The sequence below is a fragment of the Haliotis rufescens genome, unplaced genomic scaffold, assembly GCF_023055435.1.
Source record: "Haliotis rufescens isolate VD_foot unplaced genomic scaffold, xgHalRufe1.0.p SCAF_5, whole genome shotgun sequence".
Lineage (NCBI taxonomy): Eukaryota > Metazoa > Mollusca > Gastropoda > Lepetellida > Haliotidae > Haliotis > Haliotis rufescens.
The window spans coordinates 45264847-45336935 of record NW_025964223.1 but is presented as its reverse complement, the minus strand read 5'-3'; the positions used below and the strand labels follow the sequence as shown (position 1 = coordinate 45336935).

The window sequence follows — 72089 nt, the reverse complement described above, 5'->3', positions numbered from 1 at the left end:
GTGTTGCTCTCAATGCTGAATGTATTGGGTAAGGCCAAGGAAAATTATATGTTTCAATTTGTGCCAGGCTGATGCTTTTTATATTTACAAACTCGTGGGAAAATCATATTTCTTTAAATATTGTTGAAACATTTGTGAACAATTTGCACATTGTCTTTATATTATATCACAAAATTGTGCACGTAACTAAAAACATTTTGAACTTTGTCTTGGTCGTATTTGAAACTATGTATGCCGAGGCATCCAGCCAGAAGACAGCGCATTACATTAACATGCCCTTCCTCGGATAGAGTTCATTCAGATTGAAGTAAGCTTGCAGAACTTACTGCTTGTTACCTGATATTTTAACCAGGTTGGAACAAACATTTCAAGCTGCCTGGGATGTATTGAGGAATAAAACAGGCGTAATCTAACGTTGGGCCAACGATGTCTATCAACGTTGGGCCAAAGTTGTTTTGACAGACGGCACAACGTCTGACTTCTTTCTGGGATGTGTCATGTACCCTGTGATCTGTGTCATGTAATATTTTTTGTGATAACTGATGTGATTAATTGCATATTTGTAATGTGTGATGTGCCATGTACCATATGTGTCATGTATCCTGTGATCTGTGTCATGTTATGTTTTTAGTGTGTGATATGTCATGTGATTATTTGTATATGCGTGATTTGACATCTGACATATGTGTCATGTATGCTGTGATATGTGGCATTGAATTTTTTTATTTTTTTATATACAATGTGATTAATTTTATATGTGTGATGTGCCATGTACCATATGTGTAATGCACCCAGTTATCTGTGTCATGTAACGTATTTTCGTGATATGTGGTTCATTGTACATTTATGATGTGCCATGTGCCGTATGTGTCATGTATCCTGTGATCTGTGTCATGTACGGTTTTTGTTTGAGATATGTGATGTGATTATTTGTATTTGCGTTATGTGCCATGTACCATATGTGTCATGTATCCAGTGATCTGTGTTTCTTTTGTGATATCTCATGTGATTAATTGTATATTTGTGATTTCCCATCTGACATATATGTCATGTATCCTGTGATATGTGTTATTGAATTTAAATAATTTTTTTTGATATGTGATGTGATTTATTTTATATGTGTGATGTGTGATGTGCCATGTACCATATGTGTCATGTATCCAGTGATCTGTATCATGTAATGTTTTTGTTTTTGATATGTGATGTGATTGATTTTATATGTGTGATGTGCCATGAACCATATGTGTCATGTATCCAGTGATTTGTGTCATGTAACGTATTTTCGTGATATGTGATTCATTGTACATTTATGATGTGCCATGTGCCGCATGTGTCATGTATCCTGTGATCTGTGTCATATGTTTTTGTGATATGTGATTTATTGTATATTTGTGATGTGCCATGTGCCATATGTGTCATGTACCCTTTGATATGTGTCATGTCATGTTTTTTGTGCGATATGTGATGTGATTAAGTGTTAATGTGTGATGTGCCTTGCAAAATATATACAAACATCATTGATAATAAAAATTTAGATGTTTCTTATTTAATGATACCCCCAACTAAAAGGGCGGGTTTGTAAAGCCATACCAAGGATATCTGTCTGTCCTTTTAAAGACATTTTTTTGGTGTAAGTGCAGTGGAAAAGTTGATTTTGATATGTATATTTTAATGAAACAATATGAATTTTTTTCTTCTTTTGAACTTAAATTTTTTTCTTTTTAATTCAGCATTAGGCGGCCTTCAACTTGAGATATTAATTGGAGAGATGCAGACGAAAGGTTGATTTTGATATGTGTATTTTATGAGTTTTGAACTTAGGATGTTTTTTTCTTTTTTATTCAACATTGTGCGACCTTTAAGTTAAGAACTACTACATGGATCCTTTCCAAATTTGAGGAACATTTTTTATACAAATAGGAGAGGTGCAGTGCAAATGTTGATTTTGATATGTGTTTTTTATGAAACAATATGATTTTTTACATGTTCTGAATTTTGAATGTTTGTTTTTTTCATTTAACATTGAGCTACCTTTAATTTGAGACATTAATTGGAGAGAAGTATTGCAAAGGTTGATTTTGATATGTTTATTTTATGAAACAATATGAAATTTTTACATGTTTTGAACATAGAATGTTTTATTATTCTATGTTTGTGCTACCTTTTACTTGAGAGCTGCCACATGGATTCTTTCCAAATGTGAGAAACACTTTCTATACTAATAGAAGAGGTGCAGTGCAAATGTTGATTTTGGTACGTGTATTTTCGGAACAAATATTATTTGTTTCATGTTTTGAACTTTGAAAAATGAATGAGTCGAGGTTTCCTTGTTCATTTTAGTGTTAAAAGCTTTTCTGCAAACGTACGATCCAAGAGCATCATAGTATTACTGTCCATGTCACCTTCCCAGTTTTAGCAGTTTTTAACAATTTAATAACTTGGACGGGTGGAGGAAGCACTTCTGAGACTTTTTACAAACAACAAATTACTATTTGGGGCAAGGCAACTTTTTTATGTCAAAATATGTCCCTTACCTTGTAATTTTTTAATATTTGTGTCATTGTTTTATTCAGTTACCAAGGCAAAAGCAGTGACCATGGATAAGGTTGAAGATCATCCCTGTGATAAGTTTGTCTGATTCCTCATTTGAGGACTGAAAAGGCTCCTGAACCACTCAGCCCAAGTTCTGACTTGTCATTTAACAAATAGATAAAGATCACCTAAACCAGAATTCGACTGTCATTTTGTTGCTGTCATCATATTTTTTAATGGATCAAGGCAATGAATCATAGAACATCCGATGCATGGACTATTTTGCCTGTCTCAGTGTTGCTCTCAATGCTGAATGTATTGGGTAAGGCCAAGGAAAATTAAATGTTTCAATTTGTGCCGGGCTTATTGTCTGATGGTTTTTAATTTGCAAACTCGTGGGGAAATAATATATCTTTTAATAGTGTTGAAACATTTTTGAACAATTTGCGCATAGTCTTGAAAGTTGTTTTGGAAAGTAAATATTATATCACGAAATTATGCATGTAATTATAACCATTTTGAATTTTGTCTTGGCCGTATTTGAAACTATGTATACCGAGGTACCCTGCCAGAAGACAGCACATTTAATTGACATGTTCCTTCATGGATAGTGTTCAGAGTGATTTCAGCTTGCAGAATTTACTGCATGATACCTGATATTTTAATCAGAGTGGTACAAACATTTCAAGCTGCCTGGGAGGTTTTGAGGAATAAAACAGGCGTAATCTAACGTTGGACCAACGATGTCTATCAACATTGGGCCAACGTTGTTTTGACGGACGGCATAACGTCTGACTTCTTTCTGTGATGTGTCATGTGCCATATGATCTGTGTCGTGTAATATTTTTTGTGATATCTGATGTGATTAATTGCATATTTGTAATGTGTGATGTGCCATGTACCATATGTGTCAGGTATCCTGTGATCTGTGTCATGTAATGTTTTCGTTTGTGATACGTGATATGATTATTTGTATATGCGTGATTTGCCATGTGACATGTGTCATGTATCCTGTCATATGTCTCATGGAATGGTTTGGTTTTTTTTTTTATATGCAAAGCGATTAATTTTATATGTGTGATGTGTGATGTACCATGTACCATGTGTGTTATGTATCCAGTGATCTGTGTCATTTAATGTTTATGTTTGTGAAATGCGATGTGATTGATTTTAAATGTGCCATGTGCCATATGTGTCAGGTATCCTGTGATCTGTGTCATGTAATGTTTTCGTTTGTGATACGTGATATGATTATTTGTATATGCGTGATTTGCCATGTGACATGTGTCATGTATCCTGTCATATGTCTCATGGAATGTTTTTTTTTTTTGGTATGCAATGCGATTAATTTTATATGTTTGATGTGTGATATACCATGTACCATGTACCATGTGTGTTATGTATCCAGTGATCAGTGTCATGTAATGTTTATGTTTGTGATATGCGATGTGATTGATTCTAAATGTGCCATGTACCATAAGTGTCATGTATCCAGTGATATGTGTCATGTAACGTATTTTCGTGATATGTGATTCATTGTACATTTATGATGTGCCATGTGCCATATGCATCATGTACCCTTTGATCTGTGTCATGTAATTTTTTTTATGCCATATGTGATGTGATTAAGTGTTAATGTATGATGTTCCCTGCAATAATATATACAAACATCTTTTATAATAAAAAATTAGATGTTTCCTTTTTTAATGATATCCCAAATCTAAAAGGGCGGGTTGATAAAGCCATACCAAGGATATACGTCTGTCCGTCCTTCCAAAGACATTTTGTGTGTGAGTTCAGTGAAAAGGTTCATTTTGATATGTGTATTTTATGAAACAATATGATTATTTACTTGTTTTGAACTTAGAATGTTGTTTTTTTTAATTCAACATTGTGCGACTTTTAACTTGAGATATTAATTGGAGAGATGTCGTGCAAAGGTTGATTTTGATATGTTTATTTATGAAACGATATGAAATTTTCACATGTTTTGAATACAGAATGTTGTTTTAAATTCTATGTTTGTGCTACCTTTTACTTGAGAGCTCCTGTATGGATTCTTTCCAATTCGAGGAACACTTTCCATACAAATGGGAGTGGTGCAGTGCAAATGTTGATTTTGATATGTATATTTTATGAAACAATATGATTTTTTACATGATTTTAACTGAGAATGTGTTTTTTAATTCAACATTGTGCGACCTTTACTTGAGAACTACTACATGGATTCTTTCCAAATTCGAGGAACACTTTCTATACAAATGGGAGAGGTGCATTGCAAATGTTGATTTTGATATGTTTATTTTATGAAACAATATGATTTTGTAAATGTTTTGGACTTTGAATGGTTTTTTTTAATTCAACATTGTGCGACCTTTGACTTGAGATATCAGTTGAAGAGATGTATTGCAAAAGTTGATTTTGAAATGTTGATTTTATGAAACAATATGAAATTCTTGAAAATGTTTAATTATTCTATGTTTGTGCTACCTTTTACTTGAGAGCTCCCACATGGATTCTTTCCAAATGTAAGAAACTCTTTCTATACTAATAGAAGAGGTGCAGTGCAAATGTTGATTTTCATATATATATTTTATTAAACAGTATGATTTTTTGCATATTTTGAACCTAGAATGTTGTTTTTAATTCTATGTTTGTGCTAGCTTTTACTTGAGAACTGCTGCATGGATTCTTTCCAAATGTGAGAAACACTTTCTATACAAATATGAGAGGTGCAGTACAAATGTTGCTTTTGATATGTGTATTTTCGGAACAAATATTGTTTGAATGAGTTGAGGTTACCCTTGTTCATTTTAGTGTTAAAAGCTTTTCTGCCAATGTATGATCCAAGAGCATCATGGTATTACTGTCTATGTCACCTTCCCAGTTTTAGCAGTTTTGAACAGTTTAATGACTTGGACGGGTGGAGGTAGCACTGCTGAGATTTTTTTCAGACATCAAATTATTATTTGGGGCAAGGCAACATTTTGTATGTCAAAATATGTCTCTTACCTTGTAATTTTATAATATTTGTGTCATTGTTTTATTCAGTTACCAAGGCAAAAGCAGTGACCATGGATAAGGTTGAAGATCATCCCTGTGATAAGTTTGTCTGATTCCTCATTTGAGGACTGAAAAGGCTCCTGAACCACTCAGCCCAAGTTCTGACTTGTCATTTAACAAACAGATAAAGGTCACCTAAACCAGAATTCGACTGTCATTTTGTTGCTGTCATCATATTTTTTAATGGATCAAGGCAATGAATCATAGGACATCCGATGCATGGACTATTTTGCCTGTCTCAGTGTTGCTCTCAATGCTGAATGTATTGGGTAAGGCCAAGGAAAATTAAATGTTTCAATTTGTGCCGGGCTTATTGTCTGATGGTGTTTAATTTGCAAACTCGTGGGGAAATAATATATCTTTTAATAGTGTTGAAACATTTGTGAACAATTTGCGCATAGTCTTGAAAGTTGTTTTGGAAAGTAAATATTATATCACGAAATTATGCATGTAATTATAACCATTTTGAATTTTGTCTTGGCCGTATTTGAAACTATGTATACCGAGGTACCCTGCCAGAAGACAGCACATTTAATTGACATGCTCTTTCATGGATAGAGTTCAGAGTGAATTCAGCTTGCAGAATTTATTGCTTGATACCTGATATTTTAATCAGATTGGTACAACTATTTCAAGCTGCCTGGGAGGTATTGAGTAATAAAACAGGCGTAATCTAACGTTGGACCAACGATGTCTATCAACGTTGGGCCAACGTTGTTTTGACGGACGGCACAACGTCTGACTTCTTTCTGGGATTTGTCATGTACCCTGTGATCTGTGCCGTGTAATATTTTGTGTGATATCTGATGTGATTAATTGCATATTTGTGATGTGTGATGTGCCATGTACCATATGTGTCAGGTATCCTGTGATCTGTGTCATGTAATGTTTTCGTTTGTGATATGTGATATGATTATTTGTAAATACGTGATTTGCCATGTGACATATGTGTCATGTATCCTGTCATATGTCTCATGGAATGGTTTGGTTTTTTTTTTTATATGCAAAGCGATTAATTTTATATGTGTGATGTGTGATGTACCATGTACCATGTGTGTTATGTATCCAGTGATCTGTGTCATTTAATGTTTATGTTTGTGAAATGCGATGTGATTGATTTTAAATGTGCCATGTGCCATATGTGTCAGGTATCCTGTGATCTGTGTCATGTAATGTTTTCGTTTGTGATACGTGATATGATTATTTGTATATGCGTGATTTGCCATGTGACATGTGTCATGTATCCTGTCATATGTCTCATGGAATGTTTTTTTTTTTTGGTATGCAATGCGATTAATTTTATATGTTTGATGTGTGATATACCATGTACCATGTACCATGTGTGTTATGTATCCAGTGATCAGTGTCATGTAATGTTTATGTTTGTGATATGCGATGTGATTGATTTTAAATGTGCCATGTACCATATGTGTCATGTATCCAGTGATATGTGTCATGTAACGTATTTTCGTGATATGTGATTCATTGTACATTTATGATGTGCCATGTGCCATATGTATCATGTACCCTTTGATCTGTGACATGTAAATTTTTTTATACGATATGTGATGTGATTAAGTGTTAATGTATGATGTTCCCTGCAATAATATATACAAACATCTTTTATAATAAAAATTTAGATGTTTCCTTTTTTAATGATATCCCAAATCTAAAAGGGCGGGTTGATAAAGCCATACCAAGGATATACGTCTGTCCGTCCTTCCAAAGACATTTTGTGTGTGAGTGCAGTGAAAAGGTTCATTTTGATATGTGAATTTTATGAAACAATATGATTATTTACTTGTTATGAACTTAGAATGTTTTTTATTAATTCAACATTGTGCGACCTTTAAGTTGAGATATTAATTGGAGAGATGCAGTGCAAAGGTCGATTTTGATTTGTATATTTTATGAAAGAATATGATTTTGTATATGTTTTGAACTTAGAATGTGTTTTATAATTCAAAATTGTGCTACCTCTAACCGGAGAACTGCTACATGGATTCTTTCCAAATTTGAGGAACACTTTCTATACAAATAGGAGAGGTGAAGAGCAAAGCTTGATTTTCATAAGTGTATTTTTTATGAAACAATATGATTTTGTAGATGTTTTGAACTTAGAATGTTTTATTTTAATTCATCATTGTGCGACCTTTAAGTTGAGATATTAATTGGAGAGATGTCGTGCAAACGTTGATTTTGGTGTGTTTATTTTATGAAACAATATGATTTTGTAGATGTTTTGAACTTAGAATGTGTTTTTCTATTCAACATTGTATGACCTTTAACTTGATATATTAATTGGAGAGATGTCGTGCAAAGGTTGATTTTGATATGTTTATTTATGAAACGATATGAAATTTTCACATGTTTTGAATACAGAATGTTGTTTTAAATTCTATGTTTGTGCTACCTTTTCCTTGAGAGCTCCTGTATGGAATCTTTCCAATTCGAGGAACACTTTCCCTACAAAAGGGAGTGGTGCATTGCAAATGTTGATTTTGATATGTATATTTTATGAAACAATATGATTTTTTACATGTTTTTAACTGAGAATGTGTTTTTTAATTCAACATTGTGCGACCTTTAACTTGAGAACTACAACATGGATTCCTTCCAAATTCGAGGAACACTTTCTATACAAATGGGAGAGGTGCATTGCAAATGTTGATTTTGATATGTATATTTTATGAAACAATATGAAATTGTTGACAATGTTTTGAATATAGAATGTTTTTCTTTAATTATTCTATGTTTGTGCTACCTTTTACTTGAGAGCTCCCACATGGATTCTTTCCAAATGTAAGAAACTCTTTCTATACTAAAAGAAGAGGTGCAGTGCAAATGTTGATTTTAATATATGTATTTTATTAAACAGTATGATGTTTTGCATATTTTGAACCTAGAATGTTGTTTTAAGTTCTATGTTTGTGCTAGCTTTTACTTGAGAACTGCTGCATGGATTCTTTCCAAATGTGAGAAACACTATCTAAACAAATATGAGAGGTGCAGTACAAATGTTGATTTTGATATGTATATTTTATGAAACAATATGATTTTGTAAATGTTTTGGACTTTGAATGGTTTTTTTTAATTCAACATTGTGCGACCTTTGACTTGAGATATCAGTTGAAGAGATGTATTGCAAAAGTTGATTTTGATATGTTGATTTTATGAAACAATATGAAATTCTTGAAAATGTTTTGAACATAGAATGTTTTTCTTTAATTATTCTATGTTTGTGCTACCTTTTACTTGAGAGCTCCCACATGGATTCTTTCCAAATGTAAGAAACTCTTTCTATACTAATAGAAGAGGTGCAGTGCAAATGTTGATTTTCATATATGTATTTTATCAAACAGTATGATTTTTTGCATATTTTGAACCTAGAATGTTGTTTTTAATTCTATGTTTGTGCTAGCTTTTACTTGAGAACTGCTGCATGGATTCTTTCCAAATGTGAGAAACACTTTCTATACAAATATGAGAGGTGCAGTACAAATGTTGCTTTTGATATGTGTATTTTCGGAACAAATATTGTTTGAATGAGTTGAGGTTACCCTTGTTCATTTTAGTGTTAAAAGCTTTTCTGCCAATGTATGATCCAAGAGCATCATGGTATTACTGTCCATGTCACCTTCCCAGTTTTAGCAGTTTTGAACAGTTTAATGACTTGGACGGGTGGAGGTAGCACTGCTGAGATTTTTTTCAGATATTAAATTATTATTTGGGGCAAGGCAACTTTTTAATGTCAAAATATGTCCCTTTCCTTGTAATTTTATAATATTTGTGTCATTGTTTTATTCAGTTACCAAGGCAAAAGCAGTGACCATGGATAAGGTTGATGATCATCCCTGTGATAAGTTTGTCTGATTCCTCATTTGAGGACTGAAAAGGCTCCTGAACCACTCAGCCCAAGTTCTGACTTGTCATTTAACAAATAGATAAAGATCACCTAAACCAGAATTCGACTGTCATTTTGTTGCTGTCATCATATTTTTTAATGGATCAAGGCAATGAATCATAGGACATCCGATGCATGGACTATTTTGCCTGTCTCAGTGTTGCTCTCAATGCTGAATGTATTGGGTAAGGCCAAGGAAAATTAAATGTTTCAATTTGTGCCGGGCTTATTGTCTGATGGTTTTTAATTTGCAAACTCGTGGGGAAATAATATATCTTTTAATAGTGTTGAAACATTTGTGAACAATTTGCGCATAGTCTTGAAAGTTGTTTTGGAAAGTAAATATTATATCACGAAATTATGCATGTAAGTAAAAACATTTTGAATTTTGTCTTGGCCGTATTTGAAACTATGTATACCGAGGTACCCTGCCAGAAGACAGCACATTTAATTGACATGCTCTTTCATGGATAGAGTTCAGAGTGAATTCAGCTTGCAGAATTTATTGCTTGATACCTGATATTTTAATCAGATTGGTACAACTATTTCAAGCTGCCTGGGAGGTATTGAGTAATAAAACAGGCGTAATCTAACGTTGGACCAACGATGTCTATCAACGTTGGGCCAACGTTGTTTTGACGGACGGCACAACGTCTGACTTCTTTCTGGGATTTGTCATGTACCCTGTGATCTGTGCCGTGTAATATTTTGTGTGATATCTGATGTGATTAATTGCATATTTGTGATGTGTGATGTGCCATGTACCATATGTGTCATGTATCCTGTGATCTGTGTCATGTAATGTTTTCGTTTGTGATATGTGATATGATTATTTGTAAATACGTGTTTTGCCATATGACATATGTGTCATGTATCCTGTCATATGTCTCATGGAATGCTTTGGTTTTTTTTTTATATGCAAAGCGATTAATTTTATATGTGTGATGTGTGATGTGTGATGTGTGATGTACCATGTGTGTTATGTATCCAGTGATCTGTGTCATTTAATGTTTATGTTTGTGAAATGCGATGTGATTGATTTTAAATGTGCCATGTACCATAAGTGTCATGTATCCAGTGATATGTGTCATGTAACGTATTTTCGTGATATGTGATTCATTGTACATTTATGATATGCCATGTGCCATATGTATCATGTACCCTTTGATCTGTGTCATGTAATTTTTTTTATGCGATATGTGATGTGATTAAGTGGTAATTAATGTATGATGTTCCCTGCAATAATATATACAAACATCTTTTATAATAAAAATTTAGATGTTTCCTTTTTTAATGATATCCCAAATCTAAAAGGGCGGGTTGATAAAGCCATACCAAGGATATACGTCTGTCCGTCCTTCCAAAGACATTTTGTGTGTGAGTTCAGTGAAAAGGTTCATTTTGATATGTGTATTTTATGAAACAATATGATTATTTACTTGTTTTGAACTTAGAATGTTGTTTTTTTTTAATTCAACATTGTGCGACCTTTAACTTGAGATATTAATTGGAGAGATGTCGTGCAAAGGTTGATTTTGAAATGTTTATTTATGAAACGATATGAAATTTTCACATGTTTTGAATACAGAATTTTGTTTTAAATTCTATGTTTGTGCTACCTTTTACTTGAGAGCTCCTGTATGGATTCTTTCCAATTCGAGGAACACTTTCCATACAAATGGGAGTGGTGCATTGCAAATGTTGATTTTGATATGTATATTTTATGAAACGATATGATTTTTTACATGATTTTAACTGAGAATGTGTTTTTTAATTCAACATTGTGCGACCTTTACTTGAGAACTACTACATGGATTCTTTCCAAATTCGAGGAACACTTTCTATACAAATGGGAGAGGTGCATTGCAAATGTTGATTTTGATATGTTTATTTTATGAAACAATATGATTTTGTAAATGTTTTGGACTTTGAATGGTTTTTTTTAATTCAACATTGTGCGACCTTTGACTTGAGATATCAGTTGAAGAGATGTATTGCAAAAGTTGATTTTGAAATGTTGATTTTATGAAACAATATGAAATTCTTGAAAATGTTTAATTATTCTATGTTTGTGCTACCTTTTACTTGAGAGCTCCCACATGGATTCTTTCCAAATGTAAGAAACTCTTTCTATACTAATAGAAGAGGTGCAGTGCAAATGTTGATTTTCATATATGTATTTTATTAAACAGTATGATTTTTTGCATATTTTGAACCTAGAATGTTGTTTTTAATTCTATGTTTGTGCTAGCTTTTACTTGAGAACTGCTGCATGGATTCTTTCCAAATGTGAGAAACACTTTCTATACAAATATGAGAGGTGCAGTACAAATGTTGCTTTTGATATGTGTATTTTCGGAACAAATATTGTTTGAATGAGTTGAGGTTACCCTTGTTCATTTTAGTGTTAAAAGCTTTTCTGCCAATGTATGATCCAAGAGCATCATGGTATTACTGTCTATGTCACCTTCCCAGTTTTAGCAGTTTTGAACAGTTTAATGACTTGGACGGGTGGAGGTAGCACTGCTGAGATTTTTTTCAGACATCAAATTATTATTTGGGGCAAGGCAACATTTTGTATGTCAAAATATGTCTCTTACCTTGTAATTTTATAATATTTGTGTCATTGTTTTATTCAGTTACCAAGGCAAAAGCAGTGACCATGGATAAGGTTGAAGATCATCCCTGTGATAAGTTTGTCTGATTCCTCATTTGAGGACTGAAAAGGCTCCTGAACCACTCAGCCCAAGTTCTGACTTGTAATTTAACAAATAGATAAAGGTCACCAAAACCAGAATTCGACTGTCATTTTGTTGCTGTCATCATATTTTTTAATGGATCAAGGCAATGAATCATAGGACATCCGATGCATGGACTATTTTGCCTGTCTCAGTGTTGCTCTCAATGCTGAATGTATTGGGTAAGGCCAAGGAAAATTAAATGTTTCAATTTGTGCCGGGCTTATTGTCTGATGGTTTTTAATTTGCAAATTAAACTCGTGGGGAAATAATATATCTTTTAATAGTGTTGAAACATTTGTGAACAATTTGCGCATAGTCTTGAAAGTTGTTTTGGAAAGTAAATATTATATCACGAAATTATGCATGTAATTATAACCATTTTGAATTTTGTCTTGGCCGTATTTGAAACTATGTATACCGAGGTACCCTGCCAGAAGACAGCACATTTAATTGACATGCTCTTTCATGGATAGAGTTCAGAGTGAATTCAGCTTGCAGAATTTATTGCTTGATACCTGATATTTTAATCAGATTGGTACAACTATTTCAAGCTGCCTGGGAGGTATTGAGTAATAAAACAGGCGTAATCTAACGTTGGACCAACGATGTCTATCAACGTTGGGCCAACGTTGTTTTGACGGACGGCACAACGTCTGACTTCTTTCTGGGATTTGTCATGTACCCTGTGATCTGTGCCGTGTAATATTTTGTGTGATATCTGATGTGATTAATTGCATATTTGTGATGTGTGATGTGCCATGTACCATATGTGTCAGGTATCCTGTGATCTGTGTCATGTAATGTTTTCGTTTGTGATATGTGATATGATTATTTGTAAATACGTGATTTGCCATGTGACATATGTGTCATGTATCCTGTCATATGTCTCATGGAATGCTTTGGGTTTTTTTTTATATGCAAAGCGATTAATTTTATATGTGTGATGTGTGATGTGTGATGTACCATGTACCATGTGTGTTATGTATCCAGTGATCTGTGTCATTTAATGTTTATGTTTGTGAAATGCGATGTGATTGATTTTAAATGTGCCATGTACCATATGTGTCATGTATCCAGTGATCTGTGTCATGTAACGTATTTTCGTGATATGTGTTTCATTGTACATTTATGATGTGCCATGTGCCATATGCATCATGTACCCTTTGATCTGTGTCATGTAATTTTTTTTATGCCATATGTGATGTGATTAAGTGTTAATGTATGATGTTCCCTGCAATAATATATACAAACATCTTTTATAATAAAAATTAAGATGTTTCCTTTTTTAATGATATCCCAAATCTAAAAGGGCGGGTTGATAAAGCCATACCAAGGATGTACGTCTGTCCGTCCTTCAAAAGACATTTTGTGTGTGAGTTCAGTGGAAAGGTTCATTTTGATATGTGTATTTTATGAAACAATATGATTATTTACTTGTTTTGAACTTAGAATGTGTTTTTTTAATTTAACATTGTGCGACCTTTAAGTTGAGATATAAATTGGAGAGATGCAGTGCAAAGGTTGATTTTGATGTATTTATTTTATGAAAGAATATGATTTTGTATATGTTTTGAACTTAGAATGTGTTTTTTAATTCAAAATTGTGCTACCTTTAACCGGAGAACTGCTACATGGATTCTTTCCAAATTTGAGGAACACTTTCCATACAAATAGGAGAGGTGAAGAGCAAAGCTTGATTTTCATAAGTGTATTTTTTATGAAACAATATGATTTTGTAGATGTTTTGAACTTAGAATGTTTTATTTTAATTCATCATTGTGCGACCTTTAAGTTGAGATATTAATTGGAGAGATGTCGTTCAAAGGTTGATTTTGGTGTGTTAATTTTATGAAACAATATGATTTTGTAGATGTTTTGAACTTAGAATGTGTTTTTCTATTCAACATTGTTCGACCTTTAACTTGATATATTAATTGGAGAGATGTCGTGCAAAGGTTGATTTTGATATGTTTATTTTATGAAACGATATGAAATTTTCACATGTTTTGAATACAGAATGTTGTTTTAAATTCTATGTTTGTGCTATCTTTTACTTGAGAGCTCCTGTATGGATTCTTTCCAATTCGAGGAACACTTTCGATACAAATGGGAGTGGTGCATTGCAAATGTTGATCTTGATATGTATTTTTTATGAAACAATATGATTTTTTACATGTTTTTAACTGAGAATGTTTTTTTTAATTCAACATTATGCGACCTTTGACTTGAGATATCAGTTGGAGAGATGTATTGCAAAGGTTGATTTTGATATGTTGATTTATTGAAACAATATGAAATTCTTGAAAATGTTTTGAACATAGAATGTTTTTCTTTAATTATTCTATGTTTGTGCTACCTTTTACTTGAGAGCTCCCACATGGATTCTTTCCAAATGTAAGAAACTCTTTCTATACTAAAAGAAGAGGTGCAGTGCAAATGTTGATTTTCATATATGTATTTTATTAAACAGTATGATTTTTTGCATATTTTGAACCTAGAATGTTGTTTTTAATTCTATGTTTGTGCTAGCTTTTACTTGAGAACTGCTGCATGGATTCTTTCCAAATGTGAGAAACACTTTCTATACAAATATGAGAGGTGCAGTACAAATGTTGCTTTTGATATGTGTATTTTCGGAACAAATATTGTTTGAATGAGTTGAGGTTACCCTTGTTCATTTTAGTGTTAAAAGCTGTTCTGCCAATGTATGATCCAAGAGCATCATGGTATTACTGTCCATGTCACCTTCCCAGTTTTAGCAGTTTTGAACATGTTTATGACTTGGACGGGTGGAGGTAGCACTGCTGAGATCTTTTTCAGACATCAAATTATTATTTGGGGGAAGGCAACTTTTTAATGTCAAAATATGTCCCTTTCCTTGTAATTTTATAATATTTGTGTCATTGTTTTATTCAGTTACCAAGGCAAAAGCAGTGACCATGGATAAGGTTGAAGATCATCCCTGTGATAAGTTCGTCTGATTCCTCATTTGAGGACTGAAAAGGTTCCTCAACCACTTGGCCCAAGTTCTGACTTGTCATTTAACAAATAAATAAAGGTCACCTAAACCAGAATTCTATTGTCATTTTGTTGCTGTCATATTTTTTAATGGATCAAGGCAATGAATCATAGGACATCCGATGCATGGACTATTTTGCCTGTCTCAGTGTTGCTCTCAATGCTGAATGTATTGGGTAAGGCCAAAGAAAATTAAATGTTTCAATTTGTGCCGGGCTTATTGTCTGATGGTTTTTAATTTGCAAATTAAACTCGTGGGGAAATAATATATCTTTTAATAGTGTTGAAACATTTGTGAACAATTTGCGCATAGTCTTGAAAGTTGTTTTGGAAAGTAAATATTATATCACGAAATTATGCATGTAATTATAACCATTTTGAATTTTGTCTTGGCCGTATTTGAAACTATGTATACCGAGGTACCCTGCCAGAAGACAGCACATTTAACTGACATGCTCTTTCATGGATAGAGTTCAGAGTGAATTCAGCTTGCAGAATTTACTGCTTGATACCTGATATTTTAATCAGATTGGTACAAACATTTCAAGCTGCCTGGGAGGTATTGAGTAATAAAACAGGCGTCATCTAACGTTGGACCAACGATGTCTATCAACGTTGGGCCAACGTTGTTTTGACGGACGGCATAACGTCTGACTTCTTTCTGTGATGTGTCATGTACCCTATGATCTGTGCCGTGTAATATTTTTTGTGATATCTGATGTGATTAATTGCATATTTGTGATGTGTGATGTGCCATGTACCATATGTGTCATGTATCCTGTGATCTGTGTCATGTAATGTTTTCGTTTGTGATATGTGATATGTGATATGATTATTTGTAAATACGTGATTTGCCATGTGACATATGTGTCATGTATCCTGTCATATGTCTCATGGAATGCTTTGGTTTTTTTTTTATATGCAAAGCGATTAATTTTATATGTGTGATGTGTGATGTGTGATGTACCATGTACCATGTACCATGTGTGTTATGTATCCTGTGATCTGTGTCATGTAATGTTTATGTTTGTGATATGCGATGTGATTTATTTTAAATGTGCCATGTACCATAAGTGTCATGTATCCAGTGATATGTGTCATGTAACGTATTTTCGTGATATGTGATTCATTGTACATTTATGATGTGCCATGTGCCATATGTATCATGTACCCTTCGATCTGTGTCATGTAATTTTTTTTTATGCGATATGTGATGTGATTAAGTGTTAATGTATGATGTTCCCTGCAATAATATATACAAACATCTCTTATAATAAAAATTTAGATGTTTCCTTTTTTAATGATATCCCAGATCTAAAAGGGCGGGTTGATAAAGCCATACCAAGGATATACGTCTGTCCGTCCTTCCAAAGACATTATGTGTGTGAGTTCAGTGGAAAGGTTCATTTTGATATGTGTATTTTATGAAACAATATGATTATTTACTTGTTTTGAACTTAGAATGTGTTTTTTTAATTTAACATTGTGCGACCTTTAAGTTGAGATATAAATTGGAGAGATGCAGTGCAAAGGTTGATTTTGATGTATTTATTTTATGAAAGAATATGATTTTGTACATGTTTTGAACTGAGAATGTGTTTTTTAATTCAAAATTGTGCTACCTTTAACCGGAGAACTGCTACATGGATTCTTTCCAAATTTGAGGAACACTTTCTATACAAATAGGAGAGGTGAAGAGCAAAGCTTGATTTTCATAAGTGTATTTTTTATGAAACAATATGATTTTGTAGATGTTTTGAACTTAGAATGTTTTATTTTAATTCATCATTGTGCGACCTTTAAGTTGAGATATTAATTGGAGAGATGTCGTTCAAAGGTTGATTTTGGTGTGTTAATTTTATGAAACAATATGATTTTGTAGATGTTTTGAACTTAGAATGTGTTTTTCTATTCAACATTGTTCGACCTTTAACTTGATATATTAATTGGAGAGATGTCGTGCAAAGGTTGATTTTGATATGTTTATTTTATGAAACGATATGAAATTTTCACATGTTTTGAATACAGAATGTTGTTTTAAATTCTATGTTTGTACGACCTGTTACTTGAGAGCTCCTGGTATGGATTATTTCCAATTCGAGGAACACTTTCTATACAAATGGGAGTGGTGCATTGCAAATGTTGATTTTGATATGTGTAACTTATAAAACAATATGAATTTTTACATGTTTTTTTACTGAGAATGTGTTTTTTAATTCAACATTCTGCTACCTTTACCCGGAGAACTACTACATGGATTCTTTCAATATTTGAGAAATACTGTCTATATAAATAGGAGAGGTGCAGAGCAAAGGTTGATTTTCATATGTGTATTTTATGAAACAATATGATTTTGTACAAGTTTTGAACTTTGAAAATGAATGAGTTGAGGTTATCCTTGTTCAGTTTAGTGTTGATATCTTTTCTGCCAATGTATGATCCAAGAGCATCATGGTATTACTGTCCATGTCACCTTCCCAGTTTTAGCAGTTTTGAAAAGTTTAATGACTTGGACGGGTGGAGGTAGCACTGCTGAGATTTTTTTCAGACATCAAATTATTATTTGGGGGAAGGCAACATTTTTAATGTCAAAATATGTCATTCAAAAGTATGCTACCTTTAACCGGAGAACTGCTACATGGAATCTTCCCAAATTTGAGGAACACTTTCTATACAAATAGGAGAGGTGCAGTGCAAAGGTTGATTTTGATGTGTTGATTTTATGAATCAATATGAAACTCTTGCATGGTTTGAACATGCATGTTTTGAATGTTTTTTTAATGATTCTATGTTTGTGCTACCTTTTACTTAAGAGCTTCTACATAGATTCTTTCCAAATGTAAGAAACACTTTCTATACTAATCGAAATATCCTCTTGGATCTTTCTGCCTCCAGGGTGTCTTCGTGACAGTGACGTGTCACTAAATATCTTATTGGCATTCATTGCCTGAAGATGCTTTATGTCACCGTTTCTCTCCAGAATGTCTTCGTGACAGTGAGGTGTTGCTGAATATCTTCTCAGCAATCAATGCTTCGAAATTACATCCTAGATATCTTCTGCCTCCAGGTTGTCTTCGTGAAGGAGAAGTTCGACTTAATACATTCTTGGAAATCTTTTCTTCCTCCAGAACGTCTTCGTGACAGCAAAGTGTCACTTGATATATTCTTGGCAGCAATCAATGCCTCCAGGATATCTCCATGACAGTGAAGTGTCATTGAATATATTCTTAATAATCAATGCCTCGAAATGCCCTATTGAAACGTTTCTGCTTCCAGAGTGTCTTCATGACAGTGATTGCCACTCAATATATTCTTGGCAATCATTGCCTCGGGATGTCCTCATGGAATTCTTCTGCCTCCAGGGTGTCTTTGTGACTGTCATGTGTCACTGAATATCTTCTTGGCATTCATTGCCTCAAGATTCGTAATGTCACTGTTTTCCCTCCAGGGTGTCTTCGTGCCAGAGAAGTGCCACTTAATAATTCTTGGCAAACAATGCCTCGAAATGTGCACGTTGATCTCTTCTGCCTCCAAAGTGCCTTCGTGACAGTCAGTTTACACTGAATATCTTATTAGCAGCATCACTGCATTCATAAGTCTTCTTGACCCCCTTTTGCCTCCAGTGTGTGACCGTCGTTATCCAGTGGTCAGGCATGCTTCAGGCGGATACAAAGAGGCTGACACTGCCTCTGACAACCAAACAATCCCCGATTTTGAACCTAAATCTAAATAATTTGGAAGTGTCTTTGTATAAAGTGATGCGCCTACGTGCAGGTTGTTAGTGTGGGTTAATGCAGGTTAGTACAGTGTTAAGTCTCTGAACCTAACGTGCCTCAGAAGCATACCCGACCCTTAGATTGAGGTCTCCAGAGGTCTTATTTGGGTACCAGTGACCATGGGAGTTGGGAAACCTGGTCCTGGAGAGTCTCCTGGTGATGCCTTTTGCCTCAATGATGTCTTCTTGGTCATTTTACGCCCCCAGAAGTCTTGTTGGCACTCTAATGCTTCCAGTGTTTCTTCGTGACAGTCAATTGCCACTGAACAGCTTCTTGGCAAACATTGCCCCCAGACGTCTCCTTGCAACTCGTCTGTGTCTCTTCTGTGATTTGTTAAAGACTATCAATGTCAATGTTTCCAGAAGAAATTAAGGCACCTTTCAGCCTCAATGGTGTCGTCGTGACAGTGAAGTGCCACTGAATATCTTCTTGGCAGTCATTGGTTCAAGAATTCTAGGATGTCTTCTTGACAGTGAACTGTCACCGAATATCTTCTAGGAAACAATTGCTTCATGAGCTGCAGGACGCCGTCGTGAAAGTGAATTTTCACTGAAAATCTTTTTGGCAATCATAACTCATAGATGGCTTATTGGCCCTGTCCTGCCTCCGGGGTGTCTTCGTGACAGTGAAGTGTCACTGAATATCTTTTCAGCAATCAATGCCTCGAAATGTCCTCTTAGCACACTTCTGCCTTCAGTTTGTCTTCGTGAAAGTCAATTACCACTGAATTTCTTCTTAGCAATCAATGCATCGACATGTCCTCTTGAAACGTTACTACTTCCAGGATGTCTTCGTGACAGTGAAGTGTCACTGAATATCTGTTCAGCAATCAATGACTCGGAATGTTCTATTGAAACGTTTCTCCTTCCAGGGTGTCTTCGTGACAGTGAAGTGTCACTGAATATCTTTTCAGCAATCAATTACCACTGAATATTTTCTTAGCAATCAATGCCTGGAGATGTCCTTATTGAATTCTGTATCCAGGGCGTCTTCGTGACAGTATTAATGGTATTAAGTGTCACTGAATATCTTTTCAGCAATCAATGTCTCTTAGCACACTTCTGCCTTCAGGGTATATTTTTGGCAATCAATGCCTCGAAATATGCACTTTGATCTCTTCTGCCTCCAGGGTGTCTTCGTGACAGTGAAGTGTCATTGAATATATTCTTAGCAACCAATGCCTCGAAATGTCCTATTAGATCTCTTCTGCTTCCAGGGTGTATTCGTGTCAGAAAAGTGCCACTTGATACATTCTTAGCAATCAATGCCTCGAGATGTGCAGTTTCATACCTTCTGCCTCTCGTGACAGTGACGAGTCACTGAATATCTTTTTAGCAATCAATGCCTCGAAATGTCCAATCAGAAAACTACTGCCTCCAGGATGTCATCGTGACCGTGAAGTGTCACTGAATAGCTTCTTAACAATAAATGCTTCGAAAGGTCCTCTTCGAAATCTTATGCCTCAAGGGTGCCTTCGTGACAGTGACGAGTCACTGAATATCTTTTTAGCAACCAATGCCTCAAAATGTCCTCTTAGCTCTCTTCTCGGGTGTATTCGTGCAAGTGAGGTGCCACGTGTCACTGAATACCATCTCAGCAGTCAATGCCTCGTAATGTTATCTGAGAAATCGTCTGCATTCAGGGTGTCTTCGTGACAGTCCTATTGGATCTCTTCATCCCTCAGGGTGTCCCCAGAGAAGTGCCACTTATTACATTCTTTGCAATCATTGCTTCGAAATATCCTCTTGAAACTTTTCTGCCTCAAGCTTTCTAAGCATCAAAACTTTAACAAGTTTATTTATAATCTGAACTTATTTACATAGTAACAAAACGATTTATTTGCAGCATAATGCAGATTATGTAAAATAATCAAACAATTTGTAATTTTATGACTCCTTGCTGAAATCGGAAACACATACAGCATCGTACATATCGAAGTCTAAGGTTTGAAGCCGAAATCGGAAATAGTCATGGATTCTACGCTCGATGATTTTCGAATTGTTTTTTGAAACAGGGCGGCGGGGATAGATATATAACATATTGATGTGACATAGTTGTACCCAAATAATGGTGTTATTGGTCTATCATTGCAAGAAGGACAATTTAGAAAGTCTTTACAAACTTTTTCTGAGAATCTCCCGTTCTCAGAACGGATGGGTGGGTGAGTGAGTATGGTTTTACGCCGCTTTTTTCAATTCAAGAAATATCACGGTGGAGAACACCAGAAATTGGCTTCACACATTGTACCCATGTCGGGAATCTACCTCGGGTCTTCGGCGTGACGAGCGAACGCTTTAACCATTATGCTATCCGACAGCCCCTTTCAGAACGGATGAAACAAGATACACGTGATGTTTGTGATGTACCATAACAATATTTTCTACCCAAAATGCTACGTGATTTTGTACCAATGAATATATAACAATCGATCTATATAATTATATTTCTTTTTACATGTATATTGCAAACTAATATTTACGTATATTTTGAAAATAATGCAAACTTATTCTGGGTATTCAATCAACAGAAATTATGGGTACAAATCACTACATTTCAACCGGATTTCGTGGTGTGATGGGATAGTAAAAAGGAGATATATCGCCTGTTTCCTTTTCACATTTTAAAACAAGAATGGTTTTTTTATTCCATGTTTGTGCTACCTTTTACTGGAGAGCTACAACATGGATTCTTTCCAAATGTAAGAAACACATTCTATTCTAATATAAAAGGTGCAGTCCAAATGTTGATTTTGATGTGTGTATTTTATGAAACATTATTATCTTTTTACAAGTTTGAATGTTTTTTTTAAATTCAACATTGTGCGACCTTTAACGTGAGTACTGCTACACGGGTGCTTCCTTTTACTTGAGAATGATAAGTTGGTATGATGCTTCATTTGAGGACTGAAAAGGCTCTTCAACCATTCGGCCCAATTTCTAACTTGTCATTTAACAAATAGATAGAGGTCACCTAAACCCCAATTCTATTGTCAATTTGTTGCTGTCATATTTTTTAATGGATCAAGACAATGAATTATAGGAGATCCGATGCATGGACTATTTTGCCTGTCTCAGTGTTGCTCTCAATGCTGAATGTATTGGGTAAGGCCAAGGAAAATTATATGTTTCAATTTGTGCCAGGCTGATGTTTTTTATATTTACAAACTCGTGGGAAAATCATATTTCTTTAAATATTGTTGAAACATTTGTGAACAATTTGCACATTGTCTTGAAAGTTGTTTTGGAAAGTAAATATTATATCACAAAATTGTGCACGTAACTAAAAACATTTTGAACTTTGTCTTGGTCGTATTTGAAACTATGTATGCCGAGGCACCCTGCCAGAAGACAGCGCATTTCATTAACATGCCCTTCCTCGGATAGAGTTCATTCAGAGTGAATTAAGCTTGCACAACTCACTGCTTGTTACCTGATATTTTAACCAGGTTGGAACAAACATTTCAAGCTGCCTGGGATGTATTGAGGAATAAAACAGGCGTAATCTAACGTTGGGCCAACGCTGTCTATCAACGTTGGGCCAACGTTGTTTTGACAGACGGCACAACGTCTGACTTCTTTCTGGGATGTGTCATGTACCCTGTGATCTGTGTCATGTAATATTTTTTGTGATAACTGATGTGATTAATTGCATATTTGTAATGTGTGATGTGCCATGTACCATATGTGTCATGTATCCTGTGATCTGTGTCATGTTATGTTTTTTGTGTGTGATATGTCATGTGATTATTTGTATATGCGTGATTTGACATCTGACATATGTGTCATGTATGCTGTGATATGTGGCATTGAATTTTAATTTTTTTTTATATACAATGTGATTAATTTTATATGTGTGATGTGTGATGTGCCATGTACCATATGTGTAATGTACCCAGTGATATGTGTCATGTAACGTATTTTCGTGATATGTGGTTCATTGTACATTTATGATGTGCCATGTGCCGTATGTGTCATGCATCCTGTGATCTGTGTCATGTACTGTTTTTGTTTGAGATATGTGATGTGATTATTTGTATTTGCGTTATGTGCCATGTACAATATGTGTCATGTATCCAGTGATCTGTGTTTTTTGTGATATGTGATGTGATTAATTGTATATTTGTGATCTGCCATCTGAGATATATGTCATGTATCCTGTGATATGTGTTATTGAATTTGTATATGCAATGTGATTTATTTTATATGTGTGATGTGTGATGTGCCATGTACCATATGTGTCATGTATCCAGTGATCTGTATCATGTAATGTTTTTGTTTTTGATATGTGATGTGATTGATTTTATATGTGTGATGTGCCATGTACCATATGTGTCATGTATCCAGTGATCTGTGTCATGTAATGTATTTTCGTGATATGTGATTCATTGTACATTTATGATGTGCCATGTGCCGCATGTGTCATGTATCCTGTGATCTGTTTCATATATGTTTTTGTGATATGTGATTTATTGTATATTTGTGATGTGCCATGTGCCATATGTGTCATGTACCCTTTGATATGTGTCATGTCGTGTTTTGTGTGCGATATGTGATGTGATTAAGTGTTAATGTGTCATGTGCCCTGCAAAATATATACAAACATCATTGATAATAAAAATGTAGATGTTTCTTATTTAATGATACCCCCAACTAAAAGGGCGGGTTTGTAAAGCCATACCAAGGATATCTGTCTGTCCTTTTAAAGACATTTTTTTGGTGTAAGTGCAGTGGAAAAGTTGATTTTGATATGTATATTTTAATGAAACAATATGATTTTTTTTCTTCTTTTGAACTTTTTTTTCTTTTTAATTCAGCATTAGGCGACCTTCAACTTGAGATATTAATTGGAGAGATGCAGTGGAAAGGTTGATTTTGATATGTGTATTTTATGAGTTTTGAACTTAGGATGTTTTTTTCTTTTTTATTCAACATTGTGCGACCTTTAAGTTAAGAACTACTACATGGATCCTTTCCAAATTTGAGGAACACTTTTTATACAAATAGGAGAGGTGCAGTGCAAATGTTGATTTTGATATGTGCTTTTTATGAAACAAGAAGATTTTTTACATGTTTTGAATTTTGAATGTTTGTTTTTTTCATTTAACATTGAGCTACCTTTAATTTGAGACATTAATTGGAGAGAAGTATTGCAAAGGTTGATTTTGATATGTTTATTTTATGAAACAATATGAAATTTCTACATGTTTTGAACATAGAATGTTTTATTATTCTATGTTTGTTTTACCTTTTACCTGAGAGCTGCCACATGGATTCTTTCCAAATGTGAGAAACACTTTCTATACAAATATGAGAGGAGCCGTGCAAATGTTGATCTTGATATGCGTATTTTCGGAACAAATATTATTTGTTTCATGTTTTGAACTTTGAAAAATAAATGAGTCGAGGTTTCCTTGTTCATTTTAGTGTTAAAAGCTTTTCTGCCAACGTACGATCCAAGAGCATCATGGTATTGATGTCCATGCTATCTTCCCAGTTTTAGCAGTTTTGAACAGTTTAATGACTTGGACGGGTGGAGGAGGCACTGCTGAGACTTTTTACAAACAACAAATTACTAGTTGGGGCAAGGCAACTTTTTAATGTCAAAATATGTCCCTTACCTTGTAATTTTATAATATTTGTGTCATTGTTTTATTCAGTTACCAAGGCAAAAGCAGTGACCATGGATAAGGTTGAAGATCATCCCTGTAATAAGTTCGTCTGATTCCTCATATGAGGACTGAAAAGGCTCCTCAACCACATGGTTCTGACTTGTCATTTAACAAATTAATAAAAGTCACCTAAACCAGAACTCTATTGTCATTTTGTTGCTGTTATCATATTTTTTAATGGATCAAGGCAATGAATCATATGACATCCGATGCATGGACTATTTTGCTTGTTTTAGTGTTGCTCTCAATGCTAAATGTATGGGGATAAGGCCAAAAAAATTAAATGTTTCAATTTGTGCTGGGCTTATTGTCTGATGATTTTTAATTTGCAAACTCGTGGGAAAATCATATATCTTTTATTAGTGTTGAAACATTTGTGAACAATTTGCATATAGTCTTGAAAAATGTTTTTGAAAGTAAATATTATATCACAAAATTGTGCATTTAATTAAAAACATTTTGAATTTTGTCTTGGCATTATTTGAAACGATGTATGCCGAGGCACTCTGCCATAAGACAGCGCATTTCATTGACATGCTCTTTCATGGATAGAGTTCAGAGTAAATTCAGCTTGCAGAATGTAGTGCTTGTTACCTGATATTTATCCAGACTGGTACAAACATTTCAAGCAGCCTGGGAGGTATTGAGTTATAAAACAGGCGTAATCTAACGTTGGACCAACGATGTCTATCAACGTTGGGCCAACGTTGTTTTAACGGCCCTCACAACGACTGACTTCTTTCTGGGATGTGTCATGTACCCTGTGATCTGCGTCGTGTAATATTTTTTGTGATAACTGATGTGATAAATTGCATATTTGTGATGTGTGATGTGCCATGTGCCATGTACCATATGTGTCATGTATCCTGTGATTTGTGTCATGTAATGTTTTCTTTTCGTAATATGTGATGTGATTATTTGTATATGCGTGATGCGGCATGTGACATATGTGTCATGTATGCTGTGATATGTTTCAAGGAATGTGGTTGTTTTTAATTTAGCATATGCAATGTGATTAATTTTATATGTGTGATGAGTGATGTGCCATGTACCATATGTGTCATGTATCCAGTGATCTGTGTCATTTGATGGTTTTATTTGGTGATATGTGATGTGATTATTCGTATAGCCGTGATGTGCCATGTGACGTATGTGTCGTGTATCCTGTGATATGTGTCATGGAATTGTTTATGTGTTTTTAATATGCAATGTGATTAATTTTATATGTGTGATGTGTGATGTGTGATGTGTGATGTGTGATGTACCATGTGTGTCATGTATCCAGTGATCTGTGTCATGTAATGTTTTTGTTTGTGATATGCGATGTGATTGATTTTATATGTGTGATGTGCCATGTACCATATGTGTCATGTATCCAGTGATCTGTGTCATGTAATGTATGTTCTTGATATGTGATTAATTGTACATTTATGATGTGCCATGTGCCTTATGTGTCATGTATCCTGTGATCTGTGCCATGTTTTGTTTTGTGGGATATGTGATTAATTGTATATTTGTGATGTGCCATGTGCCATATGTGTCATGTACCCTTTGATCTGTGTCATGTAATGTTTTTTTATGCGATATGTGATGTGATTAAGTGTTAATGTGTGATGTGCCCTGCAATAATATATACAAACATCTTTAATAATAAGAAAATAGATGGTTATTTTATAATGATATCCCGAATCGAAAAGGGCAGGTTGATAAAGCCATACCAAGGATATCCGTCTGTCCGTTTATCCAAAGACATTTTTGTGTGTGAGTGTAGTGGAAGATTGATTTTGATATGTATATTTTATGAAACAATATGATGTTTTACATGTTTTGAACTTAGAATTTTTTTTTAATTCAACATTGTGAGATATTAATTAGAGAGATGTAGTGCAAAGGTTGATTTTGATATGTCTATTTTATGAAACAATATGAAATTTTCACATGTTTTGAACACAGAATGTTGTTTTTAATTCTATGTTTGTGCTACCTTTTACTTGAGAGCTCCCACATGGATTCTTTCCAAATGTGAGAAACACTTTCTATACTAATAGAAGAGGTGCAGTGCAAATGTTGATTTTGGTATGTGTATTTTCGGAACAAATATTATTTGTTTCATGTTTTGAACTTTGAAAAAGGAATGAGTCGAGGTTACCCTTGTTCATTTTAGTGTTTAAAGCTTTTCTGCCAATGTATGATCCAAGAGCATCATGGTATTTTTGTCCATGAAACCTTCCCAGTTTTTGCAGTTTTTAACAGTTTAATGACTTGGACGGGTGCAGGAAGCACTGCTGAAACTTTTTCAGACATCAAATTATTGTTTGAGGGAAGGCAACTATTTTAGGACCAAATTATGTCTCTTACCTTGGAATTGAATTATATTTGTGTAATTGTTTTATTCAGTTACCAAGGCAAAAGCAGTGACCATGGATAAGATTGAAGATCCACCCTGTGATATGTTTGTCTGATTCCTCATTTGAGGACTGAAAAGGCTCCTCAACCACTTCTTTCCAAATGTAAGAAACACATTCTATTCTAATAAAAAAGGTGCAGTCCAAATGTTGATTTTGATGTGTGTATTTTATGAAACAATATTATTTTTTTACAAGTTTTGATTGTTGTTTTTTAATTCAACATTGTGCGACCTTTAACGTGAGAACTGCTACATGGGTTCTCTTCAAATTTAAGGAACACTTTTTTATATTAATTAGAGACATGCATTACAAAGCTTGATTTAGATATATGTATTTTATGAAACAATATGAAATTTTGCATGTTTTGAACTTAGAATGTTTTTTTATTTTATGTTTGTGCTACCTTTTACTTAAGAGTGGTAAGTTCGTCTGATGCTTCATTTGAGGACTGAAAAGGCTCCTCAACCACTTGGCCCAAGTTCTGACTTGTCATTTAACAAATAAATAATGGTCACCTAAACCAGAACTCGATTGTCATTTTGTTGCTGTTATCATATTTTTTAATGGATCAAGGCAATGAATCATAGGAGATCCGATGCATGGAGAATTTTGCCTGTCTCAGTGTTGCTCTCAATGCTGAATGTATTGGGTAAGGCCAAGGAAAATTAAATGTTTCAATTTGTGCTGGGCTTATTGTCTGATGGTTTTTAATTTGCAAACTCGTGGGAAAATGATATATCTTTTAATAGTGTTGAAACACTTGTGAAGAATTTGCACATAGTCTTGAAAATTGTTTTGGAAAGTAAATATTATATTAGGAAATTGTTCACGTAATTAAAAACATTTTGAATTTTGTCTTGGCCGTATTTGAAACTTTGTCTGCCGAGGTACCCTGCCAGAAGACAGCGCATTTCATCGGCATGCTCTTTCATGGATAGAGTTCAAAGTGAATTAAGCTTGCAGAATGTAGTGCTTGTTACATCATGTCTCATATAGATTGCTACAAACGTATCAGGCTGACTGGGCGGTATTGAGAAATAAAACAGGCGTAATCTAACGTTCGGGTAACGTTGGCTATCAACGTTGGGTCAACGTTGTTTTGATCGGCAAAGTTTGATTATGATGTGTATATTTTCGGAAAAAATATGATTCTTTACATGTTTTTAATTTCAAAGTTCAAAGTGAATTCAACTTACAGAATGTAGTGGTTGTTACCTGATGTCTTAACTAGATTGGTACAACATTTCAGGCTGACGTCGACTGGGCGGTATTGAAGAATAAAACAGGCGTAATCAAACGTTTGGCCAACGTTGGCTTTCAACGTTGGGCCAACCTTATTTTGAACGGCGGTCCTACGTAGGGCCAACGTTGGTGCAATGTTTGATTTTGATATGTATATTTTCGGAAACAAATGTGATTCTTTACATGTTTTTAACTTTGAATATTTCTTTTTATTTCAACTCTTTTATGGTCAGAGTTCAAAGTGAATTCAGCTTGCAGAATGTAGTGCTTGTTACATTATGTCTCAAATAGATTGGTACAACCATTTCAGGCTGACTGGGCGGTATTGAGGAATAAAACAGGCGTAATCTAACGTTGGGCCAACGTTCGTGCAATGTTTGATTTTGATGTGTATATTTTCGGAAACAAAAATGAGTCTTAACATGTTTTTAACTTCGAATATTTCTTTTTATTTCAACTCTTTCGCAGATATATACTGAATCAAATTAAAAACTTCACATTGTTAAAAGTAATCCCATATAAGATATACAACGGACAAATGTATCAGAGAAGGTAATTTTTAATCATTTATGTCCAAAGAAGGATTTTAATTAACGGTGGTAACCATGATTTGTTCCAAGCACGAGAATCTGATGGCACACAAGTTCAGTAGCGTGTATGGCCACCATGTGCGTTGACAACTGCCACACAACGCCTCCGCATGGACCTTGTGATGCTTGTGAACACATGATTGGGAAGACGACGCCATTGTTACTGCAAAATGGTGCTGAGATCTAGCAAATTCTGTGGTTGGTTCTGGAGAGTGCGCAGACTTCTGCCAAGAGCATCCCAGACGTGTTCCATGGGATTAAGGTCGGGAGACCTTGACGGCCAGTCCATGACGTTGACTCCCGCATTCCGAAGGAAATTCCTTGTCAAAATTGCTGTGTGGGGTCTGGCATTGTCGTGTTGGAAGATCAAACCGGGTCCATGTGCTGCCATAAAAAGCAGAAGTTCTGGTGCCAGTACATGGTCGCGGTAAGCAGCAGCGTTGACGTTGCCACGGATGACAAGAAGCCTGGGGCGTGCATTGCCACAGAAATCTCCACACACCATGACACTTCCGCCTCGAAATCTGTCAACTTCCTGTACACATCACTGGGCGTAACGTTCATGACGGCGCCTCCACACCCTCGCCCTACCATCAGCAAATCGAAGAATAAATCGGGATTCATCACTGAAGACGACTTGATTCCAATTCCTCTGAGTCCATCGTAAGTGTCGCTGTGCCCACAATTGACGTTGACGTCTGTGTAATTGAGTCAGAATCAGCCCGCAGTATGGCCGTCGTGCTTGAAGGTGAGGAGTTCTCAGACGGTTTCGAACAGTTTGCGCACTCAGTCTACCCCTAAACAGTTCATTTCTGGTTGATGTAGCCGTCAAAAATCGGTTACGCAGGTGACGTAAGACAATCTGACGATCCTCTGCATGTGACGTCACACGTGGCCGAGGGCTATCAGCGGTGGTACCCGTTTGCTGTAGGCGCGTCTGTAAATCATAAACATGCCGATAGCACGTTCACGTTGCACATTTGAAACTCGTGGCATGACAAATGCCGTACAGACTTTTTTTTTCTTGTGTGTTTTTTTTGTTAATGACTGCTAACAAATATGGCTGAAACACGTGCGGCATTATGGCCACGTGACCAGTTGCACGTGAAAAAACACTTTTGCAACTATAGTGCTGTGCACATGATTTTGATCGATTCACCTGCACAAAAACGGGTGTTATCTGAAGACAATGCGTGGCCATTACTGTTTAAATGCACAATAAGGGCCCACAATGATAACTGGTCAAAATGTTAAAATTTTAGGATTGTGAAGTTTTCGATTTGGTTCAGTATAGTTCAAAGTGAATTCTGCTTGCAGAATGTAATGCTTGTTACATCATGTCTCAAATAGATTGGTACACACATGCAAAATTTGATTTTGATATCCATATTTTCTGAAAAAGATATGATTCTTTACATGTTTTTAACTTTGAATATTTCTTTTTATTTCAATTCTTTCACGGCTAGAGTTCAAAGTGAATTCAGCTTGCAAAAAGTATGACTTGTTACCTGATATTTTAACCAGATTGGTACAAACATTTCTGGCTGACTGGGCGGTAATGAGGAATAAAACAGGCGTAATCTAACGTTGGGCAAACGTTGGCTATCAACGTTGGGCCAACGTTGTTTTGATCGGCGGTCCTATGTTGGGCCAACGTTCGTGCAATGTTTGATTTTGATATGTATATTTTCGGAAAGAAATATGATTCTTTACATGTTTTTAACTTCGAATATTTCTCTTTATTTCAACTCTTTCATGGATAGAGTTCAAAGTGAATTCAGCTTACAGGATGTAGTGCTTGTTACATCATGTCTCAAATAGATTGGTACAACCATTTCCGGCTAACTGGGCGGTATTGAGGGATAAAAGAGGCGCAATCTAACGTTGGGCCAACGTTGGGTCAACCTTAATTTGATCGGCGGTCGTACGTTGGGCCAACGTTGGTGCAAAGTTTGATTTTGATATGTATATTTTCGGAAACAAATATGATACTTTACATGTTTTTAATTTCGAATATTTCTTTTTATTTCAAACTCTTTCATGGTCAGAGTTCAAAGTGAATTCAGCTTGCAGAATGAAGTGCTTGTTACCTGATGTCTTAACTAGATTGGTACAAACATTTCAGGCTGACTGGGCGGTATTGAGAAATAAAACAGGCGTTATCTAACGTTGGGCCAACATTGGCTATCAACATTGGGCCAACGTTATTTTGATCGGCGGTCCTACATTGGGCCAACGTTGGTGCAAAGTTTGATTATGATGTGTATATTTTCGGAAAAATGTGATTCTTAACATGTTTTTAACTTCGAGTATTTATTTTTATTTCAACTCTTTCATGGTTAGAGTTCAAAGTAAATTCAGCTTGCAGAATGATTTGCTTGTTACCTGATGTGTTAACTGGATGGTACAAACATTTCAGGGTGCCTGGGAGGTATTGAGGAATAAAACAGGCGTAATCCAACGTTGGGCCAACGTTAGCTATCAACATTGGGCCAACGTTATTTTGATCGGCGGTCCTACGTTGGGCCAATGTTGGTGCAAAATTTGATTTTGATATCCATATTTTCTGAAAAAGATATGATTCTTTACATGTTTTTAACTTTGAATATTTCTTTTTATTTCAATTCTTTCACGGCTAGAGTTCAAAGTGAATTCAGCTTGCAAAAAGTATGACTTGTTACCTGATATTTTAACCAGATTGGTACAAACATTTCTGGCTGCCTGGGAGGTATTGAGGAATAAAACAGGCGTAATCTAACGTTGGGCCCAGTGATCTGTGTCATGGAATGTTGTTTGTGATATATGATAGGAGTAATTGTATATGTGTGAAATGTTATATGCGCCATGTATCCCGTGATATATGTCATGTAATGTGTGTAACTGTATATATGTGATTTTTTTTTTTATGTCATGCATCATGTGATCTGTCATGTTTTTGTTGTAATATGTGATGTGATCAATTGATATTTGTGATGTGCCATATATGTCATGTATGCGTGCCATATGCGTCATATCATAGTAATTGTATATGTGTGATGTGGCATGTGCCATATCTGTCATGTATCCTGTGATATGTGTCATGTATTGTTTGTGTTATGTGAGTAATTGTATAAGTGTGATGTGCCATGTGCAATATGTGTCATGTATCCTGTGATCTGTAGCATGCAATGTTTTTGTTGTTATATGTGATGTGATCAATTGATATTTGTGATGTGCCATATATGTCATGTATGCGTGCCATATGCGTCATATCATATGTGGTATATTTCATTTCATATATCATTTGTCATTTTATATGTGAGGTGAGATATGTGTAATGCGATGTTTGTCATGAGTTCGTATATATGTGTCCTGTATCGTGCGTCATGTATTAAGTAATGTGCCATATATATCATGTATCCTGTGATATGTGTTCTGTAATGTATTATGTGATATGTGATTAACCTTTTATGCGTGATGTGTCTTGTTTCATGTGATATTCGATATGTTTATGATATGTATAATTTTACCTGTGATATGTGTCATGTATTCTGTGGTATGAGCCCCGAAAGGTTTTTCGTAATATGGGGCGTCCGGTATTTTTCATGTGGCATATGATGTGTGTAGTGTCCTGTTTTGTCATGTGTCATGTCCTAGGTGATATGTACGTCTCATATGTCGCGTGTCGTATCATGTGAAATGTGATTTGTGTGATGTATCATGTGTTGTGTCACGCGAAATATGTCATGGCATACATTGAATGTTATGGAATATGTTATAGTGAGTGAGTGAGTGAGTGAGTATAGTTTTACGCATCTTTTAGCATTATTCCAGCAATATCACGGCGGGGGACACCAGAAATGGGCTTCACACATTGTGTCCATGTGGGGAATCGAACCCGGGTCTGAAGCGTGTCGAGCGAACGCTTTAACCACAAGGCTACTCCATCGGCCCTTATGTTATATGTTTCATGTGATATTTGATATTTGTCATTCCTCGTGGATACAGGTGAAATGCGTTATGTGTCATGTCATGTGTGTCATGCGATAGATGACGGGTAGCATGTATGAAATGTAATATGTGATGCGTGATGTGTGATGTGTGATAAACAATGTTACTCAATAATCTTACTCAGTATTCGCATGATAGAGTAACCCTGAAACATCGCTACAAACATTAAAGTTGCTATCCATTACCGTTTTATGTCCCCATGTTCCTACAACTTCTAAATGGCTAACAAAGAGTATTTTACAATTAAATGAGCATTAGACCGGTGTATACAAAGTAGTATCTTGCTGTTTAAAAGAGGAATACTGGCTTGACAGTCAACTCATCTCTCATCAATGTTATGCAACAAACAGACACCGAGTTATGTTCAGGGTAGTGAGTGAAATGTGTCGACCATATCCGACACTACTCGTGAGAACACCAGAAATTATGTCATAGAGTTCACAGAGTAATAGTTCATTACTTTCTGTTCACGAGGTCACGGCAAGACCTTTTTGTCTCCAGCATTAAGACTTTAAATTACGTATAAATTACTCTGGCATTTAAACTTTAATTACGTATATACTTTGTTAATAAAGATTTTCAATAGGCGCTCATGACCATCTGTTTCGCTATGTTATTGTGTAAGCGTTGTATGCTAATCGGTAAACACACGGAAGTAACAGCTGTAAATACATAAACTATGCCATTTCATTTCAAAATAATGTTTAATGCAATTTAATTAGGTTTACACGTTTGAAAGTCGAACTTGAGAATGTAAAGCTTTTGGAAGCACGTGAGTAAAGATGAATATCGTCAAAGAAACATCTATGTGATATACTAGTCATTAACAATGAATGTTGACAAACTGCAGCAATTACTTGTAAATGAATTTACAGGGTTTCTGACGCGAAATCGTAATATGACAGCTTCTTTTAATTTATCAGTAAACATTCAATATTTGTAGAGACATCGTATTTAGAAACTGCAGACATGTTACATTACGGCGCATGCGCATGTTGTAAAGTGCATCTGGTGTTGCGGTAATGTCCGAACTCCCTACCCTTATTCTGGTGTAGAAACATTAAAATGTCCTCTGATTATGTAGGATATGTGGTAGCATTTACGTGGTTTATAGCTCCTTACCGATATGTAGTTCGCTTTGGGACAGCACGCTTCAGATCTTGCCCCACGTGCGGGCACGTGCGTTTGTCGGTTGCATGCCGATTTAATGTTTTATGGTTATAAAGGTGGGTTGGACGGGTGGATTTAATTAGGAAATAATGTAAGCTATGTGATGTAGCTACATTGACCGATTGTGTTGGGAGGTTTGGAAGGGTGGTTTGTTTGTCCTCGTAGACTGTGTTAAGGATGCTGTAGTGATTATTTATTAAAGTGGCTTAGTTAGGGGTTTGTTCGTCTGCTTTAGGCTGCTTCTGGGTTTTATTCTTAAGGTATAAGTAAGTAGGATTTTTGGCTTAATAATGTAAATTTTAGTTAGGAATAGTATTGACTAATTTGTAATTGTTTTTTTATATTTTGTTGTGTGTTTTTTATTTTCTGTAATAAACTGTTAAAACTTGATTATATTTTGTCGTGAATCACCTCCCTACATCCAACGAACTGAGGTCGTAAAGGACAGACGGAGAGACCGTAGACACATTCTTTAGTATTTTCGGCATCAATATCTCCTTGATAAAAAAATCACAACGCAAAGTCATGAAAATATTAGGTGTCTAAATGTCCCCAAAGCCTGTCCTGTTACAAGTGACACACCAAGCTGTCACTAACAGGTGAGGTGACCCTCCTAACACAAGTACCCCACCCCTACCCTCATTGTTTTTACCAATCACCCGTCTGACTGATCATAAATATCCAACGGTAGGTGTTGACAAGGGCGCAGGTTTTATCACACGGTTGTTTTACAACGTGGATTTTTTTGTGAAATCAAAGTGTCTATTAAATTATATTTCATAAAAGCATAACTTACGTTTGGTGATATTTGTATTTACACGGTTGTGTTTCTTCAAAACAAAGAAATGATTTTTGAATGAAGGAACACGCGCTGGTTCATGGGACAAATGTTTACATGACGCTAAACATTTAATTATATTAGACATCGGTTGAGTTATATGTCTTGACTGCCAAAAATATCAGACTTGTGCAAAGGAAAATTGGTCACCACGTGGTTTTTCGACAACATATTGCAGCGCTTTTCACACCTTAGGATGTCTCCGCGGAAACAACACGATCAACTGTGTAAAACCGGCCACAATGCTTAGAGTTTCTGGACAACCGATTTTTAAAGAATGAAAATTGGACGTGGTATAGAAAAGGGTAGAAAAATCTTTACCTCGTTGTTTGTCCATTGAACTGTCTCCATGTGGGTCGGGCGGGGTTCGGGCTTGCAATTGCTGCGTGCTTGTTTTTTTTCCCAGTGTGTGGGAGGGGGTTGTGTTTGTAAAAAAGTCATATAGGCAATATACACCAGACGCACATTTCTCAATCACCGACTTCTTGGAATGCTCTCTGTGAACACGTTTTGGTGGACGTCCATTTGGGGGAATCACGTCGACTATTCATGTCTACTCTTCCTCTCTTCGTTCCGTTTTCTTTATCATCAGTGTATGTTTCAAACAGTTCATTTTCAAAATAAATTCCATCACGTTGTCCAAGCCGTCTGTGTATTGCTTTGAAAATGTCAATGCGTGTATCCTCCACACTTTGGATATCGTAGGTCGTCTTCCTTGCTGTGAGAACTGGTCAGTGCTTCAATAACCCTGCACGGGCTGCCCATTGTTTGTTGATTGCCTGGACGCTGGGTCAGTCAGCAGTGACAATACTTGTGTAAATTCGCCTTCACATTTGTTTACATTTAGGACACTTGATTTTAAGCAAAACGCTCAATAATGTTCATGATTCACTCACATATACCCATTCCGGGTTGCTTCAAGGTCAAATTACATTATTTTTGCACAACATCATCTCATAATTAACGCGATTGTGACGGAGCATTCTTTTCAGCGACATGCTATTCAGGCGCATGCGCATCCTGCTATGATCTACACTAACACCCAATGTGAATACGTACCAATATACATGTTGCACTCAATGTGTTAAATCTGATTCATTTAGGCAATTTCTAAAATGTCTACATATTTTAGTCATTTTACAAATTAAGTGAAAAATCTGTTCATTGTCCATTGACACGCTGACTGATTATACACATTGTCTGAAACATAATGTTCTGTGTTGACAACCGGGCTGTGCACATGTAGCACTTTAAAAAGCCATGATGCATACTGGCATCCAGGGTGTACATGTGCCAGTATATATAACTACGTTGTATACTGACATCCTGGGTGTACATGTGTCACTATATATAGCTACGTTGTATACTGACATCCTGTGTGTACATGTGTCACTATATATAGCTACGTTGTATACTGACACCCTGTGTGTACATGTGTCACTTAATATAGCTACGTTGTATACTGACATCCTGCGTGTACATGTGTCACTATATATAGCTACGTTGTATACTGACATCCTGGGTGTACATGTGTCACTATGTATTGCTACTTTGCAAACTGACATCCTGGGTGTATATGTGTCACTATATATAGCTACGTTGTATACTGACATCCTGGGTGAACATGTGTCACTATATATAGCTACGTTGTATACTGACATCCTGGGTGTACATGTGTCACTATATATAGCTACTTTGCAAACTGACATCCTGGGTGTTCATGTACCACTATATATAGCTACGTTGTATACTGACAACCAGGATGTACATGTGTCACTTTATATAGCTACGTTGCATACTGAAATCCAGGGTGTACATGTGACACTATGTATAGCTACGTTGAATACTGACATCCTGTGTGTACATGTGTCACTATATATAGGTACGTTGTATACTGACATCCTGGGTGTACATGTGTCACTATATATAGCTACTTTGCAAACTGACATCCTGGGTGTTCATGTACCACTATATATAGCTACGTTGTATACTGACAACCAGGATGTACATGTGTCACTTTATATAGCTACGTTGCATACTGAAATCCAGGGTGTACATGTGACACTATGTATAGCTACGTTGAATACTGACATCCTGTGTGCACATGTGTCACAATATATAGGTACGTTGTATACTGACATCCTGGGTGTACATGTGTCACTATATATAGCTACGTTGTATACTGACACCCTGTGTGTACATGTGTCACTATGTATAGCTACGTTTTATACTGACATCCAGGGTGTACATGTGTCACTATATATATAGCTACTTTGCAAACTGACATCCTGGGTATTCATGTGTCACTATGTATAGCTAAGTTGTATACTGACATCCTGTGTGTACATGTGTCACTATATATAGCTACGTTGTATACTGACACCCTGGGTCTTCATGTGTCACTATATATAGCTACGTTGTATACTGACATCCTGCGTGTACATGTGTCACTATATATAGCTACGTTGTATACTGACATCCAGGGTGTACATGTGTCACTTTATATAGCTACGTTGTATACTGACATCGAGGGTGTACATGTGTCACTATATATAGCTACGTTGTATACTGACATCCTGGGTGTACATGTGTCACTATATATAGCTACTTTGCAAACTGACATCCTGGGTGTTCATGTGTCACTATATATAGCTACGTTGTATACTGACATCCTCTGTGTACATGTGTCACTATATATAGCTACGTTGTATACTGACACCTTATGTGTACATGTGTCACTATGTATAGCTACGTTTTATACTGACATATTAGGTGTACATGTGTCACTATATATAGCTACTTTGTATACTGACATCCAGGGTGTACATGTGTCACTATATATAGCTACGTTGAATACTGACATCGTAGGTGTACAGATGTCACAATGTATAGATACGTTGTATACTAACAACCTGGGTGTCCATGTGTCACCATAGATAGCTACGCTGTATACTAACATCCCGGGTGTATATGTGTCACTATAAACAGCTACATTATAAACTAACATTGTGGTTGTGCAGGTGTCACCAGGTAAACCTATTTCATATACTGACACACTTGGCGTGCACGTGTCACTACATATAGCTACGTTGTATACTGACATCCTCTGTGTACATGTGTCACTTTATATACCTACGTTGTATAATGCCACTCTGGGTCTGCATGTGTCATTTTATATAGCTACGTTATATACTGACACCCTGTGTGTACATGTGTCACTTTATATACCTACGTTGTATACCGACATCCTGCTTGTACATGTGTCACTATATATAGCTACGTTGTATACTAACATCCTGGCTGTACATGTGTCACTATATATAGCTACTTTGCAAACTGACATCCTGGGTGTACATGTGTCACTATATATAGCTACGTTGTATACTGACATCCTGCGTGTACATATACTACTACATACAGCTACGTTCTTACTGGCATCGTAGGTGTACATGTGTCACTATAAACAGCTACATTATATACTAACATCCTGGTTGTGCAGGTGTCACCAGGTAAACCTATTTCATATACTGACACATTTTGCGTGCACGTGTCACTACATATAGCTACGTTGTATACTGACATCCTCTGTGTACATGTGTCACTTTATATACCTACGTTGTATAATGCCACTCTGGGTCTACATGTGTCACTATATATAGCTACGTTGTATACTGACACCCTGTGTGTACATGTGTCACTTTATATAGCTACTTTGTATACCGACATCCTGCTTGTACATGTGTCACTATATATAGCTACGTTGTATACTGACATCCTGCTTGTACATATACTACTACATACAGCTACGTTCTTACTGACATCGTAGGTGTACATGTGTCACTATAAACAGCTACATTATATACTAACATCCTGGTTGTGCAGGTGTCACCAGGTAAACCTATTTCATATACTGACACATTTTGCGTGCACGTGTCACTACATATAGCTACGTTGTATACTGACATCCTCTGTGTACATGTGTCACTTTATATACCTACGTTGTATAATGCCACCCTTGGTCTACATGTGTCACTATATATAGGTACGTTGTGTACTGACATCCTGCGTGTACATGTGTCACTATATATAGCTACGTTGTATACTAACATCCTGGCTGTACATGTGTAACTATATATAGCTACTTTGCAAACTGACATCCTGGGTGTACATGTGTCACTATATATAGCTACGTTGTATACTGACATCCTGCGTGTACATATACTACTACATACAGCTACGTTCTTACTGGCATCGTAGGTGTACATGTGTCACTATAAACAGCTACATTATATACTAACATCCTGGTTGTGCAGGTGTCACCAGGTAAACCTATTTCATATACTGACACACTTTGCGTGCACGTGTCACTACATATAGCTACGTTGTATACTGACATCCTCTGTGTACATGTGTCACTTTATATACCTACGTTGTATAATGCCACTCTGGGTCTACATGTGTCACTATATATAGCTACGTTGTATACTGACACCCTGTGTGTACATGTGTCACTTTATATAGCTACTTTGTATACCGACATCCTGCTTGTACATGTGTCACTATATATAGCTACGTTGTATACTGACATCCTGCTTGTACATATACTACTACATACAGCTACGTTCTTACTGACATCGTAGGTGTACATGTGTCACTATAAACAGCTACATTATATACTAACATCCTGGTTGTGCAGGTGTCACCAGGTAAACCTATTTCATATACTGACACACTTGGCGTGCACGTGTCACTACATATAGCAACGTTGTATACTGACATCCTTTGTGTACATGTGTCACTTTATATACCTACGTTGTATAATGCCACCCTTGGTCTACATGTGTCACTATATATAGGTACGTTGTATACTGACATCCTGCGTGTACATGTGTCACAATATATAGCTACGTTGTATACTGACATCCTGGGTGTACATGTGTCACTATATATAGCTACTTTGCAAACTGACATCCTAGGTGTATATGTGTCACTATATATAGCTACGTTGTATACTGACATCCTGGGTGAACATGTGTCACTATACATAGCTACGTTGTATACTGACATCGAGGGTGTACATGTGTCACTATATATAGCTGCTGTGGAAACTGACATCCTGGGTGTTCATGTACCACTATATATAGCTACGTTGTATACTGACAGCCAGGGGGTACATGTGTCACTTTATATAGCTACGTTGTATACTGACATCCAGGGTGTACATGTGTCACTATATATAGCTACGTTGTATACTGACCTCCTGGGTGTACATGTGTCACTATGTATAGCTACGTTGAATATTGACATCCTAGGTGTACAGATGTCACTATGTATAGATACGTTGTATACTAACAACCTTGGTGTGCATGTGTCACCATAGATAGCTACGCTGTATACTGACATCCCGGGTGTACATGTGTCCCTATAAACAGCTACATTATATACTAACATCCTGGTTGTGCAGGTGTCACCAGGTAAAGCTATTTCATATACTGACACACTTGGCGTGCACGTGTCACTACATATAGCTACGTTGTATACTGACATCCTCTGTGTACATGTGTCACTTTACATACCTACGTTGTATAATGCCACCCTGGGTCTACATGTGTCACTATATATAGCTACGTTGTATACTGACATCCTGCTTGTACATGTGTCACTATATATAGCTACTTTGCAAACTGACATCCTGGGTGTACATGTGCCACTATATATAGCTACGTTGTATACTGACATCCTGCGTGTACATATACTACTACACACAGCTACGTTCTTACTGACATCGTAGGTGTACATGTGTCACTATGTATAGCTACGTTGCATACTGACATCCTGTGTGTACGTGTGTCACTATATATAGCTACGTTGTATACAGACATCATGGGTGTACATGTGTCACTATGTATAGCTGCGTTTTATACTGACATCCTGAGTGTACATGTGTCACTATATATAGGTACGTTGTATATTGACATCCTGGGTGTATATGTGTCACTATATATAGCTCCGTTGTATACTGACATCCTGGGTGTACATGTGTCACTATATATAGCTACGTTGTATACTGACATCCTGTGTATACATATGTACATCTACCACTACATATAGCAACGCTCTATACTGACTTTCCCTGTATATGTGTACCACTATATACATCTAAGTAAAATGACATCCTGGGTGTACATGTGTCACTATATATAGCTACGTTGTATACTGACATCATGTGTGTACATATACCACTACATACAGCTACGTTCTTACTGACATCGTAGGTGTACATGTGTCACTATGTATAGCTACGTTGCATACTGACATCCTGTGTGTACATGTGTCACTATATATAGGTACGTTGTATACTGACATCCTGGGTGTATATGTGTCACTATTTATAGCACCGTTGTATACTGACATCCTGGGTGTACATGTGTCACTATATATAGCTACGTTGTAAACTGACATCCTGGGTGTACATGTGTCACTTTATATAGCTACATTGTATAATGACATCCAGGGTGTGCATGTGTCACTATATATAGCTACGTTGTGTACTCCCATCCTGGGAGTGCATGTGTCACTACATATAGCTACGTTGTAAAATAACATCCTGTGTGTACATGTGTCACTTTATATAGCTACGTTGTATACTGACATCCTAGGTGTACATGTGTCACTATGTATAACTCTGTTGTATACTGAAATCCTGCGTGTACATGTGTAATTCTGTATAGCTACGTTGAATACTGACATCCTAGGTGTACAGATGTCACTATGTATAGATACGTTGTATACTAACCACATGGGTGTACATGTGTCACCATAGATAGCTACGCTGTATACTAACATCCCGGGTGTACCTGTGTCACTATATATAGCTACGTCCTATACTAACATCTTCGGTCTACATGTATCCCTATATATAGCTACGTTGTATACTGACATCGTAGGTGTACATGTGTCACTATGTATAGCTACGTTGAATACTGACATCCTAGGTGTACAGATGTCACAATGTATAGATACGTTGTATACTAACAACCTTGGTGTACATGTGTCACCATAGATAGCTACATGTACGCTGTATACTAACATCCCGGGTGTACCTGTGTCACTATATATAGCTACGTTCTATACTAACATCTTCGGTCTACATGTATCACTATATATAGCTACGTTGTATACTGACATCTTAGGTGTGCATATGTCACTATTTATAGCTACGTTGTGTACTGACATTCTTGGTGTGCATGTATTACTATATATAACTGCGTTGTAAACTGACTTCCTGGGTGTGCATGTATCACTATGTATAGCTACACTACTTCCTTGAAGTTCATTCCCCTTACACGCATGGGAAACGCGTTACGCAACCCGTGTGCACCCCGTTGGTCACTCGAACCCGTCCGCGACGTGTGTGATACCCGTGTGCAACGCGTGACACACTCATTAGAGGGAGAACAAACTTTTGTCCAAAGTAGGATCCATGTCTAGCTGAACCTGGACGTTCTCTAGAGTTTATTTCCTCCAAGTTTCAGGCCATATGCCCATAGAACATACATGATATCAATAAAATGTATGCATAAATACATGAAATTAATATAATACATAAATAATATATCAGTGAATTGTGAGTGACTCGCGTAATCTAAAAGCGTGGTAGATATATTTAGCAAGTTGTGTAATAGTGTATTTACATTTAGAAGACATAAGATTTACAAATTTTTCATATGATGGATTAGTGTGAAAATATGTATCAATAAAATGTAAACGTAATGTTGAATATGAAGTACAAATAAGGAGGAAATGATATTCATTTTCAATGTAGTTGAAGTCCAATTTTTGACATTGTGGGCAAAATCTTTGGTTTTCTTCTATATTGGTATGACGTCCAGTTTCGATCATAAGTTTATGGCAGCTGCATCGGAATCTTTTTAGGGTTTCTTTATAGATCTTGTTGTTTACTTCCTGAAGGTACATTTCTATTGTTAATACCGATTTGAAAGTTAAATATGTTTTAAGTTTTGATTTTTGAGATAGGTTTTCAGTCCAACGTTGTTGACCACAGTCCACGATACGTTGTTTGAATTGTGAAATGAATATTTGCGGATCTCCAACATCTTGAATTATCCAGGCGTAGCCAAATCCATACTTGAAAAGAATGTTTTTTATATATGTTGCCCATGATATACGGCCAACTTCATCTAATTTGTACATCATTAAATACGTTTGCTTCGGTAGACGATCAGTGTTCATTGAGATTAATTTTGTCCAATATTTAATACATTTACTAATATAATACACATATAATCGTTGTCTTCCAGTTTCACCAAGAACAGCGTCATTGCTTGCATTAATTGGTAGGTAAAGAATCCGTTTGTAATATTTAGTCTGTACCATCTCTATAGTTTCGTAGTATTGGAAACCCCAAACTTCAGAGCCATATGTTAATATTGGTAAAACCATGGATTCGAACATCTTGATTGCAGTAGTGATTGGTAATCCTCCACATAGATAGTTTATTTTATAGATATAATGACATACTTTTTCTGCTTGTTGTGAAAGTGTTGCCGTTGCTTTTGTCCATAGCAATTTAGCAGTCACAAATAGTCCCAAATATTTATAAGATGAAACAGTCTCTATCTTTTCTTCTCTGTAAGTCCAATTTTCATAGTTCCTTAAACGTCCACCATTTCTAAAAACGATTATCTTTGATTTGTTCATATTTAGAGACAGTCCCCATTTTTTACAAAATTCACCTATACATTTGATCTGTTGTTGTAATCTTCCAGTGGTATCGGCAGTGTTGGCAACATCATCGGCGTATAATATAGAACAAATATTTGGTGCTTCTTCTGAGATGAATATTCCACGAGAGTCAGATTGATTTAGTTCGTTGACCAATTCATTTATAAACAGGCAAAAGAGTGTCGGGCTGATCATGCATCCTTGTCGTGTTCCAATAAAACAGTTAAAATATTCAGTTAAACCATTATCAGTTCCCACACAAGCTTTTAGTTTCGAATACATATTTCCTAGAATTTTTAGAACGTTTCCATGGATACCATATTTCATAAGCCGATGCGAAAGCAAGTTATGGTGAACAGTCAAACGCTTTACTGAAGTCAATGAAGAGACAATAAAATCTTCCACCGGTTGATTTTGATAGGTATTTCTGTATCATTCCATACAATGTGAAAATACTGTCGACTGTTTAGCGTCCTTTTCTAAAACCAAACTGGTTTTCATATAATATATTATTGTCATCACACCATAGCTGCAGGCGTTCGTTGATCATTTTTGTGAATATTTTCCCCAAAACGGGTAATAATGAAATGCCTCTATATATAATTATTCACACTGTTCGTATCTCCATCTTTATACATCGGACATATAACTGCTCTGCACCATGATTCCGGATAAACACCTGATTTCATTATCTCGTTAAACAGATGCACACATATAGGAACAATAATATCCAAAGAATTCAGAAATAGTTCAGAAGAGATCCCATCACATCCTGGTGCTTTATTTGATTTCATGTTGATAATGGCTGTCTTCACTTAATCACTTGATATCTCTCTGTTTACGTCTTCAGGCGATCCACGTTCACAAGCCTCACATACATCATTGTCATGCTGTGATATGTCTGATTTTACTAAATCTTCAATAGATGACTTCGAACGGGGAGAATTTAATAGATTCTGGAAATATGAAAACCATCCCCAAGAACTGATACTGTTTGTTTTCCTGCAACATTTTCTTTTCTTGATTTCCTTCCACAGTTTGTTGTTATCACTTTTTATCTTATTAAATCTATCTCTGGGTGAACGCTGAAATTCATCTTGTTTCTGTTTGCATAATTCTTTAAAGGTTCGTCTGTGCTGTTTATATACTTGGTAATCTTCATCTCTATCCGTGTCTCTGAATCTATCCAGTGCAAAATACTTCTCCGACTTCAGTCTATCACACTCTGCGTCCCACCATGCAGGCTGAACCTAGACGTGGTAACAAGGCGATAACGTTTTGATTTCCTGACGAAAAATGTTAACACACATTTTATTTTATGTACTTGCTGATGTCTCATTTTTAGATGTGATTTTGTTGGAAAATATGAGGAGTACTGTTGTGGCTTCTACATGATGTTTTCCGATTGTGTTAAGAGAATACACGATCCTGTTAAATGTTATTGCTATTCAAAAGTGTTTTTTTGTGATTTGACATTAAAAGTCTGTTGTACGACTTTCAGTGATCATGTTTATGAGGTTTGGTGGAACATTGTTTTCATTGGACCCTAATTATTTCATGATGGTTGGGTCTCTTTGTCTCAGCTCCATAGCCGTGACGCTGGGAAAGGGCAGCATTTAATTAATGAGAGTAGGTTATATCATGGAGGATACACTTGAGGGAGAGGGTTCTACTAATTACCGTACCACAGGAAGAGACCTGTAGACGTGAGCGCGGGGTTGTGTGTAAGATGGCCGTTGCATAATGGCCGCCAGGAGTGCTAAACATTGAGCTAAAGCAGTGTTGTTTTCACGGGCCTGTTGAATAAATTTCCAGCGCTGCTGTCCATATATCTTCTACTTGATCCTGGATACATCATTTTGGCATTTTCAACGTACATTAATTGTTTACTAGTTATATCTTTTAGAGTATTTGTCAATTGTGTTGAACGTACAAGCAATAATTGTAATTTGTGGTGAAATATAAATATAAAACGTCTCATTTAAAACATGAAGTAAGTACGATAGTAAATAATAATATTCAAATCGCATTAAAATACAATGATAACAAGATTCATATGTAACCCTAAAGCCTGTGTTCCACATTCATAGCCAGGAGGACAGCTGCTGACTAAACAAAGGGAAGAAGCTTGCCTTTACATATACTGAACCAAATTAAAAACTTCACAATCCTAAAATTTTAACATTTTGACCAGTTATCATTGTGGACCCTTATTGTGTATTTAAACAGTAATGGCCACGTATTGTCTTCAGATAACACCCGTTTTTGTGCAGGTGAATCGATCAAAATCATGTGCACAGCACTATAGTGGCAAAAGTGGTTTTCCACGTGCAACTGGTCACGTGGCCATAATACCGCACGTGTTTTCAGCCATACTTGTTAGCAGTCATTAATAAAAAAAAAAGAAAAAGAAAAGAAAAAAAGTCTTTACGGCCATTTGTCATGCCACGTCTTTCAAATGTGCAACGTGAACGTGCCATCGGCATGTTGAAGACAGGAACGTCCGTAGCTGAAGTCGCAAGGACGATGGGTTGTAGTCGACGGATTGTTTGTGATTTACAGACGCGTCTACAGCAAACGGGTACCACCGCTGATCGCCCTCGGCCAGGTCGACCACGTGTGACGTCACATGCAGAGAATCGATAGATTGTCTTTACGTCACCTCCGTAGCCGATTTTTGACGGCTACATTAACCAGAAATGAACTGTTTAGGGGTAGACTGAGTGCGCAAACTGTTCGAAACCGTCTGAGAACTGTTCACCTTCAAGCACGACGGCCATACTGCGGGCTGATTCTGACTCAATTAAACAGACGTCAACGTCAATTGTGGGCACAGCGACACTTACGATGGACTCAGAGAAATTGGAATCAAGTCGTCTTCAGTGGAGAATCCCGAATTAATCTTCGATTTACTGTTGGTAGGGCGAGGGTGTGGAGGCGACGTCATGAACGTTACGCCCAGTGTTGTGTGCAGGAAGTTGACAGATTTCGAGGCGGAAGTGTCATGGTGTGGGGTGCTTTCTGTACATGTGGCAATGCACGTTCCAGGCTTCTTGTCATCCGTGGCAACATCAACGCTGCTGCTTACCGGGACCATGTACTGGCACCAAAACTTCTGCCTTTTATGGCAAACCCGTGAATATTCCGGGGTAGAATAGGTCTTCAGCAACCCATGTTTGCCGTAAAAGGTGACTATGCTTGTCGTAAAAGGCGACTTACGGGATCGGGTGGTCAGGATCGCTGAATTGGTTGATGCATGCTATCGATCCCAATTGCGTGGATCGATGCTCATGACATTAGTCACTGGATTGTCAGGTCCAGACTCGATTATTTACAGACCGCCGCCATATAGTTGGAATATTGCTGATTGCGGCGTTAAACAACAAACCAACCAACCAACCAACCAACCTTGTATGACAGCACATGTACATGGACCCGGTTTGATCTTCCAACACGACAATGCCAAACCCCACACAGCAATTTTGACAAGGAATTTCCTTCAGAATGCGGGAGTCAACATCATGGACTGGCCGTCAAGGTCTCCCGACCTCAATCTCATCGAACACGTCTGGGATGCTCTTGGCAGAAGTCTGCGCACTCTCCAGAACCAACCACAGAATTTGCAAGATCAGCAGCAACAATGGCGTCGTCTTCCCAATCATGTGTTCACAAGCATCACAAGGTCCTTGCGGAGGCGTTGTGTGGCAGTTGTCAACGCACATGGTGGCCATACACGCTACTGAACTTGTGTGCCATCAGATTCTCGTGCTTGGGACTTATGATTTAAACTGTTGATGTTATTACCGAATACTGTAGGTGCTTGGAACAAATTATGGTTACCACCGTTAATTAAAATCCTTCTATTGACATTACTGATTAAACATTACCTTCTCTGATACATTTGTCCGTTGTATATCATATATGGGATTACTTTTAAAAATGTGAAGTTTTTAATTTGACTCAGTATATATGTAGGGACATCATCTGAATATGACTATATATGCAAATGTTACGATACTGTATCTATCTTCGCGAATTATTAAATAATGGGCATAAAGCTTACGGAGACGAAGGCTATAGATACAATACCACATTTGATTTTTTAGATGATAAAGTACATTTGATAATAAATTCAGTTATTGATATCTAAAAACCGATTTGCCATATTGATAAACATTTCATGATAAAACAAAATCAAATGTGTGATATAAATTCATTCTTTAGTATCCATATATGAATTATTGATATCACATAACGAATAAATAGTAAAAATGCGCCCTATATATTGTTCTTTGTTGACTGTATTAAGTTACGCATGTGCATCACGGCTATAGTGTTAATTGCTAGTCTGTTTTTCTGCACCATCATTTCTTTCATCTTATGAAAAACTGTTTAAAAAATGGCAACTTATAATTAACCAAGGTAATAATACTTACCCGACCTGCGTTTATTTATCTCTCTGTCATTATTATCGTTAACATGTGTCTACTTTTAAGTGTATATACTTATGCCATACATCGTACTGGTTAAGGAATGACACATCATCGTGAGATATATGTACTCCATACACATGAGCACAACGGTACTTTGATTCTATAGCACAGAAATTGTTTCCCCGAGTTACTGTGTAAAGGTTCACCCCTTGTATTCAGGCGTCTCATTCAGACAAATAAGTCATGATCAGGTGTGACAGTTATCACAATAAAAATATTTTATACCTGGCGACTGACACTCTTGAATGGTCAGTGATTAAGACAAGAGATCAATACACACGCTTCCTATTCAGCATGTACGTATGATTACATGGCTGTGTGTATGCATGGTATGTATGGTTGTATGTATGATTAAATGTATGTAAATTATGTATGAATGTAAATGTATGTAAGCCTAGATTAAAAAATAAATGCTTTGGTCGTTTGAAGCCAGAAGGCAGAGGTATTCCCGGGAAAGAAGCCAACTCTCGGAGTTGGTCACTAGAGCTGAAACTTCTCTCAATCTTTTGAATAAGGCGAATGGACCAGAGTAAGCTTAGGGATTATCGGCTGTTGTGTGAAAACAATACTTCAGAAAGAACGACGTCCTGTCCCAATGAACAAACCTACAGATTACGGATTGAACGTCAAAAGTGTCTGTCAGGTTTCTTAATGCTTAATTACTTTTCCTGGAGAATAAGTTTCTTGTACAAGCGCTATCTAACATGTTAACATACAAATATATCAATGTTGAAGCTAGGCTTCACTTCAGTTTTCCTTTATTTAGCAGGCCCTTCATACAGCCTAACTGTTTATATTACTATATCCTGCTGTGCTTTACACCTATCAAAGCTATACATTACTAATATATATGGGCTTAATTTTATCTATATTGCAAACTTTTATAAATCATTTATAATTAATAGTCAACATTTATACCTATAAATTTTTACTATACTCAATAATGTAACGTAATGTAATAAATTTAACCCCCCTTTCTTTCTCTGTGTGTAATTCTGATGGAAAGAAGTCACTCAACCAGTTCATGCATTTCATGGTAAAAAAAGATCAGACTTGGTTAGAATCCGTGTTTATCTCCGACAACTTCCCACTGGTGACATTGTAGTGAACTTGGGAAGTGGTGATGACTTTTTATATTTATATTATTATAATCTGCCAAACTGTACATAAATGTGTGTGTGTTAAATCATAAAATTCAAAGGGACTGTTCCCTACACCCATCAATATCATAATGAATGAACATTAGTTTATTGTATGGATTATAGAAAGCTCTCACTAAGTATATGTTTTACATGCATGAAAGATGGGATTAAGGGAGAAAGGAAATATTTTCCTGAATGTTTCCAATAACTAGTGGAGGAAATTGGAAATGGCTGAACCTGTAGATAGCGTCAAATCCGTGAAGGATTTGACAGATCTCACAGGGTAACATTCAACAGGCTCATTACCTTCGGATCGTGTTAACATTTTTTCTTAACAGTTTAGCAAAAGAGAAGAAATTTGAAGTGAACTACATTGGAAAATGAGAGAAGAAATTTATTGTCAATGTTTTTATCATAAAAACTCTCTGTTCAGTAAACAACAGTTGTTATTTTAGTACTTTCAAGAGGAATCCCAAACCTTCTCTTACTGTTCTGAATGTCTAAGTGAAAGCAAAAAAACATTAAAGTGCAACAAAGCATTTTCCATGGACTTGTTTATTTGTTATTTTGATATACATGTGTTCAGACTGATTGAAAAATATACAATATCAACTATAAATTTCTTCCGTGAGTGAATGCGTGTAATACTTGCATATTGGCTCCCCAGTTCTCATAATGCTTCATATGAATGCAAAATTGTGTGTTATATTAATATTATCTCTTATGTCAGTGACTGATTTCAAACCGCGTGTCTTGGTGTTACACAGCCAGTGTCCCAACTCTCGTGTATAGCAGATGCGTTCTGGACATATTACCTTTCGGCTCCATAGTCTGTACTGTCTTAAAATTGACTTTATTAGTCTTCGGATGTTACGTCTAGTACACACAAACAGGACCGTTTAGCCTATATAAGGAATGTAGCAGACAGTGGATCTTCCAGTTGGCTAACTTTCTGTTGGTAATATCCGTTTTCTTTTAGCAAATAAGAGGATAGTTAGTAACAAAGATATACGATATACAACGCATATTTGCACAACTATCACACAACCATTCGACACTGACACCGCATCAAACCCCGCGGTAGACTGGACGCAGTTATGTGCTCACCGATTAGATATACCCTACCGACAGGGTGGGGATTGTGGTTCGAAGCGAAACAGACAACCCTGTCTGTTGCCTAAAAAATGCTGGGCGGCGCCTTTGATCTTGCCTCTAACCATGCATGAAGTAGGAGTAAACGATGATGAGGATGGCCTGGAAATAAACAAGATTATTTCTTGTTGAATATCAAGGTACCAATTCGGTTCATTCGCGTTACGCCTACTTTCAGAAATAAATTATTCGCGTTACTCCGACCAGCGTTTTTTCTTTGATGATATGTGCGGGTTATGTTAACACAGGTGGTTGTTACAAGCACGCAATGAATGGTGTTTTTTGATGGTGATCAGGACACATTCTAACAGTAGAAACATATAACAGATTTATGATACATGCCTTAAAGAGAGTTTAAACATGTCAAAAGCGATTGACCCTACAATATAGGGTCATTTACTCCAACGTTCTAACTGTCAATCGTCTTAATAGGACCATAACGTTTGTTATATATCGACTGCCTGTCTCTATGTTTTAAGTTGTTAATCGGTAACTGCGGTCCAGATTTATTTAATTTATTCATCTATTGTTGCAATCTTGACTGATTTCTATACACAATAAAAATTCTAATTGATCATGCACTACTGAGGCAGTCAAGCACCTGTATAAGAAATATAAAAGCAGCCATGTTACATGTAGTTTCAAAAGCTGGCAATTATTTCGCCGCAATATAACTGAAAAAAATGCTGATGTGACGTGACATATACCCACAGACAATACATTTTTCCAATGAGTGTAGCACAATTTTATCAAAGTTTTATTTACAATTTGAAAACCAAAATAATATGAATATTAAAATTCGTCATCACTTTTCAAGTTTACTAAAATGTCCCCAGTTGGAAGATGTCACAGATAAACAAGGATTCTAACTAAGTTTGATCGTCACAGGTTTATCCCCAATTTGCCAGCACAATGCAGAGGATTAACAGTTACTGTAAGTGAGCATGGTTTTACGCCGCTTTTAGCAGTTACTGTGTTTATACAAGCACAGAAGTCATGCAAAAATCGCTCACAGTAGTTAGTGAGTAAACTCAACTGATGATTTTATAAGTATCCATCACAACCTTTGAAAGCTAACATGTGAATAAACTCAGTTCACTGAAACTTAAATAATTAAGGCACTTGCAGTGACCAGTTAACAAGTAATCAGTGAGATATTATATAAATACTTGGAACGCCAAACAACTTCATTGTAAATAGACAAATGCACCTGTGAATGGTCAAGGTTTTAAATACCGAGTGAAACAAAGACGAGGTTCCAGCCTACACTGGAAATGCTGTATGCTGCATGTCCAGCCTGCATCAACACCTCTAGTGATCTATTCGTGATTCCGAGCCTTGCGCATAACCATTGTCATGACCTGGTTGAGTGACTTCCTTCCATCAACGTGAAAGGATTACCCACAGCGAAAGAAAGGATTAAAATCCTAAAGATATCCTATCGAAATGGTATAAGTACTCACAACCAATTTCCTCTAATAGTAAACTGTCACCTTTGGTATCCCCAACAACACTCACCATGGTCATTGGGCAAATGTAAAAATCACAAACCTTAACGAGATTCTGTCTACATGGCCACATCCGGTCATTGTGAAGATCTAAAATTCTATCAACAGTGAGACAACATGGCTCTTCATAATCATTTCCAATATCCTCTTAGAATTAGTGATAAATATGTTAAGTCCCACACTAAACATTCTCTTAATAATTCTTACAAAATACCAAACAGAAAGTGGGGTGTGGGAAAATGGGACATATTCCTACGTGAAATAATAAGACATCAGTAGTGATGACTGTTCTATCATAATTCTACTATCTAAAGCATGAATTCGGCGAACGAAAAACATTATATTCATAGTCACCCTCAATGACTAACGTGGGCAAAACTTAAAACGAATATGTCCGCAATCCACAAACAATCACTTCACTAATGGCGAGCATTTACCAACCCGCGACAATCGTGTCAACTCGGGGATTCCCCTAGCAATAAACTCGCTTCTAAACTCACTGCTGTTCTACTGTCGGGTAGCCACAATGGCTAGACTGGACCCTTCTGGAATGGTTCATGCCATAAAAGTCCAACAACGGAACACTAATTAAGACGGGCCGACCTTGTGTTCATGGTCTGGTGAACACAGGTCAATGGCGGCTCGTTAACTCAAGATTCACATCTCACTGTTTTGATTTATCTCACTATTCTTTTAATATATTTTCCAACTTCAACTGAAACCCGGTCCCGTGTTACACGCATGGCACACGCGTGTGCAACGAGTGACTCACGCGTGCTCAACGGGTTGCACACGCGCTGCACACCCGTTGCACACCAGTGTCATTTGCGTGTTACACGCGTTCTCAACGCGTGTTAGGGGAATGAACTTTTAGGCAGTAGTGTATATGCATCAACTTCCTTTTCGCCAATGTTCCCCAAAAGTATGCAGATAATTCGAAGACAAATGTTTTGTGATGGGGTTTAAAATATGCTTTTCCAATCTTGCACCTACCCCGGCTTATGTTTCCCATGAAGTTCAAGGTCGAAGCATACATTCTGCACATCAAGTTTCATCATGTGGAAATAGCCTGAATAAATGTCCAAATATAAACTCTTCAGTATAGCCACCATGGCGTCCATGTTAATAATTGCATCGAAATTCTGTTAGCACTTTGTGGAAACAACATTGCTGGTATCATTCAGACACAGTTTCAGCTTCATAGACTTTCAGAGATGTTGAAATGTCGCAGCGGGTTTACGTGAAGATTAAAGATCGTAACTTCAATCAAAATGTGGCCAAAATATTTTTCATACCATATATTTCCTTCATATCCAATTTCATAAAGATACATGCAGAAATGTTTAACTGTTTTATAATCGGATAGGATTTTGTTTACGCTTTTGAGAGATACCCTAGCTGGGATAGATATTTTACTTGACTTTCCGTCAGGTGAGGTGATGTCGAAATAATGTATTGTATAATGTTATTCCACATACAACATGGTTGCTGCATATAACATTTCTGATGGTTTGTTGTTATTATAGTTGTTTCACAATCAAACCAAATGTTACATGCACGTCATACATACTGATGGCCTTTTCGATACTGAATCAAGTACTCAAAAGTGTTTATTTTATACGTTTGCGTCATAACACCTGCACCTTACCATGGTTGCTCACACGGTAATTGTGAGTTGGCTAATTTGATAACTGTTCATCGTAATTTTTATTCGTGTCCGACTCAGAACCAAATGATTGTCATGCGTTGCTTATATACTGGGCGGTTTAATTTCGGGGTCGGTTATCAGCTTCACGTATCTTTCAAAGATGCGACTTTCTTTAAACATCGTTTGTTGTCCAACTACAGGACGGATCCTGTATGTAAGAATGTATCAGACCAGAAAGAATATTAAATCCGATAAGACATACATTATTCTGTGTGTGTGCGTGCGTGCGTGCGTGCGTCTGTGTGTAATGACATGAATCGAATATTACCACACTGACATGAGACACGTTGGTGGAAATTGTTTATTGATTAAAATTTGTCGGAATTAATCATTATCTTGACTTCATATCAGATGGAACAAGCTTGGCTGCGACAAGAGCAATTGAAGAAACATATCCAGCTGTCATGTTTTGGGCTAAGTGAACCTGTACCAGGTTAGGCCCGGTGGCAAACAGGGAGGTAGGGACTACAAACTCCCAAACTTGCCAATAGGTGGTGCTGACAAACTTGTCGGAATCATACAGTTTAAAGAAAGAGTCCAGGGGATGGAGGTTAAAGGTAAGATGTGATACACTGTTTGTTTCATTGATCGGCCAACTGGTTGATACTCTCAGTCTTGCACTGTGAAACTGGCTACTTGGTAGATTTATTGTTGTTACAGTGACGTTGCCCTTGATTGGTATAAGCGTATCAGCGCCGTAGAATGTGGTTTCATTGAGAGTGACTGAAGGCAGTTTGTTTGAAGGGATCTTGAATGTAAACTGACACGTTGCTTCAGGAGGAAGTTCAACCACTCCTTGAGTTTTCTGGATGTCGATGGGTTCATTGAAGGTGATGACTGGGAACCAGTCGTCCTTGAGTGTGATACAAGTAGCTTCTCCAGTGGTTGGTGTGATCCAGTCCTCTTGAAAAACTAACTTGACTGCCTGTGACATCCGAGAATAGCTATGCAAGAGAATGACGGTTTCGTTAATCAATGGACTGGACATTGCCAACGGCGAAACCGTTCGCTCCGCGCCATCATATTGGCTGGTTGTTCTCACGAAGGAGAAGTCTGACGTGAATTTATACCAAAACTCGTAGACGTCGACAATACGTGTGGCTTTTCCTTCAAGTGTAAAAAGTGAATAGTTGAGACTATAACGTCCTGGCCATTCTTCATTTGCTAAAAGAAACACCACTGCTCTGTCAATGTATTCCCTGAGACCTAGTTGGGTAAATCTGTGGGCATTGGCTTGGTATATTGTTGAAAAGTCCACTATAGGCGATGGAGCATATTTATCACGTCCAATGACGCCGTCGCGACCATATTCACTGATAACAAGGGGGATAATCTTTCCGGTCTTCTGAGAAGCATAGTTTTCAACCAGGTCGACAAATGCTACCAGACGTGCTTCATTTATTCCAGTAAAATTGTGAGATTTCCCCGAAACAACGAGATAGTTGTACGCATGAAAAGAAAATACGTCAATGTAGCCTAAAGTGTCGTCCATGAAATTTGCCACATTGTGCCAATACAAAAAGTCGTTTACATCTGAATGATAACTTTGTCCGGTCAGTGTAGGACCAGCCACTTTGATGTTAAATCTGGCATGGAGTTTCTCCGCAACTAATTTGTGAAAGATGTTAATAGTCGTGTAATTCAGGATATGCCATTTACGATCCGGTTCGTTTATGGGCTCAAAGTAGGGTGGCATCATCTGTCCTTTGGTGTAGTCATACATTCCTTGCACCATCAACATCATGAACTCTGCAGCAGCATCGACATTGTTTGGGAAATGACCATCGTGTTCAGACATGTCTAGCCAACTCGGGTAAAACAGAGCTGTCAACAGCATAAAAGTAAAACAGTTACACAAATGAATGTGTTGGCATAAATGAATTGAAATGAAACATGAAAACATATGAATTATTAAAATTTAAATCCATAATGATGTTATAAAGAATGACATATTCATGGTCATGGTCATCTTAATCTCTTTTTAGAAGCAGGTTGGCTTTCATTTTGTTTATCAGGAAACACATTAAACGTATGATATCATTTGTGTGTCATATGTAAGCACTTAATGGAAAGTGGCTTCGTTAGGCTGTAAGAAGGGTTTGTAAAATTGCTTGTTTTTGTCCAACATTTATCCAATATCCTTACTTAAATAACTTGATAATTAATATTGAATTATAACTTTGTGTTTATTTATTTTCGTATTGTTTAGCGCCCCAGACAATCCTGTGTTTGACATCATGAGCAGCGACCTGTACAATTGGGATACGATGACTTGCATCAACCACGTCAGCGAGCCCGACCACCCGATCCCGTTAGTTGCCCTTTACGACAACTTGGTTGCTGAAGAGCAGTTTTAACCTGGATCTTCAAGGAGGAATTGTGAATAGTGAATAGGACAGTATGGGCTAATACTAACTAGGCTGAACCGTAGACAGCTGTGTCAACAGAACCGTTCGTAATATGATTTTTCTTTGACTCTTGTAAAGCTGACAAGATGTGACATCTGTGACATTCCAGGTTCGGTGACATTTCTTGACATTAATGCACCAGAACCAATGTTCAGTTTTCATTTTCTGATTTGCTTTAGAGAAAATGGATAAAATGGCTTCGGACAGAAACAAACTTTTCAACAAGTGAATTGTCTTTTGTAGAAGAAAAAATACATGTTAATATGGATATTGGTTCAGCATAGAAAGTTGATATACTCATATTTAGTTTTGTTATATGTGAACAAACAGTTTTATTCTGGTTATAATATGAATACAATTACTGATAATATTAATTCAAATTATTGGCCCCTGAGTTATCTTCTCTAAAAACACCATATAGTTTTCATTTTAGTTTTGGTGTGAAGCATACCACCGCCATTTGTTTTAAGGTCAATTGATAATAATTTCGAGTGAGTGAGTGAGTTGGGTTTAATGCCGCTTTTAACAGTATTCAAGTCCTACCGCGGCGTGTCAGCTTAATGTGGGAGGAAAGCCCGAAGTGATGCAGGCCTCAGACGTTTACCACTTCGGTGAAACCCACGAGCACGGGTATGGTGCTGACAAACCTAGAAACATAATTGGGGCGAACCGGGATTCGAACCCGCAATCATAGGTTTCTGTAATAATTTCGAACTGCAACATAAACATGTTACTATTTTGGAGTAAAGTTGCTTCTAAAATCAACTTTAAGTCACATTTTCGACCGCCTTTGGTGTGGAACACTAAGTTGATAGGGAGACACGAGACATCTGTCTTAAAAACTGAAATGCTCAGACTGAAAGACTGAAAAAAGGATTTGTTTTATATGATGGATAGTGTTATCGATGTGATAGACCAAACCAAATCTACTTGGTATAAGCAATTGAAGTCGCCTACCAGGAGCTCGTCACGCTGAAGACCCGGGTTCGAATCCCGACATGTGTACAATGCGTGAAGCCTATTGTTTACAGACCACTGTCATGTAGCGACGTTAAGCAACAAACAAACAGTAAACAGAATCTCTACCATCAGGCAAGTTCTAGTTCGCAGTAAGATATTTCGGTTTAATAGACGTTGGTTCACTACCTGGCTTCTGCATGCCAGGTGACGATGAACCAACAGTGGGTTCATGTCGCATCAATGGAAACAAATGGGAATCAATAGACAATCATGATGTTGGCCCAAATATTGAATCCAGCATTACCCAAGTGATGTCTGCTACCTAATTTCCAGCGAACAAACAGAATAAAACGGTGGTGTTGTAAACACGTTTTTTTGGCCTTATCCACTTATGGGTTCCGCCATGGCTACAGTGCCATCATATCGAGCAATCTTACCTTCCGCCATCAAGATCATGTCGTTCTCATAACCACTGTTGATGTTCTCAACGTACGCGGAGAACAGTTCCTTCTGTTTGGTGACGTTCTTCAGATGGTTGGGGTCAGGGTAGCCACTACGGTTTGGGTCCTCTGGCCACTACATTCAATATATTTATTGGATTAGTGGAATTACATTCCACTTAGTGCCGTTTTGTAAACATTTATCAATGCATATTTGCACGGACATTTACTGTCATTCTGAGTGACAAGTGTTATTGTAAATGGTAAAGAATACACCATCAAAGTTTTGAAATTAATTACGAACAGTTTTAAATTCAATATTTTCTCATTTTAGATATTTGTTTTCATTTCTGTTGTAACCTGTTAGGCAATATTTGACCTGTTATTCTCCCTACGCCATTCTTGTCAGTTCACTGGACAGATATAGTAACACGTGCTTAAAGAACTTAAAATATCTTTTTCGTAACAGGCTTTGAGAGATTCTAAGACATACGTGTATTTGTTTCTAATATTGATGAATCTGAGTTTAATCTAAATAGCAGAGTGTCTCCACGTATGTCGAATGTTTGTTTTAATTGAATATATTACCATTACGTTATCACCATTAATGGCTTTCAAATTTGATGATGTCAAATATTTCATTGAACAATACTAGTGACATGTTTCATTTGCATGTAATATTTGGCATTATTCATAAGTAGATCTCACATTTTGGAAGAGACGTTTGTAAGAATCTACGTCACCCCAGCGTCCACTATCAGTCCGAATGCTCCGACATTTTGGAATGAGGAATGATGAATCCAGGTTATTGTGCTTGTTCCATCTATTACTGTCATAGTGAGCGCTTCCTCCCTGTGCCAGCCATTGAGGATGGATGGTGACAGTAGTGTCAGTGTATACACCGCCTACTGTCAGACTCAAAGTGAAAAAGACCTGTGTCCATTTCATTTTCTGAAACAAATATCCCATTCAATGAATATTTTCGTTTACAATTCAGCTACCTGGTTTCATTTTATTTTCGAAACATATTTACTATTAACAATAAAACGGGCTCTTAACATAGATATATGTGGTATAATATCATTCAAGTCAGCATGATGCATACAGTAAAATATATGTGCATATCAAGTACGTGACACTGTGGTTGTCACTGATCTGTTTATTGAGATGAGCTGAGATGTTAATCATTTGACGTTGGACACTGGTCCCTTACAGCATACACAAAATACATTGATTATATCCATTGATACCACGTGTAGTTGGCGCCATTTGAACATTTTGGTATTTTTTAATTAAAAAGAGATGTCGATTCTTTGTTATATTATACAATACCTTACCTCTACAATAATAATGTATTCAAAAATTATGTGAGAGAGACTTGATCGGGACTTCGGACAGGCAGGTTGGATGACTAACGCTTCGAAGATGCTCCATGGCCATTGCGGTCCGATTATCATTGCGCAGCTGTATTTTTTGTATAACGAATAAAAGTGTTTTTGACCCAAAGTTGGACTGCGGTGTTTGAAAGACAGACATCTAAAGCCATTTAAATCAGTATTCCTAACCTGCCCAGCCGCTGCATTCTACTTTTTAACTATTACTATTAACAATAAAACGGGCTCTTAAAATTGAACGCTTAGACCACTAGGCTACCCCACCGCCTCGACTCACTGTCAGATCGCCACGCTTCATATTACCTTATATATATCGCCAGCTTGCGGTATCCCGCCCCTCATTCACAAAGCCATGCTTAAGAGGCTGACTCGGCCGTTCTCAACCCTTAATGACATGCAACTGACCCTTACGTGACTCACTGCTACTGACCCTGGTAATGAACCTATTTGTGTTGACAGCAAAACGGGTATTACACATGTGTGTAAATTTAACTTACTTATCTCATAATATACTACACATAAGCTACCTTTCAAAACCCTTATCCCGCCCAAGCTTGTATTTCCTTCCAGTAAAGCCAATACCCCTTGACATGCAACATTTAGTATTACATGGATATTACATACACACGGCATACTCACGAGACAGCCCAGGTTCGACAATTAATAGAACACTGCGAGTGAGTTTATATACTTACAGTTCATGGAAACTTTCGGTGACACTATCATTCTTCAAATTGTTGTACATGATAAGAACATGCATAGGTATGTAGGTGTGGAAAGAGGGCATTAAGGTAAGTGCATGTCACCCTGACACTCAAATAATGAAGAATGAATACGAATATTACACTTCTACGTTAACATTGTGACGCCAATTCTTGTTTTATAAAAACTCCTCAGTTACATTTTGATAATTTTGTCATCAGAAAACATTTTATTAGAGTCTTTATACTTAGAATTCATGGAAATTATCCGCGGCCTTGACACTTCTATTTCATAAAGAATGTCTCTGTTATGTTGATGAACGGAAATAGCGTTGAGGTATATCTAAATACTTGAGTCCTACCGACCTTTAAACAATTGTAGACCCGTGAAGATCCGGGGTAGAATAGGTCTTCAGCAACCCATGATTGCCGTAAAAGGCGACTATGCACGTCGTAAGAGGCGACTAACGGGATCGGGTGGTCAGGCTCGCTGACTTGGTTGATGTATGTCATCCATCCCAATTGCGTGGGATTATTTACAGACCGCCGATTTATAGCTGGAATATTGCTGAGTGCGGCGTAAAACAACAAACGAAACCTTAAACAATTGTACATGTACATCCAAAATGCAGAACGTGTAAATCCACGTTTAGAATATATCTTTATCGATTTCGTTGTAGCTAATATGATGTATTATTGTAACGCCCAGACAGGTAGGTATTTTAAGAAATCAAAGACTTTGTAGAATTTGTAAAAATGGTTGTATTGAAGATGAATCTTACTTTTTATGTGTTCGTCCAGTGTACAGTGATTTAAGGGCATTATATCTAAAAATACCTATTTCCACCACAATCCACATGTTAACAATTTCTGTAAATCAATGTGACTGTACAGAAACTATTATACATTTGTCTATGTTTATTTGTCATAAGAACGTGACCCGTGAAGATCCGGGGTAGAATAGGTCTTCAGCAACCCATGATTGCCGTAAAAGGCGACTATGCTTGTCGTAAAAGGCGACTAACGGGATCGGGTGGTCAGGCTCGCTGACTTGGTTGATGCATGTCATTGGTCCCACCTGCGTGGATCGATGCGCATGATGTTAATCACTGGATTGTCTGGTCTAGACGCGATTATTTACAGACCGCCGTCATAAAGCTTGAATATTGCTGAGTGCGGCGTTAAACAACAAACCAACCAACCAAATCATAAGAACGTAAATGAATTTGTAACACACCCCAGACAATGTAATTCTATAGTACGTGTACGTGTTGGTACCCTGCCTGGCGCTCCGCTTTGGGTGGATTATACCAAGGACTCTCCGGCTCGCAGTCAATATACTGTGTCGGAGTAGGGTACATGCAGTGTGGTATCGCAGAGACACAACTATTAAACTATAAAACCATGCACGCACGCACGCACGCACGCACGCACGCACGCATGCCCGTCCGCAAAAATATAGAATGACTGGCATAGGAATGAATGAAAGACCATGGTGAAGGACATTGTCAACCTTTTTTACAAAAAATACTTTTTTCTGTCAGGAGTCACAGTTAAAGTATCATACATGGTTCATGCTATTTTACCCATAGGGTCAGCTCATATAAATCGTACATAAAAAGTGCAAATATAAATTCAATTTTTCTGAAGGGGAACTGGGCGGTCGGGTAGCCTAGTGGTTAAAGCGTTCGCTCGTCACGGCGAAGATTATGCAATTAGGATACCACATGCATGAACCTAGTCAGCGAGCCTGACCACCCATTCCCGTTAGTTGCCTCTTACGACGTACAACTGTGAGTATTTATTTAATCGATGCGATAGACAAACATATTTATTTGGTTATTTGCAACTGAGGTCACTACTAGGAACTACTTTTGATGAACTCAATACATTGAGGCAATAAACTATTGTTAAACAGTTCCCCCAAAATGTAGGCAATGGTTTCTTGATGCATTGGTGTTTCTGTGGAGAAACAAGGCCGTAATCATAAATCGTTTGGCAAAATTAGGCGGATCACTTGTATGATACGGGAAAACAACGTCATCACCTCGGACTATTCTAGCCCACCGCTGTTAAAGATGGGCTGAATGTAAAATATAAAATACATTACTAACTCTGATTACCTGGAGAATGAAGTGATATAAAAACGGAATTGTCCTCGAGTGTTTAATGCTAACTTCTCATAAAAGAGGTTTGGTTTAGTGTTTAACTCCGCATCAGCAATATCCTAGCTCTTCCACGACGGCCTGTAAATAATCGAATTTTGACCAAACCAACCGGTGATTGATATTTGAGCAAGGCCGAGTTACGGTGATACGCAATCAACTGCGCTTGACAACCCGATCCTTACGACTCACATAGGTTGTTGGGGAACATTTCTAATCCGGAAGTTCATCGAGGCAGAAAGTGTGTTCATGCATCGTTAACTGTTTATATGGAGGTGTCAAACCCGTCACGGTTACATGTAGGTTTGAAGCCCGTCTCCTGGTTACTTGAGGTTAACTGTTTACAGGGAGGTGTCAAATCCGTCACTATGTTACATACAGGTTTGAAGCCCGTCTCCTGGTTACTTGAGGTTAACTGTTTACAGGGAGCTGTCAAATCCGTCACTATGTTACATACAGGTTTGAAGCCCGTCTCCTGGTTACTTGAGGTTAACTGTTTACAGGGAGCTGTCAAATCCGTCACTATGTTACATACAGGTTTGAAGCCCGTCACCTGGTTATATGAGGTTAGCTGTTTACAGGGAGGTGTCAAATCCGTCACTATGTTAAATACAGGTTTGAAGCCCGTCACCTGGTTGCTTGGGGTTAACTGTTTACAGGGGGCTGTCAAATCCGTCACTATGTTACATACAGGTTTGAAACCCGTCACCTGGTTATATGTGGTTAGCTGTTTACAGGGAGTTGTCAAATCCGTCACTATGTTACATACAGGTTTGAAGCCCGTCTCCTGGTTACTTGAGGTTAACTGTTTACAGGGAGGTGTCAAATCCGTCACTATGTTACATACAGGTTTGAAGCCCGTCACCTGGTTATATGAGGTTAGCTGTTTACAGGGAGGTGTCAAATCCGTCACTATGTTAAATACAGGTTTGAAGCCCGTCACCTGGTTATATGAGGTTAGCTGTTTACAGGGAGGTGTCAAATCCGTCAGTATGTTACATACAGGTTTGAAGCCCGTCTCCTGGTTACTTGAGGTTAACTGTTTACAGGGAGGTGTCAAATCCGTCACTATGTAACATACAGGTTTGAAGCCCGTCACCTGGTTATATGAGGTTAGCTGTTTACAGGGAGGTGTCAAATCCGTCACTATGTTAAATACAGGTTTGAAGCCAGTCACCTGGTTGCTTGGGGTTAACTGTTTACAGGGAGGTGTCAAATCCGTCACTATGTTACATGCAGGTTTGAAGCCCGTCACCTGGTTATATGAAGTTAGCTGTTTACAGGGAGGTGTCAAATCCGTCACTATGTTAAATACAGGTTTGAAGCCCGTCACCTGGTTATATGAGGTTAGCTGTTTACAGGGAGGTGTCAAATCCGTCACTATGTTATATACAGGTTTGAAGCCCGTCACCTGGTTGTATTTGTAGGTTCCCAACCAGTCACCTAGTTCTGGTAGGTTGTAAACCCGTCGGTTGTTTACATTTAGGTTTCAACCGGTCATTTTGTTACTTGTAGGTTTCGAACCCGTCACTTCTCCACATGAAGGTTTAAACCCATCATCTTGCTACTTGTAGGTTTCGAACCCGTTACTTGTCCACATGAAGGTTTAAACCCATCATCTTGCCACTTGTAGGTTTAAATTCAGCACCTGGCTACTTGTAGGTTTAAATCCATCATCTGGCTACTTGAAGGTTTAAATCCATCACCTGGCTACTTGTAGGTTTAAACCCATCAACTGGTTGCTTGTTGGTCTTAAACCTGTCACCTGGTTACTTGTAGGTTTAAACCCATCATCTGGTTGCTTGTAGGTTTTAACCCATCATCTTGCTACTTGTAGGTTTAGACCCTTCATCTGGTTACTCGTAGGTTTTAAAACCATCACCTGGTTACTTGTTGGTTTAAACCATTATCTGGTTACTCGTAGGTTTTAAACCCATCACCTGGTTTCTTGTAGGTTTAAACCTACATTTGGGTACTTTGAGGTATAAACACACCATATGATTACTTATAGGTTTAAATCCACCATTTGGTTACTTGCGGGTTTAAACTATCATCTTGTTACTGGTAGTTTAAACCCATCACTTGTCTACAGGTAGGTTTTACGCCGGACACTTGTGTAAGTCGGTAGAGTATCAAACCATGTAGGGCTGGAACGGGGAAAGAGTTGAAACGTCGAGGACAGCTGATAGTGTCGTGACAACTCGACCTTCGAAAATGTGACAACTAAATCAATCATGAGTCATCCAAATCATGGTGGCGTTTATCTATAATAAGAGCGACGTGCATAGGATAGGGTGATTAGGATGATACAAAAAGATAAAGAGATACAAGTATCAAATCGATTTAACTGAAGTTAATGTTGGGAGTAATGTTTAAGTTCCAAATAAATCTACGCCAGATGCAGGATTTACGTTTTTTTGTGTGGAATGAGACACAAACATTCATTGATATAATTACAGACAACGTGAGGAGCCCATATCTTGTTCCCTCTGCTTGATGAAGCGACGTAAACAATCCTCTTTTCATCCGATTCCAAGCAGGATCGACTTGCTGTGGCTTGGTGAATATGTTAAACGACACAAGTAGACATTTTACGACTGCTTCATCTTGTTGCCATCTTATCGATGTGCATTGGATCATAAAACCGGTCAGTTGTGATAAAGGCAATCCCAGAATGATGATCATTCATTTTTTAAAACATGTTGTATTAACGCCGCTTTGAACAGTATTCCAGTTATATTTCGGCATGTCAGCCTGATGTGGGAAGAAAGCCCAAAGTGATACAGTGACCAAGAAAGGGTCACCAAAAGCTAGGTGTGTGTGTGTGTGTGTGTGTGTGTGTGTGTGTGTGTGTGTTAGTAAATAATTATGCACATATTGGGGAGAATCTTGAAAGAAAAGTACAAGGACGAGGTGGGGGGTCATCCAAGAGCATAGGGGGAGCGTAATTGTTTCAGTACAATAATACATCAACGACCTCAGACCCTCAGATCCCTCCTCCCCCCTGTAGCTCATGGCCGGTCCCTCAGTTGGCACCCCATACCACTTTGCTACACTGACTGTCCAAAGGTCATGTTCGGGTTGCAAACCAATCATTAGGGTATGCTGACATGGCTAAGGGAGGCAACTCTGCACACCGAGTTGAAGTGACGACTTGGCCACCAGTGTCTACTTTCATCCGACCTCATAGAATGATTATTATGTACCCTGCATGAAAGATGTTCCAGCCACTGGTGACGAGATGTACAAAGGAGCTGAAAACACTGAGGACGGTCTGGTGTTCATTCTGAATTAGGTCTAGACGCTGTCGTTAACGCCATGCATGATATTGAGCCATTAGTCCTGTCTAATTAGTGTGATATTGTATTTCTAGACAGGCCATGGGCATAAAGCCTTCATACTTGTAAAGTGTTGTTAAAATGACCCGATCCACACCTGCTTGTGTTAAGCATACTACATACGGAGATCACAACTCAATGATTCACAAACATTAACCTCTATCATACAGAGGTAGGACAAGATGATAATGTGACTGTTAACCTTCCAACCCCTCACAAACAGCTTCGGTTATATACTACCAAAGAAGCTGAGATTGAATGCACACTGATCCATTGATCGGGGTAATAATGCGGTGGTTTGAGCCAGCTTCCAGGTGAGGATTTGGCGCATTATAACTATTCACGTAACTTGCATAATTAAAGACATCTTGAGACATGGCCATGACTGGAGAGATGGTATACTGTATTAAGTTGAATTTGATTAATTGACGCAGGGTAACATGATATGTCTGATAGATAAATATTATTGGCAAGAAATTCTCTGTGAAGCAGCTTTCCTCTTTATAAATATACGTGAAGTTCATACACGTGAACCAGTACACCTTAGACACCATGGACAGGACAAATTATGAGTATGATGAGTCACCAGTTTGCCACAAACTGGCCATAATTCTGCCACTAGTCTGTAACCAGCTTCTCACGTATCTGTCACTTGTTTGCCATCGACCCATCCCTAGTTTGGCCACTGTATATCCCTGGAGTTTCACTGTCACCAGTGTCCTGCTTTCAGGCACTGAACATTTGTTAGCCCGATTTGCTGATGACACTACACTGATTTAGACAGGAAAAAAATGTGCCTCTATATAGTTAAAAATACCCGAATCGTTATTGTACTTATTTCCAGACTTAACGTAACTATAGAAAAGAAAGCATGATATGGATTGGTTAAAAGAAAAGAAGCATGCTAATATTATGTAAGGATTCGAATTTAGAATAGGTAGAATATTTTAAGTTATCAGGATGTATTTTTTATGTTAACTTCGAAAACGATATTGGTGTCAATAACAATGATGAGTTTAAGGTAATGGGAAAACCGAAAAAATAATAATATAGAATTGTAGAATATTGACTCCATTTAGAGTCAGTACAGTGCAGTGCCTAAATAATTATTTCTATTGTATATGGAATGGAAAACCAAATTGTCAGTAACTTTCCAGGCGGTGGAAATAAAGTACCAGAATTTTTTTATTATAATAAATTAGGAAAATTCTTTATGAAGCACATATACCCCACAATATATTAGAAATGAGAGCTAACTATGTACAGTACAAAAATGAAATAACAACGATTACCATCGAATAGGCTTCCAATAGAACGTAAAGCTTCAAGAAATAGTGTGCATTTACTATATATAAGGTTTAACGACAATATAAGGTATAACCAAACATGTATTTAAAATAGACAGTTGCATAAAGTTCATAAATGACTTACAAGATGAAAAAGGAAAGTATAGTAATGAAGTTGATTCTGATGCTTTGCCTTTCTATGGGCTAAAAGCGGGACTATGGAATACTGAAATCTAATCACCGACGGTCATAACCTGAAATACATATTTTACCTTATAATATTTCTCAGTATCATATCAGTTTAGAAGGATCAAAACATTACAATATCCTGTTAGATTCTTCATTCGAAAAAAGAACATATCAGTTCACATGGAGCGAGAATCCTAATTCAGTCTATTCGGAGAGCGGAAAAAATACATGAAATACTATTTAGATGTACAGTTAGTACAGACCTACGCTGGCTTCAGTACTGAAAATTTATAGAATGTTGCCTGTCAAAATAAGATACATTGATACTCCGCTATGTCCTTTTTATGAAGGTGAGCCTTGTGATATTGATCATATATTTTGGCAAAATGTTTTTGTCAACTCTCTCTGGACTGAAATCCGACATTGGTTCAACATCAAAGCTTCTCTACAAATAGAAACTAAATGTAATATTAGGTTTTCAAACTTCTATCCTTTCAATGCAATTGCTTTTGCTATTAAAGATTCTGTAGTCACAAAATGCTATGTTCTAAATGCTTAGGATTCAGAGAGAGTTGGAGGGTTATAATAATATATTTAAAGCAAAATCTCTTCAATATGTAATAAATTAGAATTAAGAATTAAGAATTAGCTTCACGTTATTATTGACATGTCTCACTTATCGTCCATATAATGTGAATCAAAGAATCTAAATGTATCATCACATATGTGTGGTAATATTCATAAATAATTATGTGTATGTTGTGTCCCCCATAAATTTGGAATAAAACAAATTCGTGCTTGCCTAAAATCAGCTCATTCTGTCACGAGTTTCTTATCAAAGTGCCACCAATTACTGCTTCACTGTCACCAGTTTCCTGCTTGCTCAAAATCAGGTCATTCTGTCATCAGTTTCTTATCAAAGTGCCACCAATTAATGCTTCACTGTCACCAGTTTCTTGCTTGCCTAACATCAGGTCATTCTGTCATCAGTTTCATAGCAAAGTGCCACCAATTACTGCTTCACTGTCACCAGTTTCCTGCCTGCCTAACATCAGGTCATTCTGTCATCAGTTTCTTATCAATGTGCCACCAATTACTGCTTCACTGTCACCAGTTTCCTGCTTGCCTCACATCAGGTCATTCTGTCATCAGTTTCATAGCAAAGTGCCACCAATTACTGCTTCACTGTCACCAGTTTCCTGTTTGCCTAACATCAGGTCATTCTGTCATCAGTTTCTTATCAATGTGCCACCAATTACTGCTTCACTGTCACCAGTTTCCTGCTTGTCTAACATCAGGTCATTCTGTCATCAGTTTCATAGCAAAGTGCCACCAATTACTGCTTCACTGTCACCAGTTTCCTGTTTGCCTAAAATCAGGTCATTCTGTCATCAGTTTCTTATCAAAGTGCCACCAATTACTGCTTGACTGTCACCCGTTTCCTGCTTGCTTAACATCAGATCAGTCTGTGTCTAGGTTCCCGTTTGCCAAACATCAGGTCATTCTTCCAGCAGTTTCTCATTGAAGTGCCATCAATTACTGCTTCACTGACATCAGCTCATTTTGCAATCAATTTTTCAGTTGTCTCGCCTTTGTTCTTTCTTTCCAAATCTGATATTTTTGACAGATGATGGTAAAATATGAACGTCCCGGTCGGGTCACAACTGAATCACTCTGCAAATGGATCCATGCATATAAGACCTGACAGTGCTGTGGCATGAAGCCCCCTTGCTCTAGGAGGGGATCAAAGCGTCCACCGAAACCCCGAAGTAGTGCATTCTCCTCCCCAGCCGCTATTAATTGAGTGTATGCGGTTATTATGCCATAGATGGAGTGTCTGAGCACGATAACGAAGAGTGATGTGACACTACTTCATTAATCTTTATGACTAACTTGCTGCTATAATGTCATCAACTAAAGATATATCTTGCAGCATCATTGAAAGTTGCTTTCATCCCAATACAGCGGCCAGTGACCTTGCAAGGAGATTGGAAACACACACCTCTGTTGTTATTTTATTGCTCGTTGCAGTCTTTTTAAGGCAGCCTTGATGGATATACTACACATTTCAGCTAGAGATCACAAGAATCAGCCTACTTCTTCATGTATAACCATAAGGATTTCCTCTGATTTCTTGGGACGAGGAGAAGTTTATTTATCTTTTCGATATGACGACATTTGTAATGTCGAGAAATATTTAGCAATACGTATAGATTTAATTATGTTTAAAAATTTGATGATAGATTTCACATGTTTTCCCATATCAGATGACCTATTTTGAGGGAGTTTAGCCACATTCTTGGCGAGACTGTCTTGGAAAGGTAGGTGCATTGTGAATATGCCCGTAATAGTGCTAATACTTAATGCAATAATCTAATAATAATTTGCTTTACTTAATATTTGTAACTCGGTATCACGATATTCCGAGGCTTTATAGTCTAGAAAAGAACGTAGGGTCCCTGGTTGTGAAAGATTAAAGGACGTTGATGAATGGGAGCCCCGATAGTAAGATGGCTTTGTGGAAGGGATTCCTGGCGATCGCTTTGTGAAACCCTGGGACACGACAGGACACCATATGATGGCGTCGGGGTACAGTGGTCCGTTGGTCCATGGCGTCTCATTTCTGTCTGAAGAATTTCGTTGTGAAGTCACTTTTGTGCAATGCTGTGATTCCAGATTCGACCCTATCACGTTCTGTAGCAGGTCAAAACCGTAACCATGCTGTATTCTCAAAATCGTCCACAACCTCATTTTGGTGCTTAGTCTGTCAGTATCGTCATTAAGATCCGTTAAAAGAACATCCCAATTACTCTCGGAACAAGAGGGGCGGTGGGTATTCCATTGATGAAGGTGTTTATTGCTCTCGCCTTTGTTGGATTATTCGCATGGGTGCAATGTGTGAAGCCTATTTTTGGTGTCCCTGGCCGTGATATTGTTGACTCGGAGTGTTGAAACTGCATCATGTAATAGGTGAGACTGTGAGGGAGTTGTGATATGATCAAAGTTTTGAGGATAAATATAATTTGTCACTTGTGCTACTTTCGATGCTATTAGAATCAAATATTTACCAAAGACATATAATCATCCATACATTTGAAAATACAATTGCCACAAACGATCCTTAACGAGTCAAAATCACTGCTTATAAAAGAAGAACGTATTTGTTATATTGTTTTAATTAAATGATGTATATTGGCACTACCGTACTTGTAAAATATTATTTGTACAAACCCTTTATACGTTATAAGTACCACCTCCGTGTCCCAGCGGTAGAGCGTCCGCAAGAAGAGCAGACGGTCTGGGGTTGATCCCCGGCCGCGCCATACCAAAAGAGGTTAAAATATGGTACTTATGTTACCCTGCCTGGCGCTCGGCATTAAGGGACTAAAACAAGTACTGGTCGGCTCGGAGTCACTGTACTGTGTCTGGCTTGGGTATTCATGTTAAACTGCGGCATGATATCTCAGTGGGCTAGCACTATAAAATCGGCATTAGTCCGTTATATCGTTGTTATATCCCTACACGCCTGCTGCAAACTTCCTTCCGGAGATGCAAAGCGAGTTACAACCTTCATAACATCTTAAACACTGACGTCAGTTGCACGGTACTTCATGTGGTGCGCTCAGGCCATCTAAAACACAAATTCTTTGATGCTTCTCAGTATGAATTGAGTTCTAATGGAAAATTACAAATTACGTCACTGAGTGTCTACTTGATACACAGGCTGTTAATGTCACTTTTCTTGACATGAACACTTCATTACATCGACTTTGATCTGTGGCAATGGTGGTTTCTAAATTTCAATTTTAGGATAATTGAACCTGACGGAGATGATATTTTTCTTTCACATGACCCATTCCGTTTTCCCTTGTTCTGATAAAAGCTGTGCAGCCCTTGCGTCATGCCACAGTCAATGACGTCATCATTACACTTGATTTGCTCCGATGAAAGTACAGGTAAAAGTCGTCGGGCCACGCACTTCCGGAAGGGCAGAGGGTTTCCTGGAGTAAATTTCTTTTCGCGTACTATGTTCATGTTTCTTATGAATAACAAGAACACCGACCATATACTAATTTACATCACCTGGGTATATATGTGCAAAAGTAGTGCTATCTGTACGTAGTCAACAGGTTAAAATGTGAAAAGATATGTAGAAATACACTTATCAACAGTTTCTGCACAATTTGCATATGGAAATATTTCATGCACAGAAAGTGAGGACTAAATTCTGGTTTCGGAGGAGAGAAAGTTTGCAGAGCATGGTAAAAACAACACTGTCCATCTTACTATCTACATGTAATTCCCATTAATTAACGACCTTTAAAGGAGATTTACAGTCAACTATAAATATGGGATTCAATATTTTATTGAACCATATTTAAACAAATATCTTGAAGGAAAACATCTAAACACACTATTTGTGAAACCCCCGTTGAAACCTACTTGTATTCCGGAAACTTCCGGTAGTTAATGAACAGGATTGTCATCACGTGACGTGACGTCATAGTGGAGGGTTGACTTGCAGACGATGTTAAACGCTATCTGAACATTTCTAAATAAAATGGATGTTTATCAATAAAAAATAATTCGTGAGACACTTGTTCTTGTGTAAAATGTGCCAGGTGTAGATTGACGCTCAGCATTGTCTAAACATTGTTAATTGTGTTGTCAATTAGCATAGGGCTATTTAAGCTATATTTGTTGTCCATACAAATGAATGTTATGTGTTAAAATTGTATTGTCTAGGGATGATTGGTTTAGTTAATACTGCCGCGTAAACAGTTATAATAACATGTACTTCATTGATCAACAGGGTGTTATAAGTTGCAGGCATTTAGCTTACAGAGTATGCATGCACAGTGACTCTACTCGTTCATCATAATAACATGGACTACTGAATATTAGATAGAGATGCAAACGAAGAATGAAATAAACTTATTTAACAACAAATAAATGAACTTAAACTGACAATATCACACTGAAATACCTGTCACATTATAATTTCTCCCAACAATGTTCACAAAATTCACACTTATCTGACCTAAATCAGTTGTCAAACAATAACTTATCCCAGATTTAGTCAGAAAATGATAGTCGGTGGTGGATCTAGAGGCGTTATTCAGGGGTTTAAACCACCCACAATCCCCCTCTTACGAAATTCACAACCAGTGAAAACTTCCCTCTCAACCGAGTGTTCGTTTGAGAAAAAATGTACCCGCCTCTGATTATCAATAAACGATATTAAACATATATCCAATAAAAATGGCACACAAATATTTTTTTTACATCGACATGTATTGTAAAATCATTCCCGAATAAAAGACATGTCCTTGATATTATTTATTTTCAATTTTTCATAACTTAGATATCTTCATGTGTTCATATAACAGTGGTGTATATAATGCACGTGGTGGTAAGTATTAACGCGTTTTATGTCCTCTTCTAAAATAAGGACTCAATTAATTTCAGGGCTTACAGATACAGTGCATACAAAAGATTCTCGACTTTAAGTCTAGTTTA

General features: G+C 37.1%; 1 protein-coding gene across 2 annotated transcripts; it reads right to left on the bottom strand.

Moving 5' to 3' along the window:
* Positions 1-53971: 53971 nt before the first annotated feature.
* On the bottom strand, positions 53972-59568 carry LOC124139965 (beta-porphyranase A-like). 2 transcript variants are annotated; one of them, XM_046507255.2, is made up of 4 exons: positions 59515-59568; positions 58205-58447; positions 57494-57632; positions 53972-55512 (listed from the first exon to the last, which is right to left on the bottom strand). In XM_046507255.2, exons 1-4 carry the CDS (start codon positions 59521-59523, stop codon positions 54020-54022), a joined length of 1884 nt encoding a protein of 627 aa, XP_046363211.2. In that variant the 5' UTR covers positions 59524-59568; the 3' UTR covers positions 53972-54019. The 2 variants fall into 2 exon arrangements, with proteins under 2 accessions (XP_046363211.2, XP_046363213.2); XM_046507257.2 differs by having other exon boundaries at positions 59530-59564.
* Positions 59569-72089: the final 12521 nt, after the last annotated feature.

Coding starts and splice junctions, on each gene's coding strand:
- LOC124139965 (XM_046507255.2), bottom strand. Junction 57,633..58,204: donor ACAAACGTCTCTTCCAAAAT/GTGAGATCTACT, acceptor TATTGAATGTAG/TGGCCAGAGGACCCAAACCG. Junction 55,513..57,493: donor CATGATCTTGATGGCGGAAG/GTAAGATTGCTC, acceptor TGCTGTTGACAG/CTCTGTTTTACCCGAGTTGG.